Genomic DNA, 72,089 nt, shown 5'->3' on the forward strand with positions numbered 1-72,089 from the left:
GGCTTTTTTTTTTATGGCAATATTTGAAAAAAAAATTGCGATGGTTTTGTATTGCATTTTCCTTAATTGTTAGAAGAAAAGATACGAACTGCTTGATATTTATTTTAATGTTATCTTATTTTCTACGTGTAAAAATATATATAAAGTCAAAAACCTCGGAATTATGTTCGATAGACATCTTTCTTGGGTACCTCAGCTGAGTGAGATGAGCCGTAAACTATTTGCAGCTATCGGATCACTGCGACGACTGCAATATTTCCTCCCTTTGCCTACGAAAATTACGTTAGCACAGTCACTCCTTCTACCAATTCTTGACTATGCTGACACTTGCTATCTTGATCTTAAAGAGGAGCAATTAAATAAGCTTGAGCGTCTTCAGAATCTTTGTATACGGTTCATATTAATGTGGTCTTCGCAAATATGACCACGTTTCCGAATTTCGCAATTGTCTCAAGTGGCTACCGATTCACTTTGGCAGGAATACTCACATACTCTCGCTACTGTATTGCATACTTTTTTATTCTGATACACCTCTGTACCGTGGGAGCGTTTCAAGTATATTTGTAATACGCACGACTGCACCCTTAGATCTGAGTCTACTTTGATGCTCGAAACTTCAATTCACACTACTTCTTTTTACTCCAGTTCCTTTTCAGTTAAAGCTGTTCAACTTTGGAACGCTCTACCTTCTCCTATAAAACAAGCCCAATCCCTGTCTTGCTTCAAAAAATAACTTAAGGCGCACTATTTGTCATTTAATACGTCATAATTGTTTTTAATATGTCTGCATAATTTAATTAATGAGTATTGCTGCAATTGTATTATTTACTAGTGACCCGCCCCGGCTTCGCACGGGTGCAATGCTGATGCTAAATATACTACAGAATGTCTTTATTTATAGTATGAAGCTAGCTTATAGCATGGTTATTAACATAATAACAACATTCAAATATGCGTTGTTAGATTACACGTTGTTACACAATGCGTTGAAAAAATAAAGGTTCATTGCTCGTTCCCCGTAGGTGATAGCGTGATAATTTGTAGCTTATATGTTGACCCGACTTCTTAATAATATTCGTGCCAAATTTGAAGTAGATCCATGCAGTACTTTTTGAGTTTATTCCGGACATACATACAACACAAGACAAACAGACAAAAGTTCTAAAAACTATATCTTTGGCTTCGGTATCGATTGTAGATCACACCCCAAATATTCTTTAAAAAAAATATTCAATGTAGTTTTGACTTTCCTACCATTTTATTATATGTTTAGACATAGATTCTATGCTTTTATCCATTTTATATGTATTTCGTTTATAAGTATAGTATTTTTTATGCGTATGTTTATATATATATATTTGTGTGTATGTATCTATGTAATGTATGTATGTATAATGCCGTTTATGTTTGTGTATTCGTACTCGATGATTGATAACGTTCTAGGTGACATTAATCGTCACTTCTCTGTGTATACTTCCCTACCGTTTTCACTACGCTGTGGCTATATCCCTAAAGGTTGTCTGGTGTCTGGAAGAGATCGCTTTTCTAGCGATAAGACCGCCTTTGTTCACTCTTCTTTATTTGTTGTATGTTATTATGTTGATTGCTGTTGTGTACAATGAAGAGTATTATTATTTATGTCTGAGAGTATTGTTATTATGTCTTGAAATGTGTACTGAAAGATTAGGACAAGGGAATCGGTATAGCTGCAAATATATTATTATTTGAAAAGAGGTAAAAACCCAATATTGTAAAATCGGGCCGAGTCACTAGTATCTATATATAATTACGTGAAGCAAACACTTTTTTACTCCTTTTTACGATAACAGCGCGGACGGAGGAGTATGAAATTTCACACATGTTTACTAGCTTCTGCCCGCGGCATTGCGTATATGGATGTCGGTTATCGCGACCAAAAGTAGGCTATGTCTATCCTCATTCTTCTTCAGACTTCCCTCCATGCCAAATATTTTGTCCAGTAATTTCAACTTGAAAAGATAACAGGTGGACAGACAGACGAGAATTTTTAATATTAGTATGGATTAAGTTTTCCGCGTGGTTAAACAGTGTTCACGCGGGAGAAGTTGCGGCTGGAAGCTAACTTTTTGATTATCCAGTCGTTGGCAGAATCCTATAATATTTCCTTGTAAACAATATTTTTAACCTTCTTATCGGGTGTCGATAAAATTACTAAATTTCTGTGTGAACTTACACGTGAGCAGGCTACATAATGTTGGCCACGCGAAAAACTATTCAGTCTCAAATCTGCCCCAGCGTATTTAAGAGTAAGTCTTGGGATTTGTTTATTGTCATGGCAAAACATACCTTAAACTTAACTGAATGCATTTAAATTCAAAAGGGGAGATCAGTGGGAATTAATGGGATGTTCAGCAGGAAGACTGTCTCACCCTGAGCACAGCCAGTTATAATATTATTATCCTTATTACCTCTATTAAGTTTAGATGTAGACGCCTGCCGACCTGTAGTCGGGTGCCGTTGCAGAGCTTTGGAGGCTCGAAATTTTGTAAAATATACCTACCCCTGTCCGTAAGGTAAGTTTGTTGGGAGGGAGACCTGCGGGTTTTAGGGAGTTCAAAAATTCCACTGGATAATTAACAGTGTCAGTCGTATTTATCACCGAGTCCCTAGAATAAATGACTTTTGAACAGCTTGAATTCAATTCACCATTCCGAACCAGTGATCGTACCACCAACTATCAAAAACTAATGAGACTGTTACTAAAGCCCTCAAAAATATACCTACTAACCGACTGTTGGTAAAAAAAAACGTGTCTCGTGAAAAATAATTACTTTTCATGGACACGTATTGAAAAATAATTATTTTTATGGGACACACGTTTTTTTGTCAATTCAACAAGTTGTTGATGACTTATGATCCTAAATTCAAAAATTTTGAAAGTTGCTGTATTTACAATAGACAAGCCATAGTTGCAAACTGATTTATTTTAATTTTGCATAAAAACTTTCAAAGAACAACAAGACAATGTTTTAATCTGGAGTTTAGGACATAGTGAGGGAATGATTTTCATAGCATTTGAATAGCCATCTTCACCACGGCAAAACAAAATTTGATATTACCAAGTGTCATATGAGGATGATAAGGTGCAATTCACTTATACGCTTTAAGTTTTTATTGCGACTTTACAAGATTATGGTCACGCCGTTCAAACTCTTGACCGACCATTACCAAAGTCACTTCGTCTGTAGTATGAGCATTAAATCGCTCCTATGGACTTGAGCTGGTGTTCTGTCTGCGTGTATGCCACTTTCGTATATATTGCAATCCTTAGGGACTTTATCCATCGTAGTTTTAAGATTTTTTACCTATATATTATTGTAGTGCAATATGCTTTGCATTCGCTTGACCAGTTCTGGTTTTACAGCCGGAAAACTACCGGACCTTAGCTTCTCTTTTGTCTTCCCCTATAAAGTAAATTTGCAAAAACTGAGGCACTGCCTGAGTAGAAGGGAGAACACTGACAATCAAATGATAGACCTGCCCTTGTACTTTGAAAGTGGGCATTATCCACTATAGCGAATGAAGACAAACGCGTGTAGCACGCGCGCCGCTTTCATTATTATAATACTCTTTATTATACACCATAAAAAGAATCAAAAAAAAAAAAAAAAAAAAAACATTTAAAATGAAAGATGTACATTACCTACCTAACTGATTTAATAGTATGTATTGAGTGTTTTAATCGCTTTTAATAATTCATGTTTAGGAGCCTGCATAATAAAGATCATAGAAATTGGAGTAATTTTTAAATATTATTCACACAAACTATGAATATATTTTACTAGCCCTGGAGATGTTTTTCAAAGAAACGGAAATCACTTGTTCTGTTATTTATATTTAAGAGCTAGGATAGTAAATTTCATAGAAATCGGAGTAGATTTTAAATATTTTCCATGGAAAATTTCATTCCCTATTTTGCACCTTTGGGGGGTGAACTCCAATAAACAATGAAAAAAGTTTTCAATGAAATGTTGAGGTTGACAAAAACCGTTGCTAATTTAAAGATTTTCTCATGCAAACTCTTAATGTGCATCCACATTTTGAATTAAAATAATTTCACATTTCTGCTATTAGTGGTTACGGCTTACGGCGAACTTCTCCTTTTATATATATAGAGGAGTGCATAATACTAATATTTTTTTTTAATTATGCATAAAAAATACATTACACACACTACCATGTATTTGACACATAGGCATATATACTCTTATGTTTATTATTTAAATTTATGTTATAATAAAATATATAAATAATATTATATATTTATTGTATTGAATAATTTAATTTATTCTAGAAGTAAGTCTTTGACAACAGAACCTTAATAATGTTCAAACTTATAATTTAAAATTAATTTTGGTCGAATTTCGACCACCTGGGCGACCGTTAGTATACATACGTACAATATGAATTATTACTCACAAATGGAACTTTTTAGTATATTATATAAACTACTTTAAATGATGAAGAGTCTGTAATGGATTAGTGATTCACATTTTGTTGATTGCATCAATTTATCGCTTTGTAACAAACAACGTTCAAAATACCATGAAGGCTACAATTGTTAGGGAAATACAATCAATTGTCACAGTAAGGACATATTTAATACGTGCTCGTCTGAATTTATGACTATATCATTAAATGAGCTCAGTAGAATACGAGTGGCTTTGTGATTAGCTGGACGATTGCAAAGTTACCGGTAAAAAATGTGCTTGTGGCTTTTAACAGCTTGCTTAGGCTTATTGCCAGCAAATTCCGTACCGCCTGCAACAATCGTTATTGTACAAGGGGTACCGACACCGATCCTTCAGCCTACTACAGCAGCTACTACAGCAGCTACTACAGCAGCTACTACAGCAGCTACTACGCAAGCTACTACGGCAGCTACTACAGCAGCTACTACAGCAGCTACTACAGCAGCTTCTACAGCAGCTACTACGGCAGCTACTACAGTAGGTACTACGGCAGCTACTACAGTAGGTACTACGGCAGCTACTACAGCAGCTACTACGGCAGCTACTACAGCAGCTACTACGGCAGCTACTACAGCAGCTACTACGGCAGCTACAACAGCAGCTACTACGGCAGCTACTACAGCAGCTACTACAGCAGCTACTACGGCAGCTACTACAGTCGCAACTACTACAACCACTCCAGCACCGACAACGACGATGATGCCACCCACAACTGCTCCAACAACCACCACTACAGTCGCTCCAACTACCACAACAGCTCGAGTGACAATAAGTGGTAACAACTCTTCACCTATACCACCACAAGGAAATAATACAAGTCCATCAACGACAAACTCAATGCTACTAACAACTGCCATGCCTGCTAGTTCTAGTTCCATAACTAACCAATTATCATCTACAACAGCAACTAACACTCTGATGGCGGGTGGACAAAATTTACCTGTTTTGCTTTGTGAGAACCCTGATGTTATTTGTATTTTTAATCCCGATGAAAACGCTACAGGGCCGATCCAGATTGATCCAAGACTCGGCACTACACCCACCTCAGCAGCAGCACTACAGGGTCCACAAATAACTGGCTATAATGGACAAGTTGTATTATATGACTCGGCTGTAAAATTTCCTAGAGAACGTAGAAGTCTTCACTATAAACAATTACAGCAAGAAAGAAATATAAATTTTTACAACAACGGTGAACACAAGATACGCAAAAGACAAAGTTGCCGATGCGTACCTACAGGTACTTGTGTAAGAAGTTCGTCTGGAGCGGGTATGATTGACTTTAGAATTGTGACTCCTGTAAGTATTTTGAACACAAGAAATGTATGGTTTGTAAATATATTAACATGTAATGTAATAGCTTTAACTGGAATTTTAGACTAATGCACCTTGTCCCGCTGGACAAGAGTATTGTTGCGGAAGTACAACTTCTACTGCAGTGTCAATAGCATGCGGTACCTTACAAACATCGCCGTCCCCTGCCGTTGTGCCTGCTGCAGGACAAGCTAATTTTGGAGAGTATCCGTGGCAGGTAAAAAGACTTTGCAACTTATAAGAGATTAATTAAGATAACAAAATTTGAATACTTAAAGTTTATACTAAAAAGATTAGATATATTTTCGATTAAAAGACTTTTTCATCTTTTTGTAACTTTTTTTCGTTTTTGAAAAATATATTATAACAAGTTAGTTGATGTTTTCACTATATTTCCAGGTCATAATTCTTACTAGACAAAATGATTATATAGCTGGAGGTGTGCTTATAGATCAACGCAACGTCTTAACTGTTACACATCGAATGTCGAGCTATATGTAAGTTGACAGAACTTTGAAAGGATATTGAAACTGTAGAAAAGATACATATATTTTCAGACACATTTGTTTGATACATAATTTTATTAAATTTTAAAATAAATAGCTTAAAATTTATTTCATATATTTTTAATTTCGTATTTTCTATTTAGCGTTTCAGGAACAGCACCAAATGTGAAAGTCAGGTTAGGCGAGTGGGATGCTGCTGGTACCTACGAACCAGTACCTTTTCAAGAATACAATGTGGCAAGAGTTTTTACTCACCCTTCTTATAACTCTAATACTTTACAGTACGACATCACCGTATTGCGACTCTCAGCAATGGTACCTCTTACACCTCAAATTGGATCCGCAACTACTATAAACAGAGCTTGTCTTCCTCCGATGTCCACGTCCACGTATACTGGTCAAAGGTACTTAGTTTTAAAAGCGAAATTAACTGTATAAATATATTGTAATTAATGTAATATTTTTTGAGAAGTTTAAACTTAGTTTAGTAAGTTTTTTTTAATGTTTTAGATGTTGGGTGTCAGGTTGGGGCAAAGATATGTTTGGTCTTCAGGGTCAGTACCAACAGATTTTGAAGAAAGTAGATGTGCCTATAGTAGCTCCAGCAACTTGTCAAACTCAAATGCAAGCTGCTCGCCTGGGACCTACTTTCGTGCTTGATACAACATCTTTTATCTGTGCAGGAGGAGAGGCCAGCAAAGATTCTTGTACGGTGAGTTTTAAGACTTTCGTTATGTTTTACTTTTAAGGTTACAATTTAACTGTCTTGTCTTTTAAGACTCAGTTTCTAAAGTGATAAGCGATGTGATGTATAAATAAGAATTGTTCTGTAACAGCAATGAATTCCATCCCCAAATGAATATTTAAAAAAAAATATTTTGTCTTTGTAAAAAGTATTTCAGAAAAAAATGTTTCGACCTTTTTTTTATTTAACAAAAAAATCGTTTAATACATTTTCACTAATTTACTATACGTAAGCTAGGGTATTTTTCACTACGCATTATGGTGTAGGGATATCGGCAGCGACAGGTTATCACCGACAATATAGCGCAACAAATTACAAAACACAGTAGTTTGGTTTAAAAATGTTAGCCTCGGCAAAGTGATTCTATCGTATAACTAGCAGCTGCCCACGGCTTCGCACGTGTAGAAAATGATAATATTTACAATAGGGCTAAAGTAGTGTATAATCATTATTTTACATCAATTCATGGACTCTTTGTACCACATTTATGGTTCACCTTTCGTGCCTTAGAACAACTTCACAGAACAATCGTGCGATAAACAGTCAATGATTTTGATGTGAGTGATTGATCCTCAATTTCAATTCCAACAATGCTGATGAAACATCCATGGAAAAAGGTTAAAGCTTCTAACTACACAAATCACATATTCACGCATTTTTAATTACGGAACTAAAATTTGGTGTTTCAGCTCAAAAATGACGAATTTCTCATCTCGATCCCTATGCCATCCCTTAATGGGTAGATTGTCTACTATTATCGAGGTATAATTTTCAAAATCTGTTCTACAATACAGTGTAGGACGTCTGTTACAATAAATTTGTAGTACGAAAAATGAAAGACCGTTATAGAAATTTGTTCTAGTCCTTAGACCACCTTAATCCGGTCATGTTACAAGATCCGTTCTTAGTGGACTTTTACTAAATTTAAACGACATCTCAGTCAGTCAGTTTTCATATAAACATCTGCACTAAGCACTAAGAGAAGCACTAAGAAAATTTTAATCCGCTTGTATCGAAAAAAACCTTTCTTAGCCTATAAACGGCGCTCTTATAAAATTAGTTCATAGCCCCATCTTCCTGCCAAATTTCAAGCTTGTACCATAAAAATGAAGGATTTTCATACAAACTTCTAAGAACCCTTTATTCCGGCCCTATCAAAAAATCCGTACTTAGCAGACGTCTGCTAACTATAAACTACCTCCCAGCCAAACTTCCTTGTTATACGTCCAGCGGTTTTTGAGATTTCGTGATGAGACAATGGCCTAACGATTTTATATTATATATACATATATATAAGAATTATTATATAAGATTTATTGGCATTAAACCTACAAACTACTTAATAACATCTATAGTAATAAATGGAGAGCCGGTTTTTTTGTTTGGTTATACCGCTAAAACCACGGAACCGATAAGAATAATACTTATACCATAAGATGCAGCGTGTTTTGGAGACGGTTTTAATATATAAAATGTTGGTGATTACTTATCATGTAAAAAAATATGGACGGACAGAGGTCACTAGTCTTTATTATATAAATAAAAATGAATGTTGCTTAGCGCATAACTCGAGAATGGCTCGACCTATTTGGTTAATTTAATTTTTTGTATGGTCCTTAAGGCTCACGGAATGTTTAATACAAAAAAAATTAAAAATATATATTTTTACTATTAACTTTTGACAGAACGAAGTCTGTCCGGGCAGCTAGTTATTAATAAATGGAAAGCTGGTTTTTTGTTCGGTTATACTGCGAAAACTACTGAACCGATTGGAATAATACTTATAGTCTTATAACATAAGATACAGAGAGATTTGGAGATGGTTTTAGTATAGGATACGTTGGTGATTACTTATAGTTTAAAAAAATATGGACAGACAGAGATCGCTACAGTCGTCACAAAATAAGAGGCCCGTTTGGACATTTGACAAATACCCTACCCTATATTATTAATAACATAAAGTGTTTTTAAAAGATACGTACATTTTTTGGCGCGTTAAATTATACGATAGACTATATTGGGAGTATTCTTTTCGCGCTTACCGTCTCAAAAACGGATACGTTCTAAGCCTTTTTTTTTGTGTGTAAGGAATAAAATGCGTGTAAACAATCGAAAACAATATAAAAATATAAAATAAAGACAAATTGGCCTTTTGTACCATTGTATTATTTCAAATTACCTAAAATATTAAAGTTTAACTTAAATTGCTAATCAAAATTTGAATCAAATGTACTTTACATTACATAATCAAATCGATCAAATACTCATACAAACTTGAATCGTGAGTATCGAATGCATAGTCGTTATGCTTACTTCGTTATTTACGTCCCGATGACATATGTCCAAACGGGCGTATTATTTTGTGACGACTATAGTATGTCATATTTAAGAAAAAGAAAAAAAATCCAATCAGCAAAAATGAATAAAAATGAATATATAAATATTACAATTATACCCACATAAAATTCTTTATTTTATTATAAGTATTAGAATGTAGTCATTTGTAAGTTTATTATACATCTACACCAACTATTCAATTTTGATAATAAGTTTCCTTTTTATGTCTGGGTTGTCTGGACGAAATGGCTAATTAGCCGTAAGTCCGCCCATTGTACTTCACTGTCTGTAACTATCTTTATGCTTTGTTTGTAATATTTTTGTGGTGTACAATAAAGTATCAATTAAAATAAATAAAATTAAATAAAAATTATAAATGTTTCCCAATTGTTAGGTATAAGTGAGAACAAAACATTTTCTTATTCCATAGTTATTATGTATCCATAGTTTACCAATAGTTATTTTATACTTACTATCGTTTAATAGTATAAGATTTGATCGGGTGCTTACCACGTTTCGGAAGACAGTCTCGCCTTGATCATGGCGATTAAAACTTTGCCAAAATATAGGGATCTCAACAAAACAATAAACGTGGTAAGCATCCGAACAAATATAAATACAGGGTTTATTACTTCGTGTTAGAAATTTGTCTTTTAAAACATTCAGGATTCTTCGATGTATTTTTCTTTAATACTAAATACAAGATTAATTTTAAATAGATTTGTAGTATTCCTGCTGTATGGTTACGACAGTAAATGTTATAACCTTCTCAAAATTCTTCCGGTGGGTGTTGTAAGAGGCGACTATAAGGGATAGAACAGTTTCACTACCGTTTTGGAACTCAAAAAGCCGACAGATGGCGGGATAACCATCCAATTGCTGGCTTTGAAATACACAGGCCGAAGATGGGTAGCAGCGTCTTCGGTGCGACAAAGCCTGCCCTGCGGTCATCAGCCCGCCTGCCCAGCGTGGTGACTATGGAAAACACACATGAGTTCACGTCATTTATGGCGTAAACTTGTGGAGGCCTATGTCCAGCAGTGGACTGCAATAGGCTGAAGTGTGTTGTATTATTTACAAAGCTAATAACGCTAGTCAAAAATTGGGACCACGACTGGACCATCTGGTTTCAATTCAAGTTTTTTCTCCACAGATCTAATCATTAACTTATACTAGAAAAATAATTTAATTGTTTTTTTGAATGGTAACAGGTACCAAGCGAGAAATGTGAACACCAAGAGTGCAATTAAATTATTGTGACGAGACATCATTTTGATTATTTCTCGTAATGATAATATTTATAAATAAGCGAACAAGTTGCAATCATCAAAATTCATAGTCGAAATGCTACATTTCATTCGAAATATCTACGTTTCCAGGGTGACGGTGGATCTGGCTTGGTTTGTCAAGTGAACGGACAGTGGGTGGTGGTGGGATTGGTGGCGTGGGGTCTTGGGTGTGCTAATGCTAACGTACCTGCTGCCTACGTGAATGTTGCTGCACTACTGCCCTGGATACAACAACAAGTTGCAACTGCCTAGATGACTTATTTTTAAGAAATATTTAATCATAGTGTTTAATTTTACTGCATATTTAATTTTTTCTATACTGTCGCTAAAATAAAAGAGTATTTCAAGTGAATATTAACACAATTATTTATTGAGTTAACAAATTTGTACAAATAGGCGTGTAAACATTATAAAACATACGAGGCCTACCCGACATAAAAGATAGTTGTGATCTATCTATGTACTTTATATAGGTACCTCAGCGTTCTAAACGCTCAATTTTAACAGATATAATTTTAACAAAACTAACTAGTGCAAAGTTTGAAAGGACGTAATCTAATATTGCAGTAGGAGCGGATCCCACTCCGGACGATAAAGTTTATTAAACCCCCTCTCAGTCTTCATTATTCTTTTCCTGTTTTATTATCGGTGGAGACGATGACGTAATATCTGACTGAAGTGGTACTGAAGGAGGGGGAGACGACACCTCTATATATTCATCATTCCGTTCCTCTTTTACTTCTGGTTCTTGTTTTATTGGTATATCAGTCACAGGTGCTGGAGTCATACTTGATGATTGCAGCGCTAGATCAGTAGGTTGCATAGCAGCCCATGCTGATGCAGCTTCGCGTGCGTAAACTTCATAAAACGCTCTTTGCGCTATCTCTGCTTCTTCAAGATGAACAAATGCATGATTATCGAGTTCTGCTCTGAAGAAAAATTTGAGGCCACATCGAGCACAATCGTATGGCCTTGGTGCAGCAGCGTGTTCTGGTAAATGCCTTTGCAAGCCTGCGGCACTTGTAAACATTGCAGAACACAAGTAGCAGGTGAATGCTCCAATACCGGCAAATGTGTGTTCAATTAAGTGAGCCTGTAATCGTGTAGGTGAGCCTAAAGTTCTACGGCATAGTCTACAATCATGTTCAGCTGAAGGCGCAGGTCTTGGAGCAGCATGCCGAGCATAACAAGCAGTGCATGCCCGTGCACCTTCTCCTGCTTCTGTTTCAGTTAAAGGCCTAAGACATATGGCACATCTTTGCTCATCTTCCGATGGTCTTAAATGGAATCTTGCATGTAGTCGTGCTTCTGCTTCTGAGCCTAAAGTTTGGCGACATACAACACAAGGCGCAGGCAGAGCGGGATGGTGACGAGCCATGTGGTTCAAAAAAGCTTCCTCCGTCGGTAGTCGTGAACGACATCGAGAGCATGTATCACCAGCGACTACCTGAAACGTTATACTCGTATATTACTAAATATTTTAAGATATACCAGATAAATATGGAAAAAAAGAACATTAAAATATGTTGATAGAAATTAGTGCTTCAAGTATATAAATGTTGTATTGTATGTAAATGAATGTTATAATATTTATTGGCAAATATTTTTAAAAGAAATGTGTAATTTTGTAAATAAAGAGATAATTAAGATGTTTAAACCGATTTTTGTAATTGTTTGGATTATACCTTGCAATGCGTTAATTTGTGTTCAGCAAGAACAGCGGCTGAAGGGAGTACTTCATCACATATAAGACATTTATGTCGCGCAGCTCCAGTTCCTGAATGAGCACGAGTGTGCGCTTCTAGTTCGGCTCTACTTCGGGTACGCTCGCCGCAGTACGCACACTGTAGAGCCACTGCGCCATTTTTACGGCGACGATCATCACTGACACTTGCCATAGGTCCATTTCCATCGCCACTAGGAACACGAGGAGTACACGCATCATCACCATCGATTGCATTGTTATTTTCTCCACGTTTAGACCTCGTTTCCCCATTTACATTCTGAAAGATTAATGAATATAAATTGTAATCGTATTCAATCGATATATAGGTACTAGATCTATATAATACTAGCTGACCTGCCAAACTTCGTACTGCCTTATTTTTTTTCTTAAATATAATAATTACATATTAGCAATACCCGTGCGAATAATTTGCACTAAGTAAGTAAAAAATTTACCGATCGTCAACCATGTTGACGTTGTTTCAAAATTAAAGCTGGCATATATATAATTTTAATAATTAATTGTTTTACAAAAACAAAAACAATAATAAACTTTTTAGTTGTGGGTGCCGGTAGAGCAAACGAAGATCTATAAAATGATATATAATTTACGTGGAATAATTGCGAGGCCAACATCTAATTCACCTTAGCGTATTAAATATATTATGATATCAAAATAAAATATAGCCTATCTTTCAGGTTGGATCAAACTGCACACGGTGTGCAAATTTGATTGAAATAGGTCAGGATAGGATTAATATAGTCCATCGCGGACAAACAACGTGACGCGTAATCATTATTATATATTTATATATGTATTGTTTCTATGTGTATTTTTTTAAAAAAAGTTAAAACAGTCGGCTGTTACGTGTAACACAATCATTAAGTTGCTTATGATAGGAACAGATGACCGTATGTGTGTTATAAGATATATATTATTATTACTAGCGACCCGCCCCGGCTTCGCACGGGTGCAATGCTGATACTAAATATACTACAGAATGTCGTTTTTATAGTGTGAAGCTAGCTTATAGTATGGTTATTAACATAATAACAACAACATTCAAATATGCGTCATTAGATTACGTGTTGTTACAGAATGCGTTGAAGAAATAAAGGTTCACTGCTCGTTCCCCGTAGGTGATAGCGTGATAATATGTAGCTTATATGTTGACCCGACTTCTTAATAATATTCGTGCCAAATTTGAAGTAAATCCATGCAGTACTTTTTGAGTTTATCCCGGACATACATACATACAGACAAACAGACAAAAATTCTAAAAACCATATTTTTGGCTTCGGTATCGATTGTAGATCACACCCCAAGGATTCTTTTAAAAAAATATTCAATGTACAGTTTTGACTTACCTACCATTTTATTATATGTAATAGATTATTATATATATATATTATATATGACGACTTTAATTTTGAAACAACGTCAACATGATTGACGGTCGGTAATTGTTTTGTTCAATTTCAAATCAACTCACGTATAATAAATACTTTTTTGTTTTTTGTCGTATGTGTATAGCTAATTTATATATATTAAGATAATATGAGAACAAACGGTAAGTGACTCTACCTGATGTACTACGGTGTGATGTACTTGTATATGTCGCTCGAGTAAGTATTGGACAGCGAATGTATCGTTACAAGACGGAACGGGACAGCGGTAGGAATGATGAGCGGCTGCGTGTGCTCGTAAGGCTCGCGAGCCAGCTAGTATTGCTCCACACGCACAACGAGCGGCGGCGTGGCGCGCGCGGACGTGAGCCGCGCCCTCAGCTTCAGAACGCAGCGGACCACCAGCAGCACCGCATGACCGGCAAACCCAAACTTTATTTTCTCCAGTGTGAGCCACCGTAAAATGTGCCTACAGGTAAAAAATATATTAATTCCTTTATATTATATTCGACGTTTAAATGTAATTTTCTTTTGTTTTTAATTTCTTACCTGAATAGCAACCTTTGAATCAAATATTTCTTTGCAAAGAGTACAACGATATAAGTGATGTGTGTGAAGGTCAAGGAGATGTTTTTGTAAGTCTTCAGAACTCGAGAAACTGCGTACACAGCTGTGACAGGAATATTCACAAGACACGGCAAGATAATGAGCGGCTAAATGTCGTTCGGAAGCGGTAGCGTCCGCAAATGTAGCACCACAGTGGAGACAAGGCGCTGGGCTGGACCTACCTATATCTCCACCTTCTTCTAGGTGACCTTTTAAATGTGCTCGAAAAGCTTCAAAATCTGGTAAAGCTGCATCACACTGATTGCACAAAAGAGTACTTGGAGAAAGTGGTACTTTTGGGATTGCAGAATCCGAACTTAACCTTGGACGTTTTGCAATAGAAGCTTCTTCAGGACTTCTTCTACTTAGATCAGTAGGCACAGGTTGCTCTAATGAATAATGCATAGGAGATTCTCCATTGAGTAGAGCTGAATGAGCAGCGCGTACATGTAATTGTAACTGTTCCATACTAGTAAAAGTATCGCGAGTGCAATATATACAAGCGAGTAACGTTGGCGGTGGTTGAGAGGCTACTCGACGCGGTGGAGTCACAGATGTTGCGTCCATACCATGAACACTTGACATATGAGCCTGCAATATACAAAAAAAGACAGTGACTAAACATTTTTTGGAAATATAAATAGTACGTAGCTATAATATGTTAATTATATTGAATATTTCTAAAGTTAAATTAATAATTACTTGAAGCATCTCAGGACGTCGAAAAGCATCCCCACAGTGTAAACAACGTAAAGCTCGCTTTCGATCAGTTTCCCGACCCTCGCGTTCTCGCTTATGACCTTGCATGTGTGCTGTGAGTGCAGCAGCCGTATTGTATCCACGATTGCATACTGTGCATTGAAATGGCTTTTGGTTGTCATGAGTCTTCATATGGATCTTCAAATGATCACTGAAATATGAAAATAAAATATAAATATATTTATTGAATAATGTTACAATATAATAGGTATATTGTTTGTTGCTGTGCAGTTACGGCATTAAGAATATAGCCACCCCCTCTCTTACCATGGGTGTCCTAAGAGGCGACTGAGGGATACCACAGTTCCACTACCACCTTGGAACTTAAAAAGCCGACCGATGGCGGGATAACCATCCAACTGCTGGCTTTGAAATACACAGGTCGAAGACGGGCAGCAGCGTCTTCGGTGCAACACATGAGTTCACTCCGTTTTTCCGGCGCGAACATGTGAAGGCCTATGTTCAGCATTGGACTGTATTAGGCTGAAGTGATGAGTGATGAAGTGATAATACATAAAGCACAAGAATATATATATTCTTGAACTCGCTAATCTCAGAAGTAATTAGATTGATTATTCAACAGTATTTTGTTAAGCAAGACAGCTTAAGATACAATGGGTTCGACATGCCAGATGGTTACAAAAATCTTAAATATGGATATAAAATAAAAAATAATAATATTTTTGTGTTGGCCTGTTTATTATGTAGCGAAGCAATAATATTAAGTATTTATCCAATCTGATAAGGCTTCAAAATCCTAGAGCATAAAACAGTGTAGGATGATAAGTAAAGCATTATTTTATCATGAAATGTAATTAAACGTTAAAATCTTTATCAAAATTGTGTTCACTATTCCCAAAGATTTCTTCCTTACTATACTTGAGATACTAAAGTTGTCTGTGACTTTGAATTTAGGATTAAATAACATAAATCATCTTATGTGACTGCAAAAGACAATTTGTCATTCTAGACATTATAATAATAATAAGTGCCCACATAAAGTATCGGCCAAAGACAGCTCACAAAGAGGCTTTTCACGCAAACTACAGAATAGATACGTTCGCCCAAACATCTCCTCTAATGGCCGTGCTCTGCGTCGGTTTAGGTACGGGTGATTATTTCATTTTTGTAAGAACCTCGAGGCTATTTGTCAACGCATCAAGTCTTTTCACTTGTCGGAGCTTCGTCGAGTCGACTAATTGAGAGGAATTAGTCACGTGACCGAGTTGAGGTGACGAAAAAGGTGATGCGTCGCCTCGTGGCTGACTAAAGCTTTGTGCTGCGGCTTACGGTAATCAATTTTTCCTCTTTGCCTATTGTCATGCACGCACCTCTTAAGCATTGTACTCACTAACACTTAGTGCCTAATGACTTAAATGTAAATTTATTCGTTAATATAATTTCTATACATCACAATTTGGTAATACATTTTCTAGTTATACCCTACGTTAAATTTATGACATTTTGTTTAAATAAAGAAATAGTTTTAATATGATTCTTAAATGAAAATTTTACCATAAAGAGATGAAAGTATTTACCTTCTAGAGAAAGCGGATTCGCAGTGCGCGCAGCGGTATTTTCGGTCACCGGTGTGCAATTTTACGTGGCGATCTCGTGATCTCTTGTGCTTGAACAGTCGAGAACAGAATTCACACCGAAAAGGCATCTGGTCAGAGTGAGTCTGTAAAATAATTTATATAAATTATAGTATGTGTTTTTTTTAACATTGTTTGAAAAATATAATGAAATATAGTGGTAGAATTTTTTCCAACAGAAAGTTGTATATGATAATTTAGTTGTTTATATATATATATATATTAGTTATTTTTAATGTTTTTTACATTGTTTGTGTATTAACCTTATTAAAACTTTTTCGATTTTAAGGAAACTAAGCAACTAATGTAATTAAAACAAGTGTGCTTTAGGCCACACGACTGAAGTAAAACTATCTATCTTCATTAACTTATATCTCCCTCTCAACTACCATTCGCCTCGGCCGATCACACTTTTCGTAACGTTCTCGTCTCGTATTCACCAGCTAATCCAAGTTACATAAAGAAGTTTTACTTCAGAATCAATCGACGAATCGATCTAACGTTTGTAATGCCTGACGTTATTTGAATCGTCCGAGATTCTTAAGTAATAGATAAATAACACCTCTAAAGAAATTCCAGACGAGTGAAATATTTTTTACAGATGTGTATTTCGTATCAGATGTTTGAAAGTTCTAGCCTAGCTTTGTAAAGCAATAGGTTATTATATCTATATAATAGCTCTTGAAATGACTTCAGTTCCTGTATTGTTTTATGTGTTTAACTTATTACTAGGTTTGCCAATTTTGATGATACTTTTATATTCAAAAGCTGGTGCTAGTCGTGTGGCCGTATTTAAACTTAAGTGAGATTTTACGAGTAGCTTTTGAGTTAAGCCTAATGATACGTATTCGACTATATTGAGGATTTTCTCATTTTACTACTAATCGATGTAATTTTAAGTTTTTTTGTCTTTTATATATCACAATTAGTTATTTTAAACTCTCAAGTTTATTTATACCTATAAATATGGAGTCAAACGTTTTAATAATGTGAGTACGGGAACTTTTAATATGGCTTAATAATGTTTATATATTATGTAGTGATTGTGTTCTACAGTAGTCACATACATACATAGCTACTCTTTTTCGTTGCTTCTCATTTTATTTTTGTAAGAAATTCAAAAACTATTTCTGAACATGAAAAGGATTTGTCATTTCTAGTGTAAATAACGAAATACTCTACATAAATAGGTAGTTCTCATTATCGCCCTCTTTGTGTTAGTTGTCTCTTACGTGTTTTAATAAAGCCTCTACAAATAATCATGTTTGGGTTAATTTAAAAAAAAATTTAGATATTACGATACAGCCATATAAGATAACTATGTTAAGTCGCGATTCAAACAGTTTTATACTAAAATGTTTAATAGCATTTGTAGACTAGCCCGTTGGCGCAGTTTGTAGTGACCCTGCTTTCTGCTCCGGGGGTATTGAAAAAAAAATGTAGCTACAACAGTCGGCTGTTACCTAAAACACAAGCATTAAGTTGGCTTTATCTAAGGAACAGACATTCTTGTGTGTACGTTAAAGATATTTGTTTATTTATTTAATTGTGATGGAAAAAAGATATCTTCTATGACACTCAGAAAGAATATAGCTTTTTTAGTGGTAAAAGAAATAAATTCAGAAATTCTAAAGATTAACCCCTACAAACTCACAAACTTTACCCCTTTTTTAATATTAGTATACCAAACGTACCATTTTTTAAACATAATTGTAATTTAATTACCCCTTTAATAAAATATTAGTTTCGGGGTTTTATTATTATATATACATAGCTGTAAAATAATATTACTAATGTGGGTAACACAAAAAATAAAATCTTAGATAATATTACAAAGTTTTTAGAAATCTTATAACTTTAAAAGACTATACTTTACTATCATGTTCAATTTGAGTTTCAATGATTAGATCGGCCTAACGAAAAAAGGACTTGCTTAAAATCAAGAATCGAAAGAAATTATCATAGCAGGGAGGGAAAAAGGAAAGACACTAACAAAGTAACTCTTATGTCTGCTCGTTTTGACGCGTAACATCATACTCTTTAAAAGTTTTCTAACAATTTGTAGAAGGTTTTTCAAAGAACATTCATAGCTTAAACAGGACATCATGCGTAGGGTCAGTTAGTAGGAAATAATATATGATATCGAAATATTACCAAGGTGACTTTAGTGTAATGTTAATGTAAAACTAGTTTATGTCACTATTCGTAAAAAGATACATAGACTGGCCTGTGCATAGATGGCCACGTCATACGTTCTAAAGATTATTCATAAGTTTATTATGAAAATGCTAATGAAGCTTCGTTGGCAGTTAAATAATGAAAACCATCAGCCTTTCCCGTCCCGTAAATTTAAGCAAACGAGTAATCCTATGCTACACTCCAAAACTGACAGTCACTTCACGCTTTTACTATTTGACCACCTCGCTGATTATAATGTACTATTATGCTAAATAAACACTTTTGACAGCACCTCAAATGTAAAAAAATATATATTTTCTATTCAAGAAAAGTGAGCACGAAACGATACTTCGGGTTTTCGACGCGAAAGTAAAATATATCGATGAGGTCTTTAGCGAGAAATGTGGTATTTGTCGAGGCAAGGGTTTGTATTCTCGTGCTCCCTCAATTATCATAGCGTGGATAGCTCAAAGTATTAGCGCCCTATATCAATTTGTTAGCGCCTCGCTATAGTGCATCAGCACACGAAGTGGAAGCACAAAAAATGTTTAAACTAAATCATTAATGTATGATGATTATTATCTGTAGATTTTGAGATCGTATATCACTGTATAATATAAAATTAAAATTCTGCACATAGGTTAAAAATTCGGAATATAATTTTGCTACTCATCATACTTTATTTACCAATACGAATTAGATATAGAGTGGTTGGTTATTAATTCTTCTGTGTTAATTTTCTTGTGCGTAAACACCGGCCGTTACCGGGGTAGATTCATGAATCTTGAAATGGAGTAAGTAATGTGTTTGTACAAATATTTGTAACCGGTCCAGGTGTCTGTCCTTGTGGTTCACCCCACGAGGCCCCGGAGGCACATTAAGCCGTCGGTTCCGATGGTATCATTGACTCTGATCGTTAGGTATTCATAATATTGCCGGTGTAGGCTGGATGAGGATTGCGGAAAACCGGAATATCTGGCGCGAACTTGGAGAGGCCTATGTCCAGCAGTGGACTGCAATAGGCTGAGCTGACTGACTGACTGTCTGGTTTCTGCACCGGGGGTTGTGGGTTCGAATCCCGTCTCGAATCTGGTTGTGATATATGTATTTACTTATAATTATTATGTATGTGTATTAATCGAAAAAAATGTAGCTATATCAGCCGACTGTTATATATATATTCTGTATTGCACTTCAAAAAAAAAACATAATTACAAATAATTTCTGCAAAGGCAACAGGCAAGGGCGAACTTATCTCTATAAGAGATCTCTACCAGTCTACCCATGGTGGTCTTGGTTACCTATAACACAAGCATTAAGTTGCTTACCGTAGAAACAGACGCCTGGTTGTATATGACATAGATATTAATAGATATTTTATAGATTACCAATACGCAGTGGAGCAGCGTGATGGATTAAGCTTCGACCCTTCTCCTACACGTAATATCATCATCATCTTATATATAGGAATGTATAGGAAGATGTCTTTACGCTGCAATTTAGTTGTTTCGAGTTCAACTATGCTTCATTAATCCACTTATATAGAAGTGTCTTACATGCGATTAATTCTAATACTTATTAAATTGGTTGCTATTTATTGTATGTTATTTAATTGGAACAACGTACATCTTTTTTAACCGAATTCCAAAAAAGGAGGATGTTCTTAACAGGATTCTGTTTTTTTTTTCAATGTATGTTACATCAAAACTTTTGACTGGGTGGGCCGATTTGGATGATTTTTTTTTAATCGAAAGGTGTTGCTTGTCATATGGTCTTGTTTAAATTTAATTGAGATCTGATAAGTACTTTTCGAGTTAAATATCTAATCATGCATATTTACTTAACTATTTTTTCGTCAACCTACGTTATATAATACCGCATAACTTTTCACTGGGTTTACAGATTATGATGTTTCTTACTTTATCTAAAATTAATACTTATCATGTGATCTATCTATTGAACTATCGATTGAAGTAGGTTTTTTTTTGTTTCGAGCAAACACATTTATTGATAGTAAAAATTAACGATAAATTTATTTTCATTATACATTACAGTTAAAGGCTATCTCAACATATCTGTATTATAAAAAAAGTAAAGAAAAAAAAATACGTCACATATAAAAGAAAATTAAATAAGAAAAATAAAGTATTCTAATCTATAATAATATAATATAATATATAATATATAATAATAATAATATATATAAACGCGAAAGGTCATTCATCACGAAATCTCCGAAACTATAACACCTACAAACTTGAAATTTAGCAGGTAGGCTCCTTATAAGACGTAGGCATCCGCTAAGAACGGATTTTACGAAACTCGAGCCCTAAGGGGGTGAAATGGGGGTTGCAAGTTTGTATGAACGTCCTGTGATTTTAAAGTACGAGACTTGAAATTTAAAATGTATGCTCTATAGATGATGAGAAGGTGTTCAAATAATATATCTTTAGAAATCAACTCCCTTTTGGGGTTAAAACGGGGGATGGTAGGTTGACTCACTTATCACGAAATCTCCAAAACTATAACACCTACAAACTTGAAATTTGGCAGGAAGGCTCCTTATAGAGTGTGAACATCCGCTAAGAACGGAATTTACGAAATTCAACCCCTAAGGGGATAAAACGGGGGTCGGAAGTTTGTATGAAAGTCCCATGATTTTGAAGTAAGAGACTTGAAATTTAAAATGTATGCCTTATAGATAATGAGAAGGTGTCCAAATAATCTATCTTCAGAAATCAACTCCCTTTTGGGGTTAAAACGGGGGATGGTAGGTTTACTCACTCACCACGAAATCTCCGAAACTATAACATCTAAAAACTTGAAATTTGGCAGATACACTCCTTATAGGGCGTAAACATTCGCTAAGAACGGGTTTTACGAAATTCGACCCCTAGAGGGGTAAAACGGGGGTTGGAACTTTGTATGAAAGTCCTATGTTTTTGAAGTAAACGACTTGAAATTTAAAATGTGTGCTCCATAGATGGTGAGGAGGTCTCTAAACAATGTACCTTTAGAAATCAACTCCCTTTCGGGGTTAAAACGGGGGATGGTACATTGACTCATTCATCACGACATCTCCGAAACTATAACAGCTACAAATTTGATATTTGATAGGTAGGTTCCTTATAGATCGTAAACATCCGCTAAGAACAAATTTTATGAAACTCGGGGGGAGGGGATAAAACAGGGGTTGGAAGTTTCTACGAAAGTCCTATGTTTTTGAAGTAAGAGACTTGAAATTTAAAGTGTATGCTCTATAGATGGTGAGGAGGTGTCCAAATAATGTATATTTAGAAATCAACTCCTTTTTGGGGTTAAAACGGGGGTTCGTAGGTTGACTCATTGATCACGAAATCTCCAAAACTATAACACTTACAAACTTGAAATTTAGCAGGTAGGCTCCTTATAGATCGTAGACATCCGCTAAGAACGAATTTTACGAAACTCGACCCCTAAGGGGTGAAATGGGGGTTGCAAGTTTGTATAAACGTACTATGATTTTGAAGTAAGAGACTCGAAATTTAAAATGTATGCTCCATAGATGGTGAGGAGGTCTCTAAACAATGTATCTTTAGAAATCAACTCCCTTTCGGGGTTAAAACGGGGGATGGTACATTGACTCATTCATCACGAAATCCCCGAAACTATAACAGCTACAAATTTGATATTTGATAGGTAGGTTCCTTATAGAGCGTAAACATCTGCTAAGAACAAATTTTACGAAACTCGACCCCTAAGGGAATAAAACGGGGGTTGGAAATTTGTATGAAAATCCTATGTTTTTGAAGTAAGAGACTTGAAATTTAAAATGTGTGTATCCTCTATAGATGGTAAGAAGATGTCCAAATAATGCGTCGAAATATATATATAAAAGAGAAAGGTCAATGACTCACTCATCACGAAAATTCAAAAACCGTTGGATGGTCCATCCATCCAAAATGGACAAAGATGAAATTTAGCAGGGAGGTAGATTACAGTTAGTAGACGTCCGCTAAGAACGGATTTTGCGATATTCCACCGCTAAGAGGGTTTAATTGGGGTTGATAGTTTGTATGAAACATATACAGCAGCTATAAGTTCGCCTGGTAGGTTATTTATACTGCAGCCTGAAAATAAAACTAAAAATGTGATGTATAGAGAGGTTTTATAAAAATAACTATTAAATTATACTAAATTGTGCCTTTTAAAAAGTTACTCAGTGTGATAAGCATTTCAAGTGACTGAAATAAAAATAATAATTTGTGTTAAACATCTTGAATGCATATCTTCATAGCCACGCGGACGTAGTCGCGGGCAACAGTTAGCGTATTAAAAAACAAAGTCCCCAAAAGTGTATGTGATCGATTCCCTCAAAATCTACTGAACGGATTTTCATGCGGTTTCACCAATGGAGAGATGATAATAGCTACAAGAGGTTTACGGTTTACGGGTTACGGAGGTTTACGGAACGGCTAAGCCGATTTTGATGAAAGTTTGCCGGGAAAACTTTGAGACACACTGATTTCAACGCGGGCGAAGCCGCGGGCACAGCTAGTATATATAAACGCGAAAGGTCATTCATCACGAAATCTGCGAAACTATAACACCTACAAACTTGAAATTTGGCAGGTAGGCTCCTTATAGGAAGTAGACATCCGCTAAGAACGGATTTTACGAAACTCAACCCCTAAGGGGGTTGGAAGTTTGTATGAGAGTCCCATGGTTTTGACGTTAGAGACTTGAAATTTAAAATGTATGATCTATAGATGGTAACAAGGTATCCAAATAATGTATCTTTAGAAATCAACTCCCTTTTGGGGTTAAAACGGGGGATGTTACGTTGACTCACTAATCACGAAATCTCCGAAACTATAATGCTTACAAACTTGAAATTTAGCAGGTAGGCTCCTTATAGGGCTTAATCTATTGCTAAGAATGGATTTGACGAAACTCGACCCCTAAGGGGGTAAAACGGGGGTTGGAAGTTTGTATGAAAGTCCCATGTTTTTGAAGTAAGAGACTTGAAATTTAAAATGTATGCTCTGTAGATGATGAAAAGGTGCCCAAATAATGTTTCTTAGAAATCAACTCCCTTTTGGGGTTAAAACGGGGGATGTTACGTTGACCCACTCATCACGAAATCTCCGAAACTATAACAGCTACAAATTTGACATTTGGCAGGTAAGTTCCATATAAAGCGTAGTCATATGCTAAGAACTGATTTAACGTAACTCGACCCTTAAAGGGGTAAAACGGGGGTTGGAACTTTGTATGAAAGTCCTATGTTTTTGAAGTAAGAGATTTGAAATTTAAAATGTATGTATAGATAGTAAAAAGGTATCCAAATAAAGTATCTTTAGAAATCAACTCCTTTTTGGGGTTAAAACGGGGGATGGTAGGTTGACTCACTCATCACGAAATCTCCGAAACTATAACAGTTATAAACTTAAAATTTGTCAGGTAGGTTTCTTATAAGGCGTAGACATCTGCTAAGAACTAATTTTACGAAACTCGATCCTTAAAAGGGTAAAACGGGGCTTGGGAGTTTATATAAAAGTCCAATGTTTTTGAAGTAAGAGACTTGAAATTTAAAATGTATGCTCTATATATCGTGAGAAGGTGTTCAAATAATGCATTGTAATCTATATATATAAAAGAGAAAGATCACTGACTCACTCATCACGAGAACTCAAAAACTGCTGGATGGTCCATTCATCCAGGATGGACAAAGATGAAATTTGGCAGGGAGGTAGATTATAATTAATATACGTCCGCTAAGAACGAATTTTGCGATATTCCACCGCTAAGGGGGTTTAATTGGGGTTGATAGTTTGTATGAAACTTATACAGCAGGATCGGTTTAAAGCAAAATAACCGCGTTGCAACCCTATGTGTTCAAGAAACATTTATATTGATCACTTATAAGTAGTACAAAAAAATATATTTTTTACAATATCCAACCTTTACGTTACTAGAATACTTTTTATTTACCCCTGTCTTCACGGAGTCACGGAGGAGCGTGCGTTACGCTATTCTGTGACATATGGTTACGTAGAACCATATTAAAAACTGAATTGCATGCAGTATAGTTAAACATATTTACACTACAATACTACATTATTACTACATTATTTCATACCACAATTCTGACGAATTCAACGAACCATTTTGTTAAACGCGACAAGCGCTTCACGCGCACGTAGTCGCGGGCAACAGTTAGTGTATATGTAGTTATAAAACAAAGTCCCCAAAAGTGTATGTGATCGATTCCCTCAAAATCTACGGAACGGATTTTCATGCGGTTTCATCAATGGAGAGAGGGCTTCAAGAGGAAGGCTTATGGAACGGCTAAGCCGATTATGATGAGAGTTTCACTGGAAGTTTGCCGGAAAAACTTTGTGTCACACTGATTTCAACGCGGGCGAAGCCGCGGGCACAGCTAGTTATTCTATAAAGAAATAGTAATAAAATAAGGAAAGAAAATAAAATTTAAAAAATAAATCATTAAATCATATAATTAAATTTAAAAAATAATCATTAAATCATTAATTAACAAATTTATTTAAAAATACTATATTATCTATTTATTTAATTTATCATAACATTTTTTATTTATTTTTTGTACGCTGTTGTTATTAAATAAATTAATATTCACCTCTTTATATATAAACATTATTATACGTATTTTAGACCCTATTTAAAGAGCTATTATCACTAAATTTGTACAAATATTTCTTTCTGGTTGTGATGTCTGCCCTTGTGGGTCTCCCCACCGTGCCTCGGAGAGCACGTTAAGCTATCGGTGCCGGTTGTTATCATAAATACTTGTTACAGGCTGAATACATGCATAAATATTCTTTCTAATATATAAAATTCTCGTGTCATGGTGTTAAACATTGAACTCCTCCGAAACGGCTTGACCGATTTTAATAAAATTTTGTGGGCATATCGGGTAGGTCTGAGAATCGGCCAACATCTATTTCTCATACCCCTAAGTTATAGGGGGGGGGGGGGGGATTAAGCGGGTTAATAACATATTTGGCAAAGAAACGTTTGCGGGGTCAGCTAGTATTCTATAAATAATATATATTCTAAAAATAGTTTATGCAGAAAACATTAGTTTATCATGTTTCAACGACTTTCAAGTACACCCCTTCTATTTAATTTTAACAAATCACCATATTTTTTATTAAAGCTATTTTGATTATTGTACTTGTAATTTAAAAACTTATCAAAGATTTACTGTACTCTCTCTAATCTGTCTATGAGTTTGATAAAATTGATTCCACACAACAGAACAGTATTCTAATTTACTTCTTACCAATAAGTTACATAAAGTAATTAATTACACAAATCAAGTGTAATTAAATACTTACTTATGACATCGTTAATATGCACGGTAATGTTCATTTTTGAATCAAATCTATCATTCAAATCATTGCTAAATCTTTTGTTTGTTTCTCTTTTTTTTTGAATAGAACTTTATTAATTTTGCAATCAAAATTTATATTTGTAATTTTTCTGCTGAATGTTGTACTGTGACATTTTGTTTCATTTAATCTCACGTTTTCGTTACACCGTTGTGTCAATTTGTTATCATTTGGAAATCATAAATTCGACGAGCAATACAAGCTAAATTCTAAAAACTGCAAGAAATGTTAAAAGGTTTGTTCGTTAACAGTAAGACATAATTATGTTATACGAATATGTCATAATATAAGACTCTGAACCAGCGTGCACGCACATATACATATTTTTACAACTCGCATTAATTTTAGCCATCACCCTAACTTAGTAATTTTATTAAAATTTCTAAAACTGATAATTTAATTTAATCTTATCATATTGTTTAACAAAAGTATTTCATTTACATATTAATACCTTTATTATTTCTATTAAGTTAACAAAAACGCTATTAAAATAAAAGTTATTTATAATAATATCACTCACGCATAATTATATATTATAATGTTTTCAAAAAAACAAATAGGGTAAAATGTACGAAATTTGATTCCGCTAACTTACGTAATGTCGATATAAAAAACTTAATTGTTCGGCATTTCACGGTACTTATTCAAAAATATTACATCAATGCATTCATATAAATATCGTATATAACTATAGTTATCAATAAATGAAAATACAAATCTGAGTATCTAATTTTTTGAGAAGTCACCTTAATTGTATACCGTAAGTCCGCCCATTGTACTACTACACAGTCTGTAACTATCTTAAACTTTGTGCAATGTGTATCATGCAGTTGTGGTATACAATAAAGTATAAATAAATAAATAGGCAGAGATTTTATTACTTAATTCTTCGTGCAAAAATCACATGAGTAAAGCGAGCGTTGCGCTCTACGGGGGCCGGCCCCTGGGTGCGTAGCGGGTCTTGCATGCGCCTCGTGGCTCTCTCCATGACTCCACCGTCCCGCTTATAGCGAAAAGACACGCAAATAACGATGTCTTTATTATTATTCACCATCAGCTAAAACAACGTGAGAGCGTCCGTCGTAATGCGACCCGGTACTGTCGAATTTCCGCGTAATGCGCACCAAAAGACATTTAAAACTAGTCGTAAGTAGTTTAAGGCGAGCGCGATAGCCAATAAAGCTTTTAAATGGGCAGTGGACGGCTACCGAGTGACTTTCCCAGCTACAATAACTGCGATGTCATCGGCGATGTACAGTCACCCGCAACGCCGGGTCAGATCGAGGAATGTCAGCGGCCGTTAGTACGACCACCCGAAAAATAATAGCTATATCAGCGCAAACTATATAACTTCTATGAATTGTATACAATTTATTATAATAATATATTTATTTCGGGACTAGCCCATATAGTGTTAGTAACAATTTTTCTTATAATTTATGCTGAGCAAATAATATTATGGAGTTTAAACTGATGGTGTCACTTGTTAGGCATGTCGGCGATAGTAATCATTTACACGTTGAAAAATTATTAAGTTGTAACTTAAATATTTTTTTATCAGATGTATGTAATACAGAAGCATAGTATACTCAGTTAAAGATAGTCGTACTCTGAATAAAATAAAATGATTCGTAAGGACACATACGAATTATTTTATTTTATTCTAACACATAATCTAAAATATAAAGATTAATGTTTCTAAATCACTAAGTGTAGTATAGAAAAGTATTTATATACAAAATACATAGGTATCTCATTACTATTTGTAATGTTCCTAATATCTGAGCTATCCTTTTATGAACGTAATCACTTTAAACTGATATCTAGCGTTTCTGCGCGTACAGTTGACTTATTTTTATAATCATTATTACCTTTCTCAAGCGGTGCAATGATAAAAGAGTGGCGCGCTAGTCTAAGGACTTCTTATCGGGAGCCTATTTCCGGCCGTCACCGGCATGTCGCGGCGCGAGCGCAACGCGATCTTCACGATACATTTGTCGGCACAACACCAATCAACGAACGGATCGATATCTCTAAAACGCAGCAATGATGGCAGTTGCATACCGATAATCTAATGAAATCCCCTTACGATTGTACTGGCCAATTGCAAAAATATGTAATCAATTAATATTTACACTTAAACCGAAGAGATTTGAATCTGAGTTTCACTTAATGTAGGTGGAATGCGACATAGGTTATGCAAAGTGACATTTCTATTTGCCCTATCGCAGCCGAATCTGTCTCGGCCAGTGTCACGTGAAGGTATCGTAACGCGGCGAGATCGGCGCGACACAAAGGAGTCTAGATGTACACGCGGCGTAATGGGCATGTCACTGCAGACCATAGCGTTGTAGAGTGCAAGGCTACCGAGATGCATATCTCAATACGCACTCTGTCCGCAAATGGTCCATTTCGGGTATCTACTTGCTAATGAAGCTTAGACCGGCGTGGTGAAATTGAACTGGAAACGTAATTACTGTATACATGAATACGTTCATAATGTCATAACAATGTCATTGTTTGTATACTTGCGGTACACAAGCTCGTTTATGGTAATAAACATGTTCGTTATGACTCAAATCCGTTGATCGTTAAATCTCTAGAATGCTGTGATCACAACTAGCTGGTCCTTATTTAAATTACTGCTGCATGATAAAAAAGCCATCAAGAATTAATTTACATTTGTACGAAACTAACCTGTTCATGTTTCTTGAGGTATGATAGCCTAGGGAATGCTTTTTCGCAGAACTGGCATTTATAAGGTGTGTGCTCAGTAGCGCCAAGAGTGAACGGTGGGTCTGCGTCGTTGTCGGCGTCTACAGCGTCCGCCGACGTGGGCGTGGAGGCCGGCGACGGAGACGGCTCCGGCGTCGACGACGGCCACGAGCTCCCCGCCGTACTACCCACGCTGCCCAGTGCCTCTACGAACGAAAAACAAAATTATTTCACGAGACTTGCTACTCGAAATGAAATCTGTTTGCTTACCTATTAAGCATTAATATCGCATAAAAGTTAGAAAGACATTATTAAAAATCGCAAGTGCAGCGAATATTTGTTCGATATTTGCAGCTTTTTTAACTAAATAAAAAAAATGGCTTTTATATTTTAAAATAATATATATATATATATATATTTTTTTTTAAGCGCATTGTTTTTTTTTATGTATATTACTTCCGAACTTCTACTGGGTGGACAGATTTCGATAAAAAAAAATTGTAATCGAAAGGTGGTGCGTGTCATTTAGTCCCATTTAAATTTATTTGAGATCTAACAACTACTTTTCGAGTTATATCTAATAATGCCTTTTAATTTGACAATTTTTTCGTAGACCTACGTTGTATATAATACCGCATAACTTTTTACTGGGTGTACCGATCTTGATGATTTTTAATTTAATCGAAAGCTGATGTTTATCATTTGGTCACATTTAAATGTCATCGAGATCTGATTACAACTTTTTGAGTTATCTTTGATAACGCATATTTACTTGACAATTTTTTCGTCTAACTACGTAGTAAGTATTACTTGTCGATGTAATTGAAGTTGGTTTTTTTTTCGTTTACGAGCAAACACAATTATTACTAAATTCATATAGATGTATGCACGGGATATATACCAAAATACCATTTTTATAATTTTTGTGTCTTTTTTGTCTGTTTGTTTCGGCTAATCTCTGAAACGACTGGACCGATTTTGACAGGACTTTCACTGGCAGATAGCTGATGTAGTAAGGAGTAGCTTAGGCTTTTATTTTAGAAATTTATTTATTTTATAACTCTGCGAATTGAACAATAACTTCTTTGTTAAATTCCACGCGAACGAAGTCGATTCTTAACATTGTAGGCATATGATAATTAAAAATATCAAAATAATAACTACATCATGATATGCGACTATAAATTGCGAATACACGGAAACAATGCGCATAATTTCAAAGGCCCCTGTTGATTCAGTAAGGCTCCATATTTCGATGTTAAGGGCTAATATATCTCGCTGCACCTCGAAGTACCATGAAATATAAACAAATTGAATGGGCCACACTGATGGGTATCATTGCCATCAACGCAAATGATGACTAATGCCGGAAAACAAGCAATGAAGGAATAGAGAAAGAAAACAGATCTATTTTGAAATTTATAGTTTCTAACTAGCAGCTCCCCGCTGTTTCACCGGCGTTAATTGGAGGAAAAATAGCCTATAGCCGTCCTCAATAAATAGGCTATGGGACACAAAAATAATTCTTCGATTCGAACCCATATTTCCTAAGATTAGTAAGTTTAAACCATTTAAACAAACAAAACGTTTCGGCTTTATAATATTAGTATCTAGATGTATTTTACGCTTCAGCCTGTAATATCCCACTGCTGGATATAGGCCTTTTTCCCCGTGTAGGAAGGATCAGAGGTTAATATCGTGTAAATAATTATATGCCCTTCAAAAAACACAATTATTTTGAAATCGCAGACAGACACTTCAATTTTATTTATTTGTTTGTATGTATAGATGTATAGAAGATAAAGATTAACCGCCCAGATATATATGAAACTACCAGACTTTTTTTACGACAATTTTTGCGAACAAAAACAACTCAAATTCTAAAATGTTTAAATTATAAAAAAAAATGTATAGGAAAACACATAAATACTAAATAATAAAGAAATGAAATTAAAATACAACATTATACATACAAAAAAATTTACTTCGTTTTTTCAAGTCTTTATAGTTATTTTTTTTTATTTGCATAATAAATGAAAAACGTTTTTAAATGTTTGTCTATATAACAATTGCACAGTACCCGGTCATAAATAATGCATATCCAACCATCCATCCAACCATCTATAACCAACTGCAATGTCCCCGTACATCCTGGTATGGTTCTAAAAAATAAATGATTCTTTTAATTTAATTAAAAGTATGACACATACCAACCCAACGTCTATTGAACTCATTTATCTTCAAATTTGAGGATATTGTGCTTGTTATAGTTCATTAAATAAGTAAAAACTATTAGTTTCACTCAAGACCTTTCCCTTCAGAGACTCAGACGCAAGACAGAAAGTTAATGGGTAAAAAAGTAAGCTTTCCATCAAGAAAGACGCATTTGTTTTCTCTCGCCCTTACGAGAGATTTATATCTTCCTAAATCAGCTTTATTGCTGTAATGGTTTGAATTTTTTTATGGAAAAAAAAAACATTTTATAATAAATATATATCATATTTGAAAGTATGTGAAAAGAATGTCTCGAAAACTATAAAATATACGTGTACATGTAATATGTAATTAATAAAAAAATTAGATATTATGAATACTTTTAGAACTGAAACAATTAAAAATGAGTATTTATAAATATTTAATCAAAATAGACGAATGAAAAGAAGGTTCCGAATTGTAAATATATATATATATGTATATAATCTCCTAACTTAAGGCTGTTTGCTGCTTGTCATGTGGTCCTGTTTAATTTGAGCGAGATCTGACGCGCAGTTTTTGAGTCACGTCTGCTGACGCACTTTTAAAGTCGGTTTTTATTTGTAAACAATCATTCCAGCCTATTGCAGTCCACTGCTGGACATAGGCTTCTACAAGTTCGCGCCAAAAATGCACGCGAAGACGCTGCTGCCCGTCTTCGGCCTGTGTGTTTGAAAGCCAGCAGTTGGATGGTTATCCCGCCATCAGTCGGCTTCTTAAGTTCCAAGGTGGTAGTGGAACCTTGTTATCCCTTAGTCGCCTCTTACGACGCCCACGGGAAGAGAGGGGGTGGCTATACATATTCTTTGGTGCCGTAGCCACACAGCACATTTGTAAACAAACAATTATATAATTATAGTATACCGTTCCGTTGTGTCCGTATATTCCTAATGCAAGGTTTTATTCTCAACCATCTATTTCTTCCTCAATAAACAGTTTACTAAAATAAAAAGAGTATAAAAATCTACTTGGTTGCTCCTGTGACTGAAAAAAGATAGAAAAAAAATATCCTTTTTACTTAGCTTTATTATTCAAATAATAGAATACGTTGCGCAAAAGGCTAATTTAAAGTCATACAGTTTTATCTACCAAATCTTCAGATATTTCAAGTTTATTATACTACATACATACTACATACATAGGGATATGCTTGTATTATCTTAGTTTTTAAAAGATAAATGCTGAGTCAATTTAACTTTCTGACAATGACGGACTAATAACGTTTGCTCGCAGGATCAAGAAGTAGGTGTTACGTCGGCGATAGGACGCACGTAATTAGCTGCGATTGCGGCAATTCAGGGGCGATCGGCGCCGTGGCGGTGGGCGGCGGAAGCTCATTTCCTAATTGCGGCGTCTGAGACACCTCGGCCGGCGCCTCGCCAATCAACGACAATCACCAAACGTTACAGACATTAAAACTGACAAAATTATTAGTTCGTCAGAAAGTACTATCGCAACATTGTTGTTAACTTTAGGTGTTCAGCATTAGAATATTGGAAACTAGAAATTTTTGTACAGAGTTGTTCGGAAACTTGAATATTTTTTTATATGATTTCATACATAACATATTATATAATACTATTACATCTGGTGTTGGTCATTTTCAGTTCTCGATATTACGGATCTGTAATTTATTGGTAGTCATACCTACCTGTTGCCTTCTTTTTTCTTTTAAGCGTTTTTTTATTTATTTATTCCATAAATGTTTAAATTAATAAACATTTTGGATGGTTTGCATTGAATGAAATTAGTATCTGTAGCTAAAAATCATATAGAACCTAAATATTAACAACGAAGCATTTACTCGTAACATTTTTTTAGATAGTTTTTTTAAAGCTTACTTTTTTAAAATATTCTTTGTTCTTAAATGCCATCAAGGTTAAGATCTTGACTAGAAGAGACAAGAAATTAAAAGCCGTTTAAAAGATTGACAACATTATGTAACTAATGAGAGTATCGACTCGATTTAATTACATCGAATATGTTAATTAAGTTTCTGATTTAAAACCGTCATAATTGAAGGACGATTCGACGGCTGTTAGCGATGTGGTATCTGTAATAATGTTACTCGCTTAATCTTGTGATTGAAATCAATAAAAAATGTTTATCGTAACCTCTAAGGTAAGGTAAAATCTCCTCCTCAATTCCGACTCCCCAGAACCCCAAAATACTTTAATTTCTATGCTATTCCAAATTATTTAATAAATGTGGAAATTGTTTTGTTACTGATAAGCAGTTATAGGCTATAATTTTTGTCAAGAATTTGTTTAGGATTTGATTTAAATTACGAAAAGTTATAAAGAAAGTACCAAAACTTTTTAATATTTTTAACATAGTTAAAAATATTATAAATTCGTAAGTTAAAAAATAATAAGCACTTTAAGGAAGTAATTCATAATTAAAACTAGAAATAAATAATAAAATAATTACTTAAATTGAATTTTTGTAGCTAAAAAGAAAAAAGCCTTTAAATCAACATCGTAATATTACATATTTACTCATAGCACACATAAGTTATTCAGAATTTTTATTTTAAAAATACCAATTCGTTGTAGCATCTAATGTAGGTAGATATTGGTGTCACGTAAAAATAACGAAAATGTATGTACATTATGTACTACCTTAACAATTAAAAGTAGGCCCAAAGGGTGATATTGTACATGAATACTAAATCAAAAATATAAGGGGAAGTTTTGATCCTATCTCAGTCATAGGTGTGTGACACGAAGTACTTAATTAGTGAATAATTTGTAATTGCGGTATATTTTAAACGAAATTTTAGCATTAATTAAACGTCAAAATAAATATAACTACTTTTTACACCATCCTCGCTTTTTACCTATTATTTATGAGTAGTTCACCCGACATACGTTATTCTGTCTTGCCAACGAATGAAGTTTTAATAGAAAAAAAATCCTGAATAATGACACCCTAATCACATACAATAAGCAATGTTTACATATTAAGTAAGTTCAAGTTAAGTAAGTTTTATGCGATTTTCTATTGGCTTGCCAAATAAACACATCCTCTGTCCACAAACGCTCTTGTGTAAGTGATGCGTGTGCCATAGTCCAGGAGCCCCGTCGGACCAAACTTTCGTCATTTGATAGCGATCGTCACTCATAGCGGACTCATACCCTTAGCGGAGCAGCGTGGTAGGTTAAGTTCTGAACCTTCTGTTACGTAGAGAAAGAGGCTTATACCCTGAAGTGGGATATTACAGGCTGAAGCACGCTTACTTAGAAGTAACCCATTCACTCGCGTCTTAAAGATCTATCTTAATCGGAGAAGAGCCATTTGCCTAACAGAAGGATGCTTATAAACAGTTATAATAAGATACTAAATTTTGCACTTATTAATAAATAATAATAAATAAATTTAATATCAGATTTTGACTACCATTTACGTGAAAAGTGTTGCTTTGCGTAATCTTCTTTTATCAACCCCCGAGGCAAAAAGAGGATGTTATAAGTTTGACGTGTCTGTCTGTCCGTCTGTCTGTCTGTGGCTCCGTAGCTCGCGAAGGGATGAAGCGATTTTAATTTAGTTTTTTTTTGTATGAAAGGTGAGTTACTGTTTTTAGATATGTTTGATAGATATGTTAGATATGTTATCGGTTCAGTCGTTTAAAAGTTGTGGGGGGTGAAAGTGGGGTAGAATAACCGAATGTCTGCAAATATAATTTAGTGGGGTCTCAAATGTAAGCGCATCACGTGCACATTACAAAATAATGTGTTCAATGAAAATCGGTTGAGTCCTGAAAAAACTCTGGGGGTAAAAGTGGGGAAAATAAATCTGATAATAAATACAATATCTGCAAATATACATTATATTTGCAGATATTGGGTATTTTTCGGATTTCCATCCATGAAAATCCGAATATCAGTAAATTTACCCGAATATCAAATGAAATAGCATCATATGCACTTTACAAAATTAATAATAAAAATAAATGAAAAATATTAAAAAAAAATCGTTTGAGCCGTTTGAAGTTAATGAGGCTAAACGTGGGGATGGAAAACAGAATGCCTGTGAATCTATCCTAATGTTGTATCAAATGGAAGAGCACTAAAAAGCATATTAATGCTTTAATTGAGAGTATTCTTAGTTTCGTTTGATGAGCAAACTGGTGAAAAGCTGTTTAAATGTTGTGGTTATGGTGTCAGAAAATTGGGACATGGACATACAATTGTCAAGTGAAAGTATCAATGACTACATATCAGTCTTTATAATTCTGCTAAAGATACAAAGTTTACATTATAATAAGTGTACCTATAAAAAGTATAAAATAAAAATTAAATTAAAATTTAAAAAAACCCGCTCCAAACCTAACAATTCAATGACAAATAGTCTAAACTAACCTACCTTAACTAAGCAACATAGATGAATTTAAAAATAAAATTAAGAAAAGAAAACTTATAAAATTACTTCAAAATATTGCGTTTCGGATACGACCGTCAACGACGTCTGCCCAAATAATAAGGCTCGGGTAAAAGAGTTAGGTAGGCATGTGATACTAATGAAAAAATAAATAGTAGGTAATAAATAAGTAGGAGCGGTCCCCCAAAGCGATGTATTTTTTTTTAGAATTATTAATACTCGTACATACTTAGGTACTTTACGATTGAGTTTCTTTAACTATTTTTTACTTTTTGTCTGGGGGTTTTTTAAATGTTTAATTTAATTTTTTTTTATTTATATACTAGCGAACCCGACAGACTTCGTTCTGTCAAAAAGATTCTCTCTCACTCATCAACGCCGAGCCCAAACCCTTAAAAAGCTGAAATTTTGCACAGAGTTTTCCTTTATGATGTATACAAGGAATAAGGGATGATATTTCGAAATTCAACCCCTAAAGTGGTAAAATGGTGGTTCAAAATTTGTATAGCGAAACAATATTAAACAGACATTTCGATTCGAAACTTCGTAGGAGTACTCCTAAAAATAAATAAGCAAATGCGTCTTTCATGATTTTTCGAAAATCAGTCCCCTGGGGGGTGAAATGGGGTAAATAAACTTAAAAATCGACATTGGTGTCTTTATTTATGTTCTTTGGGACGTTGATTGCGAAAACAGCAGTTATTTCGAATTCTAAGACGGCGGAAATGACATAAAATTAATTAAATTGTTTCCCAATACAAACTCTGAACTCCCGTTTCACCACTATGGCATGACTATTCAATTCGAACCTTCGTAGGTGTACTCCAATAAAAAAATAAGTAATTATAACTTTTCAAACTTCAAATACATCATTATAACATTAATTTGAATTAGTGTTTTATTTGTGTTGGAGTATACTTTCTGCAATTTGTACCATATTTTTTCTCAAAATTCGATAACTCTAGCTTCGCCTTTCTACCTTTTCTAGGAAATTTGCCTCAGCAACCGGATTTCAGTCAACTCAGATTCCAAGAAAACTCAGTCGGTGATGGTGTCGGTCAGGTGGTGATGAATTGAACGAATTTTTGATAAAAGTTTGTTTTCAGTTGATTTTCCTGTGCTAATAACTTTATAACGGTAAACTTTCTCTGTTACAGATAATGAGAAGAAAAATAATGAAAAAATAATTCGCATCTAGGATCAATTGTAGATATTTTTGTAGGTATATGATTGGGAGTAAGCAGCCTAAGCCTTAACCCTTAGGTACTTCCTTAGGTAGGTTTCCTGCGCGAGCGAAGCCGCAGCAAAAGCTAGTCTATTATAAATGCCGAAAATAATTCTCACTACAAACCATCTATACAAAATGTCTGTCAAAATTTTCATACTTCAACCAAGTAGGCATACCATTAGGTGATACGTTATTTAGTAGTCATTGTTAGAATTTTGGCAAATTATTACTAAAGTTTAAAACGACAACACATAAACTTTCATGACCCACGGATTGTTTTCTATTGTTTGTACAATATATAGTGTATTTTACATTGCTTAGAAAATGCTGTTTCAAAGTGGTTGATTGACTGACTGTTTCATCACAACATAACTCTGTTTCAGTAGAGGAATAGAAAAATATTTTTTCAAATTCATTATTTTATCGTATTTATACTAGAAATGTACCTATGTATTTTTAATAAATAAATAGCTCAAATGTTTATTAGGTACCATTAAAATATATTTCTAGAAAATTATTATTTTAATCAAAATAACAATCTATATAACACTTTTCTAATATTATTAGTGTTTACTTCATATTTTTATTTTTTAGAAATTACGTATTATCTAAGTATGTTGGTGATATTGGTAATAACTTAAAAAAAAAAAATAAGAAATCGGATTACAAAAATACTTGAGGCCTACCTAAATGTTGGAATAATTAGATTGTTATTAGGTACTTTATGTAAAACTCACGGTCTTTACTTAATTTTCATATAAAACATATTGAAGCTGTAAAACATGAATATAAAATTAATACTTAATTTAAATATTAAATTCCAAAAAAATGTGCCGTAAATATCTATACAAATAAATAAAATTGGAGTCTGATTGTCATATTAAAATAACCGTTTGTTTACTTAATTCATATGTATTTATGTATATGCGGTACATATATCAAAATAACATTTTTTACAATTTTTGTCCGTCTGTCCGTCTGTCTGTCTGTCTGTTTGTTCCGGCTAATCTCTGAAACGGATGGACCAATTTCGACGGGACGCAGAATTCACTAGCAGATAGATGATGTTATAAGGAGTAACTTAGGCTACATTTATTTATTTATTTTTTTATACCTCTGCAAACTAAACAATAACAATTTTGTTAAATTCCAAACAAAACTCACGTTTTAAGTCTTCTGAAGTTACGTCGTGGTTTTCTTTATTTGCTTGTATCTTCTCTATTAGATGCTCCAATCTGCTGCTGTTACCTTTAAATAACATGATCATAGCGCTAAAAGTTTTTCCGTTTTGCGGGCTTTAATTTAATGGTTCGGCCGATTACCGATTTACCGCAGTACGACTACCGAAGATTAACGCAGGTGCATCGATACCAGTTTATTTTGGTGTTTTTTACTGACGAATTTATTGTGAGTGCGAATTAATTCGCGGCGCGTGTACGACAGGTGCCACTAATTGAAGGGGCGCTCGCTGGCCCGGTCACGGTTCCTTCACGGCAATTATTTTGGGTGGCTGCTACGGGTTAATTAGCGACAATCCTTTAGGTGTGCACCTTTATGTCCCGTGTCAGGTGGTGCTACGGACGGGTTGTGAGTGAATGCTTCATTTCGATATTATCGTAACGACTCGACTGCGGTGACCAAACGCGCGACGAGACTGACGAGTGCGGTGTGACTGCGAGCTCGGGTGGGCGAGTCCGAGGCGCCCGAGCGCACCTCAGCACCCTGCGCCCCGCCTTGTGACCCGCCTACCGCCTCCCCCCTTAATGCACCCACCATTTACTACTTTACTGTTAACACTGGTCTTACAATAGTCACTGTTAAGACGTTGTTAATATGCAACTATTTTAACTACTAATTTTGTAACTATTTGTAAAGTTTTAACTTTCTTTGAATATAAATCTGGAAATAAATCGAACATTATACACACATATCAAAGCTACCCCATTTATCTTTGGTAGAAACCATAACAAAATATTTTCATATCGAAAGGTACATTAAATCCCCAGCGTAATCAATCGCACACGACGTTTGACGCTCTTTAAAACACGTGAAATATATGAGAACACCGTGATAAAATCGAATAATCGAAGTGACAGCGGGATGACGCTAAAAGGTTTTCAAATTTAGAAGAATAGGAAAAACGGAGCAGTATTTTCCCGCACCACCGGCGGGTGGGCGCGACCAATGGGCGCTCGTTCGCCGCCCCGCGCTACATGCAGACTCGTCGATATAAAGCCTAAAGCTAGATATTTTTAATTCTTCATAATGGACTATTACGTACGATTTTTGACAGTTCTATTAATGATTGCTGATGGAGTTTTATTTTTAATTGAAGCTTTTCATTTTCTAAAACCTACCAAATAAAAACGATATTTTATTACTTACAGAGATTTCTTTTAACTGAGGTAGGGCACAGCAGGGAATTTCCTGCTCAAAATGTGGAGCAGCCTGACTGGGGTAGTTACCTTGACCTTACAGAAGATCACAGGTAAATAATACTGCTTTCAAGCAGTGTTGTGTTCCTGATGGTGAGTTTGGTGACCAGAGCTCCTGGGGGGGCGGGGGGTGGAGGGGGGGATGTGTGATGCTTCTGGTGTTGCAGACGTCTATAAGCTACGGTTATCGCTTACTATCAGGTGAGCCGTACGCTTGTTTGCCAACCTACTTAAATTTTAAAAAATGCGGAATTATTACAATAAAAAGTTGAAAATGGACAAGCCTTATTTCTTTAAATTTATAATACGTTATTTATTACCAAATTATTTTCTATTAGTAATACTAACAATGAAAATAAAATAATTTTTGCGAATAAAACATGAATTTAAAACAATAAGTCAGTGCCCCCCGTTGTCCGACGATCGGTCCTCAGGGTCTAATGGGTCCGCTCGCGGCTACCTTTTTAGTTGTGAATATATTACCCGGATTACACAACTCGAACTCCTGTAATTTTAAGGATAAACTCTGAGAAATATCTGCATGAAAGTGCACCCAAGTGATTTGTCATAATACGTCGATGGAACAAACATGCGGTTAAATCTAAATTTATAAAAAAGTTAATCTACTTATATTATTAAGAGAAACAGACAGTTTTGTAACGATTTTTATCTTATTTAATAATATTTTCAACATCTGAATTATTTATTATTTAAAAAATATTACTCTAAGGGAAAATAGGCTACACAAAATATACATAACAAGCTGTGCCCCGCGGTTTCAACCGCGTTGATTTGAGGGAAGAAATAGCCTTCCTTCTTCTTAAAGCATACCTAACCTTCTTCTTTAAATGGGTTACCCAACTCAGAGGAATTTTCGAATTCGAACGAGTAGTTTATGAGATTACCGCGTTTAAACAAACAAACCAAGTTTTTAGGTTTAGGTATATAATAATCTAATAGATAAAATTCTCGTGTCGCGGTGTTTGTAGTTAAACTCCTCTGAAACGGCTTGACCGATTCTCATGAAATTTTGTGTGCATATTCGGTAGGTCTGAGAATTGAACAACATCTATTTTTCATCCCCCTAAATGCTAAGGATAGTCCACCCCTATTTTTTTTATTTATAGATAAATTATTTATCATTTATTTTATTATGATTTGCCGTTGAAAAATACATACAACCCTAAATTTTTATCCTTCTACCACCAACCCCTACTTTTAAATAGCGTTTAGCGACAAGACAACGTTTGCCGAGTCAGCTAGTATTAGTATAGATTTGTACAGATTAAGATATACTTATACAACATGTCTTTTACATTTTTGCGACGTAAATATTTATATAATATACCTACCTACTGACTCTGACTGGATGGACAGAATAATCTGGAATGATTCATTGAGATCAACTGATTTAACGGTATTTTTTTTTAATTAAGTCATTTGTTCAGTTGTCATATGTTGTATATTTAAGTAGGTTGATATATTTTCCTTAATTTACATTTAATAAATATCTGTATTGCTGACATTATTCTACATTTTTAAAATCTAAAATACGCCACTATCTGAATATTTTGGACATATATTGTTGATTCCAAACATTTATTTCGTTAATTTTAGGGGAGAGTTTACTGTATCGACGGGATCAACATTAAATGTTTATTAGTTACGAAACCCATGAACATTTTGTATCAGAAATAATATATATTATATTATTTTGAAAAACATAATCAATATTAATTCAAATTTAACGATTTATAAGAGCTATTTAATTTGAAGTCGGAAAACCATGTTAGAGATCCACACCTCCACGTAGAAAGAAAAATTTACGTGAGTTAAGTGTGAATTTGTACCATTACTATTAGGTGCATTATCCGTCGCAAATTATTTAGATAGAATCTATTCAATTGAAACAAATTCCACTCACGTTAACTTTAAAAAAAAAATACGTGCACGGCTGTATTGTACCAAACGTCGTCAATTTCAATAAATGATATACTACAAAAAAAATTTAGTTTAGAAAAGAAAGAATAAAAGTTTCATTTTAGAAGTAATGGTTATTTATCATTTAAACAATACATAATAATAATTAGTTAATTAGTAGTTTGTACGTTTATTGGGTATTAAACTAACAAGTCGTTGGTGTAAACCTATGAATCGTTTACAGGCACAACAACTAAGACATACGAGTGGGTTAAATCGCGATGTCGTGCAAAGCAAACTAAATGGCGTACAGTTACTGACAAATTAATGAACATTAAATATTCAGAGGACGTTACGAGCCAAAATGGGATTGACACGGAGTTGTCGGGCGCAGCAACGACTTGATACAAAAGGGTTAAACATTAATACTTAAGCGTCCCGCACCTCGCTCCTGACACGAGCGATTAGTCTGCCACAGAGCCGAACCTTCGAGCTCTGAATAAAGTATTATGAAAAAGTATCTGTTCCTTATCTAAAAAGCTTCGTTTGCGACAGCCACCCGCAATGATGAGGGTTCGGCTTTACATTTTGCACTTGTTTCTTTCGCACTTTATATAAAGTGACTGTTACGGGACAGCTGTCTTTACCCTTTAAACCGTTCTTATAACAATAATCCTTTATTATCTAAATAAGCCAGTGCTATAACGTTTTAATCGTCCTGCAAAAATTCTTCGAGCATAATTAGTGATTCTAGAAATGTTGTAGTTAGAACACACATTCACAATAAACACTGACAGTATCAAATTGACCATAAACAAATTAGTTAGTAGTGAAAAAGTCGTGAAGTACCTTTATAAAATCATATATATGAATACACTAAGGTTAATGTTATTTGCCTCCATTTTTAGAAAAAGCCTCACAATTATTCCACATAAATTCTTTATCATTTATAGATATAATTACTTGCTCTACCGGCGACAACAACTGAAAATTCGTTATTGCTCTTTTTTTGAAAATTAAGAAATACAAAATTATATATGTGTGGCTTTAATTTTGAAACAACGTCAACATGATTGACGGTCGATAAATTTTTTGTTCATTTTCAAATCAACTCCCGTATAAATACTTTTTTTTTTGTAATTTTGTAGTGATAATTATTATACTTATTTAGTGTAAATTATTCGCACGGGTATAGCTAGTTAATAAATAAAGCTTAAAACCACAAATAGGACGATATGTTACGTCATAATTCATTAATTTATAATCTGATATATTGACGAATGATAAATCAATACGCAGAGAATTTTATACATCATTTATGCTTTGACATCTTTTGACATGCGTATAACACATACGAGTATCTTTGTTATTTCTACGACGTAGGTGTTATAAATTTACGAAAGAAATAGGATGATAAAATTTAACAGGAATGGAATTAATGGAATGGGAGAGCTGATAAAATAAAACATTGCTTATAAATAACTACTTACAAGCAAATAAAAAAACTATCATTAATAAGTATAATAGAAATGTGTACGCAGGCTTGGTTATGATAATACTGTTATAAGTCGTACGCAATTTCGTTAATGTTACCTCAGATTCCCCTAAATAAACAAAGTGCATAATTGATGAGACGTCCGTAGACTCTGACACCAAGATACCATTGATTGTTGATTTGGGTGCCATGGTCCTTTTAGTTGGAGCCTTATTAATATTTCAGATCTTTTGTTTGTCCACTGAACCCTTTCATCTCAGATAATTTGTGAAAAAAAAATACAGCTATACTAATTGTGACTGCGAAAATAGTATAAATAAAAGTCGTATTTAGCAAAAATTCACAAAAACTGAAATTTATTCATTAGATCAAAATTGCACTCGCACTAACTCTTATATTTTTAAATTATCTTTTAAAAATAAATACATATATTAAATTGAATTTTATTTTTAAAAATCGCTATATCATACATATCTCTTAACAAATTTTAGTCATATAAAATTTATAAAAATATAAATATAATGATGACCAAATAACTTTTTTTTAAATTTTACTTGTGTTGAAGGTATCATTAAAAGAATCCAAAAATACGTGTCTTAAGTCTTGACGAATTTGCTTTGTCAACAATCACCCAAAATATTTTTTGTGGTCGTCAAAAACTCGATTCCTTGGGGCGCGAGTACGTCTGTCTGTTCACGTCCTAATAAATCAGAGAGACAGGCATCATTCCACAGAATGGATTAGTCTTTATTATCTTCAATGTGTTTTTTTAGAACGCAAAACATTAAACGTGATATTATTGTGATTTATATTATTTTTCTTGTCAATATTTTATTTAATTTACAATATATACTAGTGGCAGATTCACTCACTTGTAGTTTTGATGTTACACTACAAGAACATTAGTTTATGCCTACGGCGTGACTTAAATTTGAGCTTTTTTAAAACAATCAATATGGATTAACGAGATTCATTATTTAAGTTTAGATTTTTTACTTTAGCTTCACATAAAAAGTTAAAAACAAAAAAGCTAGAAATTAAGGATGCTATCATCAAAGCAGAACATTAGGTAAATTACATGACCTTCTAGGGTAAGCAATTTCACAGGTATCAATAAGCGTTAAACGAAGGCCACACAAGACAAACAAATTGATTCCTGTGACGTTTTTATACAAAGATCGCAGCGTGAGATGGGAACAGCAGGGTGGTCTTAAACTTAATCAAATTGTCTATTCCAACAAAAAGTTGTCAAATTAAGTGACTTAATTACAATATTAGGTATATTAATTATTTTAATTATTTGGTATTCTTTTAAAAGTGTATAAACATATTCACTAACACCTAACCTCATTAAACATCGTGACGAAACACAACACATTCAACCGCAAATGTCGAGATTCCAACACGATCGTAGATCTGAGCAATAAACACTCTCCGTCACAAATGTGTTTGACGTTGATATCATCACGCCCGAGATTATTTTATAACACATTTGTCTCATACTTAATGTTGCATCATGGTAACATTTGGGTTTCTGCGTGATATACAAGTATTACTTATTTCCATTATTTCTAAGCTGAGTTCTAATCAGAAGGTTTAACTTATTATACAAATAAAAATTAATCATTAAATTATATGCACCTATAATTTTAAATGGCTGCACCATTTTGGATCTTTCTTTTTTTATAAAATTAAAAAAAAAATGATACATTCACAAGAAACGAGGCTGCTGCACACGACTGAAGTAAAACTTCTTTAGCTCCATCTTACGTATATCTCCCTCTCAACTTGCGTTCGCCTCGCCTGATGACACTTTTCGTAACCCTCACGTCACGCATTCACCAACTTACTCCAGGTCAAACGTGCGTAAAGGTTTACTTCAAAAATTGCGGTACAAAGTTCGCGGGTCAGCTATTTGTAATTTAATTTGATGTTATAGGAATAAAACTAAAACAATAGAAACATAATATGGTGCGTCTGTGACAAGAATAGAGTTAGAAAGAGCGATACGACGCGTCACGTATCGCGGCGATGGTATCCCAGAGGCGGTGCGCTTTACGCGTACATCTCACACGAAATAGGTCAATTAAGACGTGGGAGTGAACGATACGTGACCGTAACGCCTGATTCCCGTAGACGATACAACGCGGTGCCATGTTTGACGCCTTTATTTATCTAAAACTGCTGTTCTTGTTATACGCGGGAGATAATCAAATGAACTTACACGACACTTGAAGGCGAGAAACGGCTACTTACAATGACGAAAGTGTACAGTATATTATGTGGATCTTATCATGTATATTAATAGTAATAGTAACAAGAAAAATGTGGTCCATCGCCACTTTTTGTTATGCTGTGTTACTATGTAATGTTTTTATTGGACTATTAGGTAAATGTATTAGGAATGTGAATACTTATTAACATTGGCTGAGTTTAAAATAGTCCATATAAAAATGATGTGCTTTGTGGTTACGGTAGTTAAGAATATAGTCACCCCCTCTTTTCCTGTGGATGTCGTAAGGCGACTTGTGGTGGTAGTGGAACTGTCCACTACCACCTTGAAACTTAAAATGCCGACCGATAGTGGAATAACCATCCAACTGCTGGCTTTGAAATACACAGGCCGAAGACGGGCATTAGCGTCTGCGGTGCAACAAAGCCAGCCCTGCGGTCACCAACCCGCCTGCCCAGCGTGGCGACTATGGACAAACGCCATTTTTGGCGCGAACTTTTGGAGGCCTTTGAACAGCAGTGGAATGCGATAGGCTGAAGTCTGTGTGTGATATAAAAATGAAATAGAGTATAAGTAAAATTGCCTAAAATCATGTTCCTGCCTGAGATGGCAGTATACCAGATGTCGTCCTTGTTTTGTAATTAATTTATAAAAATATGTCGTGTATAGAAATCATTCACCTACCTAACAGCAATGTTGAATCGCACGTGATTGCAAAGTCTCCTCACCCTCCGGAAGTTAAAAGAAATGCATGATAACACAAAAGGCGATGGCTCTTTGTATACTACTCAAATGATAATGGTAGGTATATATTTTTTACTAAGAATAAGTCAGCGTAAAATATTATTAAAAATTTTAATTATCTCGAAGATATTTGATATGATATATATATTATAGTCAAATAAAATAAATATTTCCGTGGGAAATGGTAAAGGTAGCGGTAAATAATAAGTTTGGTAAGGCAGCATGACCAAAGCGTGAGGCAGTGTGGCGAACCGAGAAGCATGCTTAGCTTGGTGACAGTTCTATGGCCTCAGCGCCTTCTACTTTAAGGTCACCCAGACATCAAGAGTATGTTGACCAATTATTTTGAAATTTAAAGCAATTGAAAAGTGATTATTTATAAGAATACTTTATTACAATAAATATAATAATAAAAATTCTCATTCAAGTCAAGCTAGTTAAGCTTTATGGTTTAACTTGATGTGACATTTAAAGTGTAAATTCATAGTAATACATTTTTACTACTTATTAATAATAATATACTTCTTTATATTTATATAATAATACTTCTTTAACACTGTATATCAGGAATACACTACATACAATAATAATGATTCAATTAGCCTCGTCGTAAATGGGAATCGTTCTACGTTGGGTTTCATCAAAACTCGTTCTGAAGTTTTTGAGACCTTAAATAAAAGTTCCTTATATTGCATGTAAACTGACTTTTATTTAAACTAAACTAGTTTCAACTAATGTCATTTCTATTGTGTCATCTTTATATATCTATACTAGCGTCCCGCCCCGGCTTTGCATAGTTGCAAAAACTATCAGTGTTCCTCTATTATATTATGCATATTATTATACATATAAGAATTACTCTATTTATTAAAGAAAACCGCATCAAGAGTAGAGTAGTTTTAAAGATCTAAGTCTACAGACAGTGGGTAGCGACTTTGTTTTATACTTTGTAATGATTCGCAATAAAACATTGTAATTTGAAGTTTTTGTGTATAATATACCTACTCTATATTAAACTTTTCCCGCTATTTCAAAAGAGCATACTTTATATGTACCTATATTAAGAACAACATAGTTGATTATTATTGAGGTATAATCGGTTGGTGAATCATAGTTGAATAAAAGATAATAAATTCTGTAGTTTCAGAAATGTTCGATTAAAAGTAAACAGAAAAGGAAGGTAACAATGTCTTTTTCATTTTATCATTAGAAAGAACGAAAAGCTAGCGGCTTTGCTCGCATGGGTTAGGTACATAGTAGGTTTTACTATTCCGTTTTAACCCGTTAAAATATAGGTATATAGGTATATATGAGTAAGTGTATAGTCACTCAGTCATAACTTGCTAAGCATTCACCTTGTGAACGATTTTTCAGAGACGATGCCGTAGTTTTTGAGGTCAGTTCATCACAAAGAAACAAAATAAAAAAAAAAAATCTTTTCTCTTTGTAAATAATATAGGTACAGATATTCTTGCCGATTCTTCTCTGCAGAATCTAAATTTCGAATAAGTGAGAGCTTAACATAAACTATAATTAATTTATTAAAAACTAATACAATTTTAATTTGTAAAATAATGATTAATCGGTGCTTTTAAAGCTTATATGCAATTTTTATTTTAAGATAAACAAGAATGAACAACGATGATTCTCACCGTCTTCGTTGTCACCCTACCAAATTCTGCGACAAATAAAATTGTTCATGGCCTACGCGGCGCGCTCGTGATCTACGATTGCAACGGCGCGCCGCGTCGCGACACTTTTTACCAGCTTTTGGTGAGTTATGCCTTATTTAACACCAAAACCTTGAATGATTTGAAGCAGATATCGAGGACTGTTTCTAACTTGAAAGTATTAAAGTATTCATTACAGAAGTCTTATAAAAATTAATTGATATTACTAACGTTATCAAAACTGATTTATGATATTTTACTTTTATTTTTTCTTGCAATTTGATCCAATGCTAAGTATTTTGGTTCATAATCGCATTCAGCCTGTAACAACATCTTAGTAAATTTTATATTTGATACGACCGCTTGTAAAACATATAGGTATGGTTGCCAGCCAACCATTCCTATACGTCGACGGCTGTGCACTAAAAATCCTGCTTATTATATCATTCGATAGCGATCTCATTAATAACGTCAAGTCCGTTACACGTACGATTCAGCATGTAAAATCCCACTGCTGGACATAGGCCACTTTCTCCATGTAAGAGAAGGATTGGAGCTTAATCCACCACGCTGCTCCTCTGCGGGTTGGCGGATATGGTCCCTACTATAAGTCACGATCGCTATCAGGTATTTATGGTAACAACCAGAACCGACGGCTTAACCCACACCCATAAGATTCACTATATCCAAACCAGAAAGAAATATTTGTATAAATACAAACATCCATTCCGAGCGGGAATTGAACCCGTAAACCATCGGTGATTTACGCGACTACTCACACCACTATACCAGAGCGGTTGTTGTTCTGGTTCATAAAGTCTGAAGTAATTTCAGACCCCATTTCAGGTAAACAGAAGGGGTCTGGACAGGCGCGGCAGGCGGATCGGCACGTAGTTCCGGCTTGTGGCGACGACTGCGCAGGCGCAGGTGGGATGCTGCGGTCGCGCTCTGATGCCTGCTTGCACCTGCTTAGGTATTTTCTAGTATATGAACAACTCTATTATTTTTATGATAGAGTTCACTCTATTATCTATTTTTTTTTTGTATTATGAAACAATCCCAATATTGTGTTGAATTTAAAATTTAATTTAAATTATACATTTTTTCTATAATTTAATAATATACACACTTATATCCTTCATTAAATATTTATATTCAATGTCATGAATAGTCAAGAATAGTAACTACTATTGCATACAAAACTTTCTTGGTTATAATCTTTGAGCTATTTGCATAAAGCTCTCTAAGGAACATTTAACAGGAGCTCGGACAGGAAAACTTGCCCCCTGAAGTACAGCACACGTCCGGTACCACTTGAAATCCGCCTTAGATGGACTTCCGCCTTTTAACTGCGAGAACCAGCACTTTTACAACACAATATATTGTGATTTACGAACTTTACTGATCAGCTTAACGACCTATGAATTAGGGCGATCGAAAGAGGGTTATCTCTAAAATAATATTTGTATCCAATTCATCATATATTTAAAAAATACTGAATACGCTCAAAAGTAACAATAATTTGTTTTTGAATAAAAGATAGTATTTACAAAAAATAATAATAACCAATTACATATTACATTATGTACAATTAACACGAAATAAATGATATGTAGGTAGGTACTTATGTAATTATCAAAGGATAACAAACTATAATTAGACTAAGGTATTGATTCAACTATCATAACAATAAACTAGAAATATAGTAACGTAAACTAAATTCCACGTTGTACAAACGATTACCTAGACAGACAATGATGATAACAATGGATGTAGGGTACGAACAGGAAATGCCGGGGAAGCCAAGATAGACCGCTTAACTATCACGCACAATAGCAATAACAAACAAAGGAGACGAATCTCAGAAACTATTTTGTAAACATCAAGTGATCTAACACACTAAGACGTCGGGTAGTAAATAAAGGAAATATCAAATTTTCGATCTGAATAAATATCACGCAATAAATCAAACAATTTAACGCTACTTCGAACACGTTCCGTTGCAATAGTCTATCGACACTCGCCAGATTGTATTGAAATTACAAATTATTCAGAAATCGATTACCGGGAGCGAAAAATATTTATTTTGTTGCGCACGAGCCAAAAAAGACGTCACACGTTTATTTATCACCTGCTTAATGATCGCTCGCGCCGATCCACCTGGCTTGGAGTTCGAACCGCAGCGCAGTTCAATTTCAATACGCTTAACTGCCCGTAATGTCCATATAATGACTTATTTTGTCTATCGTTGAATAATTTAAAACCTAACTGTTTACGTCCAAAAACAACCGAATTTATTGTTTTGTGGGCCAAATATATTTCCGTATATTTTTTACTTTTTTAAAGTTTATACATTCTATTTACTGAATACGATATAGTTAAGTCATTTAAGTTGGTTTTTTTTTAACTGTATGGCAAACAATCTGCTAATATAATACATCTATATATGAAGCCAATAGTTACCTAGTAATTTGGGATTTTTAAATACCACTTTCGTAAACGCTCCGAAAATCCCGTCTTTTGAAACTAGATTCAGATATCATTTGAATTTCTATTATATTTTTTGTTAAATAACTGTACTTTAAGTAATGTAATAGTAACGTCAAGCATTAAGAGAAATGACTTTATCGTACTTGGACTCATGAATCCATTAGATAACGTAATCGTCGTCACAATGAATTAAATTTCGGGCAATAAAGACATAATTTTAATTTTTCAACAGTAAAAACGTGACGAGAAACTGTGCGGTGGTCGTAATGGTATTTCAATTATGTATTCCCATAAAATCGAAAGAAAATAGTATTAGGTAAATTCTTTTTGGTCAACGATTTGCATAATACTTTAATTTATTGTAATAAAACTTTCTATTTTGCAACTTGATTTTAAATATGTAAAATGTATTAAAGAAAAATGTATTTCTTGTGTATTTTCCTTTTCTATGTAATTATGTGAGGTTGTTATTTAGATTACCAAATAGGTCGTCTGTTCCTAAGTTGCTTACTTAATGCTTGTGTTATAGGTAACAGCCGGCTAATATATCTACATATTTTTTTCGATAAACATACATATAAATAATACTTATATAAATATATACAAGTATATATTACACCCAGACTCAGGGAAGAAATCGAACCCACAACTTTCGGAGCAGAAAGCCGGGTCACTACAAACTGCGCCAACAGGTTCTACCAACTCATAAGTTTTTAACACATTACTCGATAATTATAAATTCAGTCATATGTCCTGCTTGAAAGCTAATTTTAACTAAAGACGCAACATCCCACTGCGGGCATAGGCCTCTTTCCCCATGTAGTAGAAGGATCAGAGCTTAATCCACCACGCTGCTGCAATACGGGTTTGCGGATAAATTCCCTACTATGAGTATTGATGGCCATTAGGTGTACATGATAACAAGCGGGACTAGCTTAACGTGCTCCACATAGGTATATATATATATATATATATATATATATATATATATATATATATATATATATATATTCTTATTTATTTACTCATTTTTATTGTACACTAAAATCCAAGCAAACATAAATACAAAGATGTAGAAAGGCGATCTTATCGCTGACGAGCGATTTCTTCCAGATAACCTTTGGCATATGACACGATATAGTAACGACGGATAGAAAGTATAATTTGAAGATTCAAAGAATGAATAATAATAGTGTTTCATAAATTCAATAAATTGTATACATACACAATTATAAAAAATAAAAATGTAATAATATTTATAAGGCAAAACAGTTTTAGTGTTAAGCGGATGATCGTCCTATTTTTGGGTGGTCACGAAGCGCGGGCGGCGTTCATTTCACGCACTTTATCAGCCATTACGGGCTAGATCATGCCGTAGCATATCTAAATAAACATAATTAAACGCCATTATCCCGCTAACTACAATTCAGTTAATTGCTTAATGAGATATTTTGTCATGTTTTTATAATTAACTTTGACCTTTTGTTATAACCTTGCTGAACCAACAGATTTTGTCTGTCTGCTTATCTTTTGAACCGTCAAACGCATGAATCAATCGTTACGTTTCAGAAATTTTTTATTTTTTTTTGCAATTTCTTAATTTTTCATATCGTACAAATCTTTTAAAAAATATATCTTTAAAAAAATGTCCGTTCTAGTATTGCGCTAAGCAACACATTTAGCGATTAATTTAATAATAAGTGTTAACCTATATATATGGTTTTTAATACGGGTATTTCTTTAAGGATAAGATGTTAAAATGAAATAAAACATGCTGTATTTGAGATATTAGTCTCATGATTTATTACTCTTTTTTTTTGTTTGAAAGGCTCATCTATGTATGTAAAGGCTATTGACTGTAAAACGTGACACGCCTGGGCTTCTTACGGTGGCAAGGATTTAAGTGATCTGAAGCTAAAGTCTTTGAAAGTCGGAGTTCTTTTACGCGGCGAGATATCGACTGTCTCAGATTCTGCTGTATGTACACTTTCATAAGCTGCGGCGATATTTTCCGCCGCCTTAATAATAAACAAAAGACTTCACAAATGTCACCCAAACGAATCGGCCAAAGAAATCTATCTATCCATAGTTATTGAAAAACCCACAGTTAATCTTGAACAGTAATAAATATTAATAATGTCTAAGTAACTAAAAGTAATATTGTTTTCAATTTTTAAATAAGAATGTAAAATCGTAATAAAGTAGTGTCAATTATTTACTTGAAAGTTTTGTGAGATTAAACGAACGTAGTTCTGGGTCTGTAGGTATTATAATTAAATACATTACTATCATTAATGTTTAGTTATAATTGAAACCTGTTAGCACATGGGTGCTGGCTTGGGTGCGATGGGCGGAGTCTCGCCCGCCCACTGAGCCGCCCAAACGACACGCCTACTAAAGAACCTTAAACTTCTTCATGTTGTAAGACTGGTAAGTTTTCTAGTTAACGTCTGTTCGTAAAGATAATAAATGTTTGAAAAATTTAAAGTTTACTATAAAAACGATTAACAAGTTATACTTTACCTGCGCATTGTTGAACTTATGTTTTCGGGGAGAACTTTTTAACACAATAGGCATTGTCAATATAGGTTGGATTTGTCGTATATGTAATCCTCGTAATAGAACGTCCTTATTACTTACGCATTTATATATATATAGATTTATATTTGCGAAATTACAGAAGTCATGAATCACGTTTCTGAGATAAGATAAGAAGATCCCGATACATTTTCATCTTGGATTTTAAGTCTACTAAAATAAGAAATTTCGTCAAAAACCCAATAATAAAAATACCAACATAATAATTAGGTACTGTAAGTTCCACTTTTTGCAGTTTATTTGACACTTAACTTTGAAGGGAAAACATAATTACTTATAGGTAATATGTACCTATTTATTCTATGCAATTCTCGTTCCACTAGTTTAGCTTCTTTATAATAGTTACTACTAGTAGAAGTTATACTAAGAACATGGAAATTGTTTCATAGCCAAGCAGTGCGTAGGTAGGTACTTATTTATGAACTGTTTTTTTTTCTACCAATATATTGGCAAACAAGCTTGCGGCCGATACGATGATTAGCGGTTACTGTATCCTAAAGACGTAACTGCAACATAAGAAGCATCGAAAGCGCGTTACCCTACGTAGCGCGTAGACCCTATCCCCGACCGACCCTCCACAGGAACTCTGACTACCTTACTCACCACGAACACAACACTATTTGAGAGCAGCTTATTTAACTGTGGTCTCTTGTAAGCCTGAGGTGCCTTCCCAGTCAGGCTGCTCCAAATTTGAGCAAGATGTTTTCTGCTCTCAATAAATACATACAATGGAATAACCATACAACTAAACATAACATTTGATTTGAAAACTTTACAAAATGCTTAATCAACATGTAACATGTTACTGTTGGGCTTTTCTATAAGCTTTAGATTTTTTTTTAATATCATATCACAAAAATTGACAATGCACCCGTATTTTTGACCCGTATATCCCAAATTTTTGGCTAACACATAAATAAATAATTTAGAAAGTTTGTCTATAAGTCTGCATGTATTAAAATGTGCATGTATGGCTATCGTAGGTCAACGACCTACTTTCATTATTAGGTATAATCTCGTAGAATTTGTTACTTTTTTGCCTAAATGTAATCCCATTTAATTTACTATTTTGCACGCCTACCAACGCCCAATACTGGACTCCTAAGGTTAACTAGTAGATAATGTGTTTATATGAGCTTTAAAGTATTAAAATAAATAAATTTTTGAAATAACGCCAATATCAAAAATTTGCAATTTGTGTTTTTTTTTTAGGATATTTGTTTATTTATTTCATTCTTAATGTAGGCAGATTTTTTTAAAACGTTTAAAAATGTTTTATAAAAGGATAACAATTGCAATTATCCTTAGATATTTTTCGATTAATCACTAATTAAAACGTCCTATTTATTAACCGTGTTTAAATAAAACTGTTTGCCGCATATCATTTGGATAAAAAGGAAAATATAGTTTCTGGATTCGTGATCATATAAAATTCCATTCAGAACTCAGGGAATATTTCATTTCCTTTAAAAAATGTCATTATGTAATTTTCAAATATTTTTATAGAGTATTAAGAAAAAGTTTTACTTTCAATTAATTTTTAATCCATTGTAATCCTTTACTAACAAGTTTATCTAACACCCGCTCCGCACTCCGCTTCTCTCCGTCCAGCTCCGCTTCTGTGGAAACGCTCCCTGATGTTTAAATCTTGTTTAGTTCTTCGACATTTCGTCGACATATATTATCTTCATATTTCATTTTTTGTTTATATTGGATCTTTCAATAGTGTATGTATATGTGCATGTAACTGTATATGTAATTACGTATATATGTATTTTATATCACTAATTTTGAATGAATATATTACAAAATAAGTCTATAGCTTTTTTATTATTTTGAACCGCGAGTACCGCGGTAACATCATTTTGTCACTACTATGAGTAGACTGGTAGAGATCTCTTATAGAGATAAGTTCACCCTTGCCAACATTCTTTGTAAAATGATTTGTAATTATGTTTTTTTTAATGCAAAAAAGAAAAGTAAGAATATATGTATATATATAGTTTGTGACAAAACGTCATATAAATATGAGATGTACTATCAACGTTGAAAGCAACCGAAGCTAACTTGATTATTATTAGTTTTTTTTGTCACGTATGATGTACTCAACGCGAGTAAATATACTCGTAAGAATTTATCTAAGATTGTCATTGTAGTAAAAGTCGAGGTATCATAAGATATAAGATTATCCTAAAACATATGTCGTTATGTTCGTAGTTCGATCGAGAGTTAGCTCGTTCGATTAAGAATATCTTGTATCACTTTATGGCAACGTATACAAATTGAGATAGTAGGTTCTAATAGTACTTTCTTTAGCATAACTTAATACTTTCACATTCACAGTATAATAAAATGCGAAAATCGTTAGAGTTGCATCGTCACACACATCTTTAGATACAAGACCCAAATACATCATTCCTTAGTTTCCCGTTAGATGTCAGTACTAAACAGGATGTAAAACGCCCTCGAAATAAACCCGACGTGATAAAAGCTGTTTTTGTTACTCGATAGAGAGCGCTAGTAATCTTTATAAACTGTAGCCACAAATTCCAATTTCTTTACATTACATTTTTAGCTGTTATTATTTAGGAACAATTAAGAAGTTTTAACACGTAAATTAGGTTTTGTTACTTAGACTAGTGCTTTTATTTAGCCTTTTGAAAATGGTAAAAAGTGAAAAAAATTATAGGATTGTTGTTTTATTCGCTTTCTTGTAACTACATGGGTTTCATGCTACTATTTTTTTTTTTTTCAATAGCGATCTGCTCTGGTCTTGTGATTATTTTGTTTAATAATATTATTGTTAAAATGGTTAGATTAGTTTAAGGAGGCCAAAAGTACACGGCAGCGGTAGGCTTACAAAGGTGACAGCAGCGTCGGCAAAAGATGAAGGAGCTCTCGATATAATCAGAGACGCTTTGCAACACTTCGCCGCCGCAGCGGCCACGCGCCTTACATCTAATCACTGATAAAGTAAGCTCATCTCACATTTCATCTCCACGCAAATCTATTACAAAAGTTTGCCGTACCGTGTTGAAGTAGTAGGCTATAATTGACAGTTAGTCGGGCACCGCACGACCAGGCGTTTCCCACGCCGCGGCGTACTTTCTCCAGCTCGAGCGACCCCGCCGCGACGCTATTGTTATCAATGGTAAGCTTTACCATTCTCATTGTCAAATGCGTGTCCGGTGTTGTGATCAGTGAAGCAAAATCCATCGAGTAACCATCAAACTACGTAACGTACGGAAACAAATGATCATTGAAGGTGAAAATCGATATCTGCTGTAATTTCATGGTATCGCTATTATTATTTCCAAATCCCATTGTAATAGTAGGGTTTATAATTAACATTGGTAATTAGCTTTATTGACAAATTAAGGTACTTAAATTAGTTTTATTTTTTGAAGATTAGTTAATATTCTTTTTAATAATTTATATTTGTTTGAAATCACGTTTGATTATGGTTATATTATGAAACTTGCCAAGTTTTCAGGTTTGGGACTTCTAGTATCTCTGTCCATGCATAAGTTAAGTGCATCTGTTTCTAGTGTTGACGCAATATCGGAGTATTCCCCAGGCACGAACTTCTTGTCCGCTGGACGGATAGGTGACTCTATGAATACAATTTATATAGAGCTAGGCAACATGCAAGACACGCTTCAACCTATCACTACTTTGATAAATACTATAATATATACGGGATATAATATCTCCAATGCGGGTTGGCGGATATATTCCCTACTATGAGTGACGATCGCTATCAGGCGTACATGATAACAACCGGGACCGACGGCTTAACGTGCTCTCCGAGGCACGGTGGAGAGACCCACAAGGACTGCAGCACCCAAACCACGGAAAACAACGGTATGGCCAATACAAATGTTTGTCATGTGCGGGGATGGAACCCGCAACCGCCAGCGCAACAGCCGTTGACCAGTGCTGTGACCATTGCGCCAACGCGTCGCCACTTTGACAAATAGTCGTAGCACAATAACAATAATGATAATATATTGTAACAATAACGGTTGTCATTTAGTCACAAGCGTATAAAGGCAATTGGGATTTTGTCCTCAGTAGAGTTAAAAGTGTATTTATTGAAACGACTATACGATTGGTTTTAGAGACATAAATTGTGGAAGGGTCGGTTTCACCGATTTGCTAATAAAGCTATCTTACGTATAACGGTCTTCAATAAATAAAAAATTATGATGTATTTTTCTTTTTTACCACCATACTACTTTACCTGTTAAATATTTCTATTCAAAAACTATGAATTCAATAGTTATAACTGAGATAAAACATATATAAGGATATATGTTATAAGGATAACACCAACACTAACTTTATAAGCCTAGCCCGTTGGCGCAGTTTGTAGTGGCTCTGCCTTTTGATCCACGGGTTGTGGATTCGATTCCCGCCTGAGCCTGGGTGTAATATTTGTATTTATATATTTATATTTGTATTATTTCTATGTATATTTATCAAAAAAATATATAGTTCTATCAGTCGGCTGTTGTCTGTAACACAAGCATTAAGTTGCTTACCATAGGGACAGACGACCGTGTGTGTTATGTTATAAGATATTATAACATAACACACACGGTTATATTATTTATTTATTTATAAGCAACTGATGAAACAGGTCCTACGTGTACTTCCGCATGTATTTGTTTTTTATCGATAGAGGAAGTCAACAGTCCAAGTACACTAAACAGACATCTGTGATTCTTAAAACGACAGATGTCGTAAAAGAAGTATTCAGATTATATTAACATCTGCTGTAATAATTAAGGTATCACATTTAATTAGGAGCGTTATTATTAATCAAGGATGGTTTAAACTTTATGGTGGGAGGTTTGTTGTTGCCACCTAAAGCGACCCGTACCGCCCTAAACCGCCTCATTATTATCTTCCTGCGATCTTCAAACGTTGAACACATGAATGCTCAGAGCCCATTCATTCGCCACAATTCATAGAAACAATAAGCTTACCCTTCGCCTGACTAAAGGCCACAAAACGTTAAAAAAATATATATATTATACGTACTTCTTGGGAACCCTTTAATATCGGCGAGGGCAATCGAATACTTAAAACACTGCAATCGAATATGAGTCTGCGGCGGGCAGCGCGCGGGTGAATAGCGGCAAACAATGCTGGTCGGAGGCGCGGGCCGCGACGGGCGCGCGGTGTCGTATGTCGCGTCGCCCACGCCGTACGGCACCGCGCCGACACACGATATCGCCTTTTTACTTCATAATTTCTACACAATAAGAACGCTGCAAAGGCGTAGGGCGAAGACAATGCGCCCGGAGGCAAAAACCGCTCGGAAACCCTTTATATCGAATTTATTGTCTCAAAATAATATCGGGTGCAAATTAAAATATCGTGAAGTGTATGTGTGTATTGCGTATTATTAAAAACCCCAACACATCGTAATCCTTACAAAAGATATCCTACTTATTCGTACTCTTAGGAATTGTAAACGAACAAGCATAATAGACATGAGGAACAACTCGTGAACTTATTATATATCACGGACTACGTATGTAATGTCTTGGTTTCAGCGAGGGTCAGTAATAAATTATTATAATATGTACCTTATCTGCCCTTCGTAAATATTTTGTAATTATAATAATATATATAAGTTTTAATTACTGTGAAGGATACAACCTCGGGCATGCTGTAGTCCAGTGCTAAAGTCGATATCGCACATAAAAAGGTTGCGGATCGCTCGCTTTTCCATCCGCCGATTGGCTAGGCGGCGCCCGCTGATCCCCAGGGTCCTATACGAGAAGCGAAATGGGCCCCAGAACACCCATAAGAGAGCGACCCCGCCCGCCACGGCCGAATAATTAGGGCTCTTTGTTTAGATAGCGGCAATTTTATTTGGGAGAGAACGGGCACTTGGGACATCTTCGGCCATTCCGACCGCCCGATATTAATAAGAAACGTGTGTGCCATGCCGTATAACTTGGTAAAGTTAAGCTCCGATTTCATTTTATATTGTATAGCTTTACTCTCCAAATGATTTTCTAAAATACAAATATTACATTAAACTATTACTGGAGTCCTAAAAATATAGTATCAATACAGATCAACATTGTAAGATACATAGCTAAAACTGTTACGGTATAAATTACCTCAACAATTTCATAGAAAAGAAAGGAGAAAGCCCACACCAAAGTCGCCAAACAATATGACATAAATAATGCAACCAGCGAAATTGGGATTTTGATTTGTTTTCTCAAAACTTTTATTTGTTATGGAGAACACGGAAGTACCAAATATAAGGCTTTTGTTAGTTGAGAACAAAGAATAAGGTGCTAAACTTTTGCTTATGAACTGTTCAAGTAGAAAACTTAATGAACTGAGAAGATTTTAATTTGTTAGAAAAACTTTTGTCCAAAAATAATCGATTATATTTATTTTTGTACTTATAAATAATTGAAAATAGTTATATGAAATTAAAAAATATTTTTGGTGACACTGTTTCGACTCATCCGTTATTGAATACTATAGTACCTTACTAGTGTGCAGTCGAGCAGATCCGACAACGACACGCGTGCCCTCCGACCAGCCTTTTGTCTCGACCCCGCAAACTTGCCATAAATGTTAATATGGGATCTCACATTTGAATATCTATTTCTTCGCGAAGTCGGTTCGTTAACGCGGCCTTGAATTTTAAATTTTATCGTCGCACTGGGATTGCCGCAGATGAGGTGCGTTCCTACGTGATCTCCCCGAGAAAATAACTGTACAAAACTTCTTTGTTTGTCTTTTATCTTGTGAGACACCAGAAAAGCCTTATTATATATTTATATTGTTCATTTAAGGTTTACTACATTGCATTACTTATTACATTTATAGCTTCATTTTGAAATAATAGGTTTATACCTTTATAACATGTAGCTAATTTACCTATACGTACCTTAATGTAGTTCTAATTATAAGGTTTCTCTTAGAAGCCTGGCAGGCACTCGCAACTATTCACAGGCTGCGAAGTGAATGTGTAGTGCGAGCAACATTTAAATTAACTTTGATCTTCACCCGAAACGACCCCGACACCAGCTTAAGAATAGTGATATATCTGGTCCGGGAGTTATTACATTTCGAGACAAACTAAATGGAATATTCACACAAAATAAATCTTATCTTATACTATTAAACGAGCAATTCTTGCATATATAAGTATGTATATAATCTGAATCTAAAAATGAAATGAAAATGTCGTTTTATCCCAGTTTTTAGACAATGAAAAAATATCGTTAGAATACGAAGGTAAACACAGTTGTTAATAAGGTTGTAATAGCTCAGGTGGGCAATCGGCCGGCCGGTGGCGATCGTCCGAAAAGACCACGGTTCAAGTCCTCAATAGATTGTTATTTTTTCTTTTTTTCTCTAATTGCACTCGTTATTTTTTATTTAATAATGTAGGTAAAATCGAAAAATATTCATATTTTATCATTTTTTTTTTTTAATTTTTTTTTATTTTTGCATTTTTATGTTTATTTATATTTTTTATCATCGTTGGTAAAAAAATAGTACCCATATTTTATAAATTTGTAATTCGTATTTAAATATGATTTCCAAAAAATACAATTTACTAAAAATACCGAGCTAAGCTCGGTCACCCAGGTACTGTAATTTAAAGGCTAACTTCAGATAGTTATCTGGCTTATAACGTTATCCAACAAATAAAAGGTTTTGATGGTGGCAATTGGTAGCCTTTTTTTCAGTTTTACTTCTGAGCGCTTTTGTAAGTGCAGTGGGCACTGCTGACAATGTCAATGGTAGCCTATCGTTAACTTGCGTGCCAGATAAAGCTTACTTTAGCATTTTTAGCATACCTTTACATATTTCTTAAACATAGAGTTATTAAAGCTAAAGCAATCATCAAATGTTTTTGTATAGCAAGATTTTTTAATATCTTGAAGGCTTTTGAATGTAGATACATACATTAAACGTAATGTAAAAGATTCAAAATACTCTATTGGCTAAATTTTTTTTTTCTATTCGGGATATCTTACTCTAGGTAAGCGTGCTCCATCCATTTCTTATCGTGTTACTACTTTCGTGGAAACGTTTATACATATTATGTGTTATGACTTGAATAAATTATCGTATAGCCAACACAAGTACACCTTACTAAAGGTCACATATTAAAATCTCGAAAAAGTTCCATAGGTACATACGGAACTGTTCAAATATAAAAATTAAAATTACATCTTTAAATGTTTTGTTCCTTACATTCACTTCCCCAATGTATTATGTGGCATGCTTTGTATTTTGTTGAGTTGACTCCCGGCCATCAGTGTCGTTGTACATCGGCTCGCTGACGATTGGAAAGTTTAGCGACCATTTTAATGTGCCTCCACCACCCTGTCTGACCCTCAATTATTGAAAATGCATTTCTGTCCGCGCCCTGCGCCCGTTGCACCGCGCCACATTGCAAATGCACATTTTAAACTGCACCTGATTGCAGAACCGTGTTACTATTCTTGCTAATAAAAGTCAGCCTGTTACTTTATTTTAGACGATTATTATGAATTCCTGTTTATAAATAGATTTGTGTACTGGTATTTTGATTTAGTTGAACTCTAAGTTAAATCGGTTTTTTATACACGAATGTCTATATGACATTAATACCTAAGATTTTGCAAAATTATTTTTCTAGCGAAATTTTAATACAATCGATTAAATAATTACCCACGAAAATACGTAAAAAGTTTAGGACACATATCTTTGCCTTGATTTTAAAAACCATTATGGTGTTATTTTCAGACGAGGATTGCTGCAAAATACTCATGAAAGAAATAAGACTTGCATATTGCTATTGGTAGTGGAGGCCAAAAAGTTAAATAGGGATTTACTCGATCGTCGTGGGGACCTATTGGATTATGAAGATTAGATGCTAAAGAAAGGTTGTACAATGTATGTATGCTGTTACACTGTTGGAGGGAGCGTGTGAAAGTTTTAACCATGCCTAATTTTTGAAAATACAGAAAAAATCGTGAAATGTCACAGATTAGACTAGTCCGTTGCCGCAGTTAGTAGTAGTACTGCTTTCTACTTTGCGGGTTGTGGGTTCGATTCCCGCCTGAATTTGGGTCTAATATTTATATTTATGTATTTATGAATGTATTATTATTAAAAAAAATCTATAGCAGTCGGCTGCTACCTATAACACAAGCATTAAGTTGCTTAGGAACAGACGACCGCGCGTGAAAATTAAAAGATTTTTTTCTTTTGGATTTTCAAAAAGGTTAAGTTTCCTAGCATTTTTTTTTCGTACCAAATTCAATTCAACAATTGTTTTTTCAAACCGTCTGATTAAGGAATGTATTCCATATAATTGTCAAAAAGTGCCCAGCAGTGGGATATTACTCAAGTGGCTCCCTATTCGCCTTCGCAGGAATACTCACATTCTCAGGCTATCATACTGCATTATGTTTAACCCGGCAACTCCATCTTACCTAAAAGAAGGGTTTAAATATCTAAATGATTTACATGAACGTAGTCTACGGTCGAACAAAAATCTACTTCTTGAAATTCCTTCTCATTCCTCTACTTTCTACACCAAATCCTTCACCGTACAAGCTGCTCGACTTTGGAATTCTTTGCCCTTGTGGATTAGACGTTCTCAATCTCTTCCTATTTTTAAGAAATCCGTTAAACTACACTTTCTTTAAATGAATGGGATTTAATCCTTTGCTTTAGGTATCCAATCTTATGATTATCTTCTTCTGTCACTATTAATCTTGTTTAAAAACTTCTTAGTTATCTAGTATGAACTTTTGTGTGTATGTGTGTGTGTATGTGTGTCTGTGTGTATGTGCGTGTTTGTATGTAGGTAAACAAACTATCTATGTAAGTATGTATGTCTTTTTATTGAGTTGCTTCCTATTATTTTTAAAAAAATTATACTCTACACCTACACCGTCAATATATCATCTCTTTTGCTCTAAGGTTGCCTGGAAGATTTTGCTCTTAAGCAATAAGGCCACCTTTTGTACATTTTTTTTCTACAAATTACTGCTAATGTTGCTTACTTATTTTATTTGTTTGGTGTACAATAAAGTGTAAAATAAATAAATAAATAAAATATTACACGTTGAAGCGAATTGTCAGATTATTATAGGTCAGTACGACGAAGGCATCAAGAAGGCGTCAGTATAGCATAATAATCTGTCACGCTCGAGTTTTTCTAACAATCGATTTTCTATAGGTACTAATCTCATCCGCTGCCCTAGATGTTCGACACAATACAAACAGCGCAAGTATGTTTGGAGTACTTCAAATGGTGAAAGACTACCCCTTTTATGTTAATCGGACGCGCTTGAGTCACTCCCAAAATTCTCGATTGGGCTCTCGTATTATGATGAATATATAATTTTTAATATTAGACCACAGCTTAATAATATTGTTTTTAGCAGTGTTGTGTTCCTGGTGGCGACCAGGGCTACTGGGGAGAACCGGAGGTAGAGTCGGCAATGCGCTTGCAATGCTTCTGGTGTTGCAGACAGTCTATAAGCTATGGTAGGCGCTTACCATCAGGTGAGCCATACGCTTGTTAAAATTTGTTGAAATTTGTAACTGTTATTAAAAAACTTAAAGCTCGTTAGAAACGTGTGGTGTTTGGGTTAATTTCTTGAATCACCAATTATTTATTGTACTTAATTAACACTCATTCATTAACCAAAGTGATTCTGGCAGTTGACCTTAATCTTAGAGTATACATTACAGTAGTACCTTATTACATTTAAATGGCCATAGTTAGGTAATATTTAATTAAGTTTATTTTTAATAGTTTTATTTATTTTATGTGTAACTTTGTATAGATGTAAGTATGTATATTTGTTAGGGTGAAATCTTGCAATTCAAATTGGAAGAATAAATCTTTAACCGATTGGGCTGAAATTTTGTATACATATTTACTTTGAATTACAATGCATAGTATGTGTATATGTATATTTACTTCTGTTAATATCATACTGCTTGTTAACTATACGCCAATTCTTTATCAACTGTTTGTACACTTCCCTCCCGCTTCTCTTTTTCTTCGCTATGTCCTATGCCCAAAGGTTGTCTGGAAGAAATCGCTCTTAGCGATAAGACCGCCTTTGTACATCTTTCTTTTCATGTATCGCTTTTTTGTAATGTTTCTTTGTGGTGTACAATAAAGAGTATTTATTATTATTATTATTATTATTATTATAGTACTTACTCTATGTGACATCATTTATCCCGCAATTTACAAAAAATGTTTACGATGACGATATGATTACTCTTTGTTTGCATACTGTTCTAAAATTATTTATTGAGTTGTTCTATAGTTTTCTTGTCATTGACTATAGTTATTAAAGATAAAGATATTTGTAAATGTTTGGCTAAAAGAAACAGTTTATCATTATTATTATTATTTATTATAAATCTAACACGGCGAACTAGTTATTTTTAATACATTCCTACAATATGGGTATTAAGTGATAGGGTTTTCTGAGAGTAATCTGAAAAATATATTAAAATGACGTTACTCTAAATCCAATATGGCGGACTAAGTTTTTAATGCTTTTCTATACTATGGGTATCAAATGAAAGAACTTGCTGAGAATAAATGACTGTCAAACCTGTCCCGCATTAACTAAAAAGTAAAAAATAAATTAAAAGTAAACAACTTTAATTTAATTTGTGTAAATAATGCGAGTAATATACCATCATTTACTGTACCGATACGCATAGCAAGCGTCAATTTATGTTTTCATTTTAGAGTTTTATTATTTTAATTAATCACTAGGTCGGCAAACAAGCGTACGGCTCACCTGATGGTAAGCGATTACCGTAGGTTATAGACACCTGCAACACCAGAAGCATCGCAGGCGCGTTGCCGACTCAATCCCCAATCCCCCCAGGAGCCCTGGTCACCTTACTCACCAACAGGAACACAATACTGCTTGAAAACAGTATTATTTTGCTGTGATCTTCTGTACCTAAGTCTGTAATTTATTATAATTCTATTTACGTATTTTATCACGGTAATCTCTCTTAAGGAGTAAACTCCAGTCGTGTGTCGGAGCTGTCACACAGACTATTTATTATAAGGAAATAAACATAGCCTTTATTTAAACGCCAGCTAAACCTACATTGACTAGTGTCAGAACTTTTTAACTGTGGTGAAATTGTACGAGAACCTACGCGTGCTTCTGTTTTCGTCCAGCACGGCGTAAAGCACGTTAATGTGTTTTCCGTAACTCTAAGGCTGTACATCGAAACAAAATGCTGTTCAAAGCATAGTTTACCTTCATACAATATTCTTGATAATGAAATAACTATTCTGAAGAATTAACAAATCGTGCTTTATAAGAAATCACTTTTAAAATTTAGGGTAGTTTTGACACGAAATGACATGTTATACAAACAACAAACGCTAGTTAGGCTTAAATGATGTCGCTGACTTTTTAAGATCTTCTGAAAACTATCTGTATATATTGTAACAATGTACGATGTAAAACTTACCACAACACCATTAGCGAATAAAGATGGAAGAGCGCTGTTTCTTTTAAGCTTATTTTACAAATGTAAATTTTTCTGACTGAATACTCATATCATTACAGAAACAAATTATCATCAGTAACACTCTAATGTGGCTTTCTAGTGAAGTAATGCTTAAAATCAGTTTAGACTTTCAGAGATCAGCCGCTACAAACCTATAAAACATGACTTGAGCACAGCAAATTTTGAATGAAATAGACTAATATTACGTCACGAAACATTACTTTAAATGTACTCGGCTCATTAAATGAAATTGCCATATTCCTCTCTTAGTAACTGCTGCTAAATACTAATTATATGCAATTAAGATCCCATATAAAGGTTGGAGTAAAGTGGTTGCGCCTCGACCGTTGCGTACTAAGTGACGAACGATGTACAACAATTTGAAGCGTCCGTTTTAATTGTAAGTTCGGGGCGGCGTTCGTCGCTGCAATGCAATTTTAACTTTTAGTTTTATAAAATAAATATTTTTTCTTTTAATCTCTGTTTCATGTTTGTATCACATGGAAGTAATGTTGATGATAATATGTAAAGCCTTAACTGTTTAAAAACATTTTTTTTTTGAGTTTACTTCTTAAGAACCAGAGTCAAATCAGAAAAAAATATGAAGAAAAAAATCTACTGACCGAATGACCTCGTTATGGTTTTAACGCTATTGAAATCCAATAGGATTCCGATAGATATATATCGATAGACGACGACGTTTTCTAATAACGCCATTTTATATATCTCGCTCATCGATAGATGTCATAATTAGATTCGTTTATTCACCATTCGATATGGTATTAATTTTTTCTCATACTAGTAAGCCTTTTTTGTGCTTATTTAGACAGTCTCTCTGAAGGAGAAAACCCCAGTCGGCGTCGGAGCTGACACACACACACACTTTTTTTTCAAGATTAAAAACACACAGTGTGGCCACAGCTACAAACTGATCTAAAAATTTATGATTTTTTGTAGCGCGTCTTTTTTTGTTTAATAAAAATAATTTTGCCAATTACATAACCACACATTAAATGTGTACCTATATATTTAATAAAATCCCAACACGTGAGAGTGAGTGAAAATATACTCACACTAACAGCGTAAAACTGATGTTATACTTCTAAATAATTGAATACTTCAATCAATTAAAATCGTTATTCGTATATTAATTAATTATTTAACGTTATTTAGATAACGCTTTGAAACATATCGTTTACGCATGTAAATAAGAATCCAGCTGCTAGTTTTCCGCTGGTTTGCTTTATAATAAATATGAAATTAAATTACAAGGTCACGAGCTTATGAACGAGGTCGCTACACTTGAGCAAACTGCGTGTTAGCCGAGCCACGGTTTAGTGTCGTCGGGAGAGAAACTACGATTCCTCCGAGCGAATATCTGCTCCTCAAGTTTATGTTCATTTTATCTTTTCGGCAGTATTGCGAAGCGGGGACTCGGCAAGGACCCTCTAGGGCTCCGTTAACACCGCGGCCTGTCCTGCCGCCTCTGACTTACATTATACAGTTCCCACTATTCAAATATTAACATCTAGTCGATGTTGTTTTTTCTTAACTTTTTACACGTTTTATAATTTGAACTAAGGCATTTAAGGAAAACTATGATGTCAGAGTAGAAACACAGTTAGTAGTATTACAAATGGAAATAATGATACAGATTTATACTATTCAGTTAGGCCCAAGTAACTAAATTTTAACTCTTACCTGAATCAAAACTGTCATTGCTCTCCGATTTTATATCTGAAACAATAACATTTATTTTATTACATCTATTCAACAACGTTTGTAATAATTACTTTCAATTATTAATACCAATAAGGTCATGGACATTAGAAAATTGATCAATCATAACTAAAAAGGTAACGCAGGACAAATGTTAAGTGACAAATGAGTTAGTTGAACGAGTCCTACGGAAGTGCGGAATCCCGAAGCGCGGCGAGGTCGCCTGCGGCTGGACCCTCTAATCCACTTGTGAGCCGTTCACCACACCGAGACAATTTTCCCCTTGTTTTAAATTCCGAATTCGAATAGGTGATCCTGTTTCAACTTTCACAAAGTCCAATTTAATAGTTTGACGGACCTTTCGTAACAAAGTTTTTACTACACTAACACTTCCTTATCTTCGACAAAAATAAAACTCTCCATTATACTAGTAATATTTCTAGTAATTTAATTTTAGGACAAAACTTCTTATCTATCACGTGCTATGTTTCAACAAAATAAAAACAAAATATTTTTGAGAAAATTACGTATCTAAAGTATAAATAAATAATTTTAAAACATTAGAATTATAGTTCTTAAAACTGTCAAAGAAATCTTCCATAATTAAGTAATAAAAAAGTAATGCCAATTCAATGTATATGTTTTGAACGAAACAACGCACGCCTGATGATATGATTCATAACGTAATAGGCTGTAAGCGTAAAAAGCAGACATACCTAAATAATAAGAGTTAGACGCGAGGCCCATGCAAAATTGATGATAGTGGGTGAGCAAACGCCTCAGAACCGCGATTGGATCTTATGAGTTAGTAACCTCGCACTCGACAGCCTTGCAAGAATATTAATCTCCGTGAGTGTTTCGCACAGCTGCCCTACATATTTTTAATTAATATGTACATATTCAATAATATTTTAGAGTTTCATCAATTTCTAAAAGTATAGTTTCCTATTATATTGCACTACTCAATTAAAGTACAGACAATTAGTCTGTAAATAAGTATATTCAAGTTTTAAAAGTGCTTTTTCATATATCTCGTTCGTTATTACCTATATTAAATTACCATCATAATTTGTCTAAATTGTAATACATAATAAGCTTTTACAACAGAATTAGCTGTAACGAATAATGCCGTATCCACTTAATTATTAACGCAAATATAGACAGTAAAGTATATAGTCTACAAGAATTAAATAAATAAAAATGATATAACCGTTTCATAAGAGCATGAGAGATCACACTCGTTTTAGTACATCGTAGCAGGTGCGCGTCACCAGTAGCAGAGATATTAAATATATCCCCGGCGGAGTGGGCGCGGCCGGCGAAGGCTCTAAGGCTGCCGGTAGATTTCCCGCGGGGGCACGTTAATTTTCTGCCGCCTTGAGCATACTACCCCCAGGGGGCGCTACCTTTCGCGGAGCTATTCAGGCTGAGGTGTTATTTCAGTGGCGCTGACTGATGTCGATACATATCCAGAAAGTTCGATGAATGTGCAATTATGTATATGAAGAAAATAGATGTTCTATATATATGATTATATATACATCTTATATATAAAATTCTCGTGTCACAATGTTAGTTACAATACTCCTCCGAACCGGCTGGATCGATTTTTATGAAATTTTGTGCGCATATCGGGTAGGTCTGAGAATTGGCCAACATCTATTTTTCATACCCCTAAGCTATAGGGGCGGGGTTAAGGGAGGTTAATAACATATATGGCAAAACAACGTTTGCAGGGCTAGCTATATCTATAATATATATAAACGCGAAAGGTCATTCATCACGAAATTTCCGAAACTATAACACCTACAAACTTGAAATTTGGCAAGTAGACTCCTTATAGGACGTAGACATCCGCTAAGAACGGATTTTACGAAACTCAACCCCTAAGGGGGTAAAATGGGGGTTGGAAGTTTGTATGAGAGTCCCATGTTTTTGACGTAAGAGACTTGAAATTTAAAATGTAAGCTCTATAGATAGATGGTGAAAAGGTGTCCAAATAATGTATCTTTAGAAATCAACCCCTTTTTGGGTTAAAACGGGGGATAGTAGGTCGGCTCACTGATCACGAAATCTCCGAAACTATAACAGTTACAAACTTGAAATTTGGCAGAAAGGCTCCTTATAGGGCGTAAACATCCGCTAAGAACGAATTTTACAAAATTCGACCCTTAAGGGGGTAAAAAGGGGGTTGGAAGTTTGTATGAAAGTCCCATGTTTTTGAAGTAAGAGACTTGAAATTTAAAATGTATACCTTATAGATGATGAGAAGGTGTTCAAATAATGAATCTTTAGAAATCAACTCCCTTTTGGGGTTAAAACGGGGGATGGTAGCTTTACTCACTCATCACGAAATCGACGAAACTATAACACCTACAAACTTGAAATTTGGCAGATAGGCTCCTTATAGGGCGTAAACATCCGCTAAGAACGAATTTTACAAAATTCGACCCTTAAGGGGGTAAAAAGGGGGTTGGAAGTTTGTATGAAAGTCCCATGTTTTTGAAGTAAGAGACTTGAAATTTAAAATGTATACCTTATAGATAATGAGAAGGTGTTCAAATAATGAATCTTTAGAAATCAACTCCTTTTTGGGGTTAAAACGGGGGATGGTAGGTTTACTCACTCATAACGAAATCTCCGAAACTATAACACCTACAAACTTGAAATTTGGCAGATACGCTCCTTATAGGGCGTAGACATTCGCTAAGAACGGGTTTTACAAAACTCGACCCCTAAGGGGGTAAAACGGGGTTTGGAAGTTTGTATGAAAGTCCTATGTTTTTGGAGGAAGAGACTTGAAATTTAAAATGTATGCTCTATAGATAGTGAGAAGGTGTTCAAATAATGTATCTTTAGAAATCAACTCCCTTTTGGGGTTAAAACGGGGGATGGTAGGTTGATTCACTCATCACGAAATCTCCGAAACTATAATACCTGCAAACTTGAAATTTGGCAGGTACGTTTCTTATAGGGCGTATACATTTGCTAAGAACGAATTTTATGAAACTCTACCCCTAAGGGGATAAAACGGGGGTTGGAAGTTTGTATGAAAGTCCTATGTTTTTGAAGTAAGAGACTTGAAATTTAAAATGTATGCTCTATAGATGGCGAGGATGTGTCCAAATAATACATCGTAATCTATATATATAAAAGAGAAAGGTGGAGAAGGAAATCAGTGGATTGACATCACGAGAACTCAAAAACCGCTGGATGGTCCATCCATCCAAGATGGACAAAGATGAAATTTGGCAGGGAGGTAGATTATAGTTAGTAGACGTCCGCTAAGAACGGATTTTGCGATATTCCATCGCTAAGGAGGTTTAATTGGGGTCGATAGTTTGTATGAAACATATACAGTAGCAACAAGTTCGCCTGATAGGTTATTCATACTACAGCCTGAAAATAAATCTAAAAATGTGGTGTATAGAGAGGTTTTCTAAAAATAACTATTAAATTATACTAAATTGTGCCTTTGAAAAAGTTACTCAGAGTGATAAGCATTTCAAGTGACTGAAATAAAAAAATAATTTGCGTTAAGCATCTTAATAGTAATGCATATCTTCATAACCACGCGGACGTAGTCGCGGGCAACAGTTAGTGTTTTATAAAACAAAGTTCCCAAAAGCGTATGTGACCGATTCCCTCAAAATCTACTTAACGGATTTTCATGCGGTTTCACAAATGGAGAGAGGGCTTCAAGAGGAAGGTTTACGGAACGGCAAAGCCGATTTTGATGAGAGTTTCACTGGAAGTTTGCCGGGAAAACTTTGTGACAAACTGATTTCAACGCGGGCGAAGCCACGGGCACAGCTAGTCTTAATATATATAAATCTCGTGTCACAATGTTTGTCCTCAATGGACTCCTAAACCACTTAACCGATTATAATAAAATTCGCACACCATGTGCAGTTCAATCCAACTTAAAAGATAGGCTATATTTTATTTTGATATATTATGTTATTATTATATTTCAGGAAAAAATAAGGTGATACGAAGTTCGCCAGGTCAGCTAGTATCTTATATATATATTTCACTATTAAAAAATTGAATTGTGAATCGATCATATGTCTATAGGTGTCATATTTGCTATTGATATTTTATAGAGTGTAATATAACGTAAATTTTAATCCACTTCATTATTTTATTTATCATAATACAGTCATAAATATTTGTGTAATTCATTTTCTAAACAAAGCAGAGCTATCTGTTTAACATACAAATAAACGAACTTTCTTGTTTTAAAAATATTCGCAAAAATTCCATTACACAATAAATATGCACAAAAGTGATACAAAATATAATTAAAAGTTTGTTCTACAAATGTATTATCGTTTTCATATCGCATACTCGTGTATAAAACACCATTATAATACTGATCGAAATTGCAGGTTAAAATAAAAAGTTATCCAATCGTCGTCACGATTTTCATTTAAACAAATATAAAAATTGGCTTAATTTTCTCAACTGTCAAGACGGGAGAATAAATCCGCGCTAACAACATATTGTACTAGTTAAGACACCTGTGACTCGGTAGACATTCTAAGACATCCACGAAACTTGAATCCACAAAATATCAACAAGACCGATTACGATCGAATCGTTCTTCTGCGACAGCAAGCGATGCCTTTAGTCAATGGTGGGTTATTTACATGTTTTTACAACACAGTAATCTAATAAAAATCGCTGTTAATTTACTATAATTTCCGATTGAATATTAAATAAAAAACATTATAACTAGCGAGAAATAAAATAATTTCTCTACAAACAACGAATACCAAACAAAATTTTGTACAAATCGTACTAAAAATAAAATTATATAGCAAATTGATGTGCTGTCTCGAATATCAACGGAGATATTATCAAAATATTTGTGAACAAGAATACACTGTGCAGGTTCCCCGGCGAGTCAGCTGCAATCATTTCTATCCACGGGAGATCGCAATAATCACGAATCACACCACGGCCTTTGCATAACGACCTGTGTTACTTCGATACGCAAATAATCTAATATTCTGTATTCTTATGTAGTGTTCGACGCTTAGCCATTATCTTGAATTATAGCATTAATTTGAATGTTTGAATATTTTTACAAAAGATAATATAACGTAAATTTCAAATCACTATAGTAGTATATAGAAGGTATATACCACTCTGTATCTAATAGATAAAAAACTGTCTGTATTTTTGTCTACAATAATAACTATCCTGAATATATTAGATGCACTTGAAAATGATGAGAGAAATTTACATTTATTTTCAGCAAATCATAA

The 72,089-nt window shown here is 34.4% G+C and overlaps 2 protein-coding genes across 2 annotated transcripts; one reads left to right on the forward strand and one right to left on the reverse strand.

Moving 5' to 3' along the window:
- Positions 1-4,742: 4,742 nt before the first annotated feature.
- On the forward strand, positions 4,743-11,054 carry LOC123653636 (mucin-5AC-like). The gene is made up of 6 exons (XM_045589633.1): positions 4,743-5,810; positions 5,890-6,042; positions 6,225-6,322; positions 6,475-6,735; positions 6,842-7,043; positions 10,793-11,054. The coding sequence occupies exons 1-6, from the start codon at positions 4,743-4,745 to the stop codon at positions 10,952-10,954; spliced, it is 1,944 nt and encodes a 647-aa protein (XP_045445589.1). The 3' UTR covers positions 10,955-11,054.
- Positions 11,055-38,736, reverse strand: LOC123653645 (zinc finger protein 423-like). The gene is made up of 9 exons (XM_045589644.1): positions 38,604-38,736; positions 38,125-38,208; positions 29,082-29,305; positions 16,738-16,880; positions 15,143-15,350; positions 14,384-15,031; positions 14,013-14,303; positions 12,388-12,705; positions 11,055-12,149 (listed from the first exon to the last, which is right to left on the reverse strand). The coding sequence occupies exons 1-9, from the start codon at positions 38,734-38,736 to the stop codon at positions 11,316-11,318; spliced, it is 2,883 nt and encodes a 960-aa protein (XP_045445600.1). The 3' UTR covers positions 11,055-11,315.
- Between the last annotated feature and the right edge of the window lie 33,353 nt (positions 38,737-72,089).

Source organism: Melitaea cinxia, chromosome 1 (assembly GCF_905220565.1).
Source record: "Melitaea cinxia chromosome 1, ilMelCinx1.1, whole genome shotgun sequence".
In the NCBI taxonomy this organism is placed as follows: Eukaryota; Metazoa; Arthropoda; class Insecta; order Lepidoptera; family Nymphalidae; genus Melitaea; species Melitaea cinxia.

Coding starts and splice junctions, on each gene's coding strand:
- LOC123653636 (XM_045589633.1), top strand. CDS start 4,743: ATGTGCTTGTGGCTTTTAACAGCTTGCTTAGGCTTATTGCCAGCAAAT. Junction 5,811..5,889: donor ACTTTAGAATTGTGACTCCT/GTAAGTATTTTG, acceptor CTGGAATTTTAG/ACTAATGCACCTTGTCCCGC. Junction 6,043..6,224: donor TTGGAGAGTATCCGTGGCAG/GTAAAAAGACTT, acceptor CTATATTTCCAG/GTCATAATTCTTACTAGACA.
- LOC123653645 (XM_045589644.1), bottom strand. CDS start 38,736: ATGGTGGGTGCATTAAGGGGGGAGGCGGTAGGCGGGTCACAAGGCGGG. Junction 38,209..38,603: donor ACTCGTCAGTCTCGTCGCGC/GTTTGGTCACCG, acceptor TGTTATTTAAAG/GTAACAGCAGCAGATTGGAG. Junction 14,304..14,383: donor ATTCAAAGGTTGCTATTCAG/GTAAGAAATTAA, acceptor TTTTACCTGTAG/GCACATTTTACGGTGGCTCA.